Source organism: Lycium barbarum, chromosome 1 (genome assembly GCF_019175385.1).
Source record: "Lycium barbarum isolate Lr01 chromosome 1, ASM1917538v2, whole genome shotgun sequence".
NCBI classification, from domain to species: Eukaryota; Viridiplantae; Streptophyta; class Magnoliopsida; order Solanales; family Solanaceae; genus Lycium; species Lycium barbarum.
The window spans coordinates 109,530,943-109,603,031 of NC_083337.1; positions in this window are offsets into that span (position 1 = coordinate 109,530,943).

The following is a 72,089-nucleotide window of genomic DNA, read 5'->3' on the forward strand; positions in this document are numbered from 1 at the left end:
GAGTAAGTGTTTATCACAAATGTGTATAGTCTGATACGATTTTGAAGTGTATAGAAAGTTTGGGTTCAGTTGTTTAAATCTTTCACATAAGATAGATGAAAGTTTGTTAAGTGTGATCCATAGTTCAGAAAAGATAGTATAAAACCATAGATTAGCATCAGATGATGAGGGAGAGTTAGAAATAACTTAGGTTATTCAGAGCAAAATAAGAAAATATGAAGCTAATAGGTGATTAACAGAAAAATAGTAAGTAAGTTTTGAGTAGATACAATGCATTAGCAATTTCAGCAGAACTATTAGAAGTATGATTTGATTTCCTTATTCAGATAAACACCTTGAGTGGGTGACAGTTCAGATACATCTGAATATGTGTGTTAGAAACCAAGGGCTTAAGTTAAGTTCAGAGTAGAGTGATTAGTGGAAGAAGAAATCAGCTAAGTCATAAGACAACAAACTACAGAAGAATAACCTTTAAGAGTTGTCAAAAAGGGTTTGTCCTAAGATTTACAGCGTGAGCAGAGTTAAGTCGTTAAGATGGAGTATGCCAGTTATTAATACAGGAGCAACCCGTTCATGTAAGTAAATTTAGATTTTCCCCATGTGAAATTGCTCAGACGGGAGTAGAATGATTCATCAATGTTGTAGAGTACAAAGGAATTACAGAAGATAAGGAAGGTTAATTGGATCCCATCAAAAGAGGATAATTGGTAAGTATAAGATGTTAGCCTTGATATAAGGGGGAGATGCATAAATCGCCAGTAAGTCCAGTGAGATAATTGAAGACCCGAAGGGTTAGTATGAGATATGAAGAACCTCAGTTCAGTTAGGTTGGAATAATGAGATAGTCTCCATAAGGGAATATGCCTCATCTTAGAAAAATCCAGAAGTGAGTAGAATGATCGTCGAACGAATCATGTCAAGTTTAATTACTATCGATTAGGCGATCACAGAAAAGTTATAAGATCATGCCCAGTTATGTGTCAAAAGGGTAGTGCCATTGCACAAGACTCTAATCTTTAAGGTGCTAGCGAAAGACTTAGCACACAACAGTACTATGAGTATTTTAGGAAGTATCTCAACAAAAAAAAAAAAAAAAATCAAGTATAGGAAGTACAGCTCATGATTTAGGCAGACAAGAGAACTAAGGTGAAAGAAGTTCACCGCTTATCCAAGCTAGGGAATTTGACCTCCAGACTCTGAAGCGGGTGGAGTTATTGCCCAGAACATGGCATTCCTTCTTAGTCATTAAAGTTAGAGAGAAACAGTTTGGTGATTCCTACTTGTTACAGATGAAAGAGGGGATTCACGAATATAAAGCCTTAGCTTTTGAACAAAGGGGAGATAACGGTACCTTGAGATACCGAGGCAGATTATGCGTTCCAGATGTAGATGGGATCAGAGAGCTAATCATGTCAGAAGCTCACCGTTCTAGGTCTACCTCGTTCAGATAGGAGGCATGATTTAATTTGAGTGATTGTGGACAGACTTACGAAGTCAGCGCACTTCTTGCCAATTAAGACCACAGATTGAACAGAAGATTATGCGAAGTCATATGTTAATGAAATTGTCGGATGGTATGGGACCCTAGTGCCCATTATTTCAGACTATGGTGCTTAGTTCACAGCGAACATCTGAAAATCCTTTCAGAAAGGATTGGGTACCAATGTGAACCTTAGTACAGTTTTTCATCCTCAGACAAATGGTCAGACAGATACGCTATTCAGATCTCATGTTATAATGTTCATGTTAGTTCAATACTCTGATATTTATGTCAGCTTAGTACTCAGATATCAGTCCAGTACTCACGTATTATTGCCAGTCCCGTACTCAGTTCATCCAGTATTCAGTCAGCTCAGTATTCAGTTAATGTTACTCAGTTAATCCAGTATTCAGTCAGCTCAGTAATCAGTTAATGTTACTCAGTTGATCCAGTATTCAGTCAGCTCAGTATTCAGTTAATGTTACTCAGTTAATCCAGTATTCAGTCAGCTCAGTATTCAGTTAACGTTACTCAGTTAATCCAGTATCCAATCAACTTAGTATCCAGTTAATGTTACTCAGTTAATCCAGTATTCAGTCAGCTCAATATTCAGTTAGTGTGTTAGTTTCGTATTCAGTTAATCCAGTATTCAGTCAGCTTAGTATTCAGTTAGTTCAGTAGACATTCAGTTCAATGTCTCAACAATTCAGTAATCGTGTTATCATTCAGTTCAGTAACCGTGTGTCCTTGATTTCAAAGGTAATTGGGATGACCACCTTCCTATTATTGAGTTTACTTACAGAAATAATTACCATGCTAGTTTTGGAATGGCACCGTTTGAAGCTCTGTATGGGCGAAGGTGCAGATCACCAATTGGTTGGTTCGAAGTAGGTGAAGCAGAGTTGTTAGGACAAAATTTGGTCTATCAGGCTATAAAGAAGGCCAAGTTGATTTAGAAGCGTTTGAAGACGGCTCAGAGTCGCCAAAAGTCCTATTCGGACATGCAGCGTAGAGACTTAGAGTTCCAAGTTGATGATTAAGTGTCTCTGAAAGTTTTGCCTATGAAATGCGTTATGAGATTCGGTAAGAAAGAGAAAGCTCAGTCCCAGATATATTGGACCTTACAGAATTTTACGAAAGGTCGGTCTAGTAGCTTATGAACTTGAGTTGCCACAAGAGTTAGCTGCTGTTCATCCAGTGTTTCATGTATCCATGTTGAAGAAGTGTGTTGGAGACCCTTCGTTGGTTGTTCTTGCTGATGCTATAACAGTTAAGGATGGCCTCACCTATGAGGAGATCCCTGTAGCCATTCTTGATCATCAAGTTCGCAAGTTGAGAACTAAGGAAGTAGCCTCAGTGAAAGTCCTGTGGAGGAGTCAGAAAGTTGAGGAAGCTATATGGGAAGCCGAGGAGGATGTGAAATCCAGGTACCCGCACTTGTTTCAACCTGCAGAAGAGATTTATGATGAAGCACCAAGATTTTGAGGTATGTAAGCTTTCTTTTCATGCTATTGGTCGTGTGTGGCCAATTTATAATGCTATTGTGATGTAGCCCTGTGAGGCAATGATATTATGGGTTGTTGTGACAGGTTGGTAGTGCCTTATTACAGGGGAAACTCTGGCGAAATTTTTGTAGAATCCCGAATGGTTATCATTCGAGGACGAATGATCCCAAGGGGGAGATATTGTAACACCTCGTAACTTCGGACGAAAGTTTGACTCATAAGATGATAATATAATGGAACCAATATGAGGGTTATAGGAAGTGTTTTGAAAACCAATTAAGTCATAAGAAATGTCTTTGGGCAAAGAAAAGTTGGAAGCCACTCTACGGGGCATGTTTGCAAGTGAGTTTATGTAAGGTCTTACTTCCAACTACCATAACCCCTCAATTAATTTGGATTTTGGGAAAACGTCCTTGATGAAAGTTGTAGAACCTTGAAATAGATTTCCAACGGTATAGTATGGGCCTCAAACGGACATCGGTGCAAAGAGTTATGTCCATTATACGACAGACTGTCCAAGCAGAAGAATTTTGACGGACCATTTGACGGTCCGTAGAACATTTTGACGGTCCGTAAAACATTTATACGGTCCGTCAAATGGTCACAGAGAATCATATTTTGTTGGTCAGTTTTACGGTTCAGTTTGATGGTCCGTATAACATTTTGACGGTCCGTAAAACAATTATACGGTCCGTAAAATGGTCGCAGAAAACCATATTTTGCTGGGCAGTTTTACGGTTCATTTTGACGGTCCGTAAAAAAATTATACGGTCTGTCAAATTGACTCAAGCCAGCGTAAAATGGTCACAAAAACTCAATTTTTGCTGGGTAGTTTTACGGACCATTTTGACAGTTCGTCAAACAGTTTGACGGTCCGTAAAAATGGGCGTAGAATTGCCCGATGGGTCAGATTTTAAGATATTAATAAGAGACCCAAACTCATTTTTTTCATTCTCATTTCTCCTACACGACTCAAGGGTTCTCTAGAGCCATCCAAACACTTCATATGCAAGAATCCAAGTGAAACTAAAGATCCACTTCATCAATCCACAAAACTAAGTATGAGAAACACATCAAATCCATTCAAGTCAAGAAATTCCATGGGAGGTGGAACTAGGGTTTTGTTCAAGTGAAGCATTTCAACTCAAGGCTTATTCCTACAATAACTAAGGTAATTTTTATGATATCTCATGATGATTAAAGTGTTGATAAGTTCTTGGGAGAATAGTAAATGGGTTTGATAAAGAGAATTATATGAACTATGCTAGGGTTTTTGGATTGTTGACTTGCGATTGTTGTATTCATATGGGTGATGAAGAATGATGTTAATTACATCTAATTAAGATTGTAGAATCACCTAGAAGTAATAGAATGGGAATTGGGTGAAGAAATCACCATTAATGGAGACTGTGGAGCTTCATGCCCACTAAGTGTTTGATAAAATGCTTAGATGATCAAAGCATGAATATTATTGCTAACATAGAATCCCTTGGACTTGTATTGATATAGATAAAAGTTGAAAGGGTTGACGAACATTGTATTACGCTCAAAGGCTGGAATTAAGGTATGTGAGGCTAACTATCTACGTTAGGGAATATTCATGATTCCCCCTACGCCTCATTCTTCATACTTGTCCGCAATTTGACTCAGAATATAGTTTAGCCCTAGTTTCATGATATGATATAGAACTGTTATCTTCTAGGGTTGCAGTTACAGAATTCGTTCATGGTTGTCACTTTGAACATCATGAACTCAACACGTAATCTTTATAGACTTATGCATTATTATCACATGAGTCTCAGTCAGTGTATAACCAGTTATTTGCAAGAGTCCCAGAATCAGAAACAGTTATCATGCTATCAGCTATAGCCAGTCTCAGTATTGTAAAATATTAATGTAGAACACCTGTATCTGTACTTTTGGGCCCTAGGCCACAGTTTATGCATACGTATTGCTTGGGCCAGAGACACAGTTTTGTGCACACTATTTGGGTCCGAGGCCACAGTTATATTTACAGTTTTACAGGTGATTCTTCATCCAGAACAGGGAGTACTTCATCTTCTTGCTTTCCTATTTAGTTCAGTTTCAGTTTCAGTTCCAGTATTTTATTGCTTCAGTTGCTTTATATACCTATACAATTCAAATGTACTGATGTCCCTTTTTATTGCTTGGGGGCCTGCATCTCGCGATGCAGGTAACGATACACAGGTTGACGACTCAGCTAATTAGGAGTGCACGTATCAGCTACTGGTGAGCCCCACGTTTCTTCGGGGCGTTGTTAGCTATCCAGTTATTTCAGTTTATAGATAGCTCTATCATTCAGTACTCTTAGAGGCTTCATAGACACAGTTCACACAGTCAGATATTTATTATGTTAGCCTTGTTGGCAGTTGTTTAACCATTTTGGTTTAGCCATGTTGGCTACTATCAGATATATTTCAGATTGTCTAAGTATTTTCGCATTATGATTTCAGTTAGACCTTTAGTATATCATCATGTGTTTAGTTGTTTCCACATTCAGTTACGTTTTGATATCTCATGTTGATTTAGTCAGCCAGTTGGTTCGCTCGGTCACATGCAGTCAGGCACCGGGTGCCGTGTTACGCCCAGGCCAAGGTTCGGGGCGTGACAAGGATCCTCATATTGGTGTCGCTTTACTTTTTCCATAATAGAGGATTCAACAACTTCTCGAACAGAAACCCCAGTATTTCCAGAATTGGCCAAACGGACTCCAAGACTGGCTAGCTGATGAACTTCACGAACTATTTCTTTCCTTTCTGGCTGCACGTCGGTCAAGCTGCGCATAGGCTTGCGGCTAAGTGCATCCGCTACGACATTGGCTTTCCCAGGATGATATAAAATTTCAACATCATAATCTTTCAACAACTCGAGCCATCTTCTTTGCCGCAAATTCAGCTCCTTTTGCTTAAAGATGTACTGAAGGCTTTTGTGGTCTGTATAAATATCAACATGAACGCCATATAAGTTGTGCCGCCATATCTTCAAAGCATGAATTACCTCTGCTAATTCCAGGTCATGGGTAGGATAATTCCTTTCGTACGGTCTGAGGTGCCACGAGGCATAGGCTATAACTCTGTCATGCTGCATTAATATACAACCTATCCCAACACCAGAAGCGTCGCAATAAATAGCATAACCGTCTGTCCCCTCGGGGAGTGTTAGAACTGGAGCTGTAATCAATTTTTCCTTCAGCAACTGGAAGCTTCGTTCACAAGCATCGGTCCACTGGAACTTTGCTACCTTCTGAGTCAGCTTCGTTAACGGTGCTGCAATCGAAGAAAAATTCTCCACAAATCTCCTGTAATATCCTGCCAATCCCAGAAAACTTCGTACCTCAGTATGTTTCGTAGGCCTAGGCTAATTCTTTACGGCCTCGATCTTCTGTGTATCGACCCGAATACCATCTGCTCCGACAATGTGCCCCAAAAATGCCACTGAAGTCAACCAGAATTCACATTTGGAGAACTTAGCATATAATTTCTGTTGCCGGAGTGTTCTGAGTACTGTCCTCAGGTGATATGAATGCTCCTCTTCTGATCGTGAATAAACCAGAATATCATCAATAAATACAATCACGAACATGTCTAGGAACGGCCTGAATACTCGATTCATGAGATCCATGAACACTGCTGGAGCATTAGTTAGCCCAAAAGACATCACCCTAAATTCATAATGTCCATATCGGGTCCTGAACGCAGTCTTCGGAATATCTGCTTCTCATACCCGTACCTGGTGATAGCCTGAGCGCAAATCTATCTTCGAAAAATACTTAGCACCCTGCCACTGGTCAAATAAATCATCAATCCGGGGAAGGGGATATTTATTCTTTATGGTCACCCTGTTCAGCTGCCTATAACCAATGCACATCCGTAGCGACCCTCTTTCTTTCTTACGAACAGTACCGGGGCTCCCCAAGGTGATGTACTGGGTCTAATGAAGCCTTTCTCTAATAAATCCTTCAGCTACTCCTTCAATTCCTTCAGTTCTGCAGGTGCCATTCTGTAAGGAGGAATAGATATAGGCTGGGTATCTGGCAGCACATCTATCGTAAACTCTATTTCCCATTCAGGAGGAAGGCCTGGAAGCTCATCTGGAAATTCATTAACTACTGGAACTGACTGAAGAGTGGGTGCTTCTGCTTTAATAACATGCACGCGAACCAGATGATAAATATACCCCTTCTGAATCATCTTCCTGGCCTTGAGGTATGAAATAAACTTACCCTTCGGCGATGCTGTATTTCCTGCCCATTCTGTAACTGGTTCCCCTGGAAATTGGAAGCGGACTACCTTCTTCTGACAGTCAACGTTGGCATAACAAGAAGCTAACCAATCCATGCCCATAATAACATCGAATTCTGTCATATCCAACTTTATCAAATCGGCTTTGGTGCAACGACCACATATAATTATTGAACAATCTCTATATACCTGCCTTGCTATAACAGAATCCCCGACCGGTGTAGCTACCTCAAACGGTTATAACGGTTCAGGCTTTATCCCAATTCTACTATCGACAAGGGGAGAAATATATGACAAAGTAGAGCCCGGATCTATCAATGCATACACGTCTCGGGAAAAGATCAATAGTATACCTGTAACCACATCTAGTGATGCCTCCTGGTCCTGTCGCTGGCCAAGGCATATATGCGGTTCAAAGGACCGCTAGAACTGGAAGCTTCGCCTCAGCCTAAGTGACCTTTTTATGGTTTCTAATCACTCCACCTACTCTAATTTCCTTTAGACTTCCCTAACTTCTCATTCGTCCCTTATGTTTACCTTTATGGAACCTTTAGTACACTTCCCAGGGGGGGTCACCTATCCTAAAATTTCCCTCACTCTAGCACGCTTAACCTCAAAATTCTGATGAAATTTAGTGCGTTAATGCTGATATGATTGCGTCCACTTCACCGTATGACCTTTATCACGTAATCTGGAGTAAGTTAGTGTCTTCAGAACTTCCAAAATATTCTCGTAACGTCTCCCTCCGAACTAGATGGAGTCTTTTACTTTTCTGACTATGCAATTAGCGTATTAGCCTTTTAAGTCCTCAACATTCACTTTTCATCTGTATGTATGACTACCTTCCATCTGGGGTTTCCAGATTCCCACTGGTGGCGGAGACACCTTAGTCGCCGTTACTTATAAATACTGGATCACCGGCCCCATTGGGTTTCCGCTCGCCGCTATTAAATAATGCTCTACGGAAGTTACACATACATAGAAAGTTCCAAAGCGAGCTAATATACCTGTAGCCGACCGGTCTCTAATCTGATCTGGTGGGATGCTATGTGAAATGTTCTCCTCATCATCGTCTGCTCGCCATACGCTCGCCTGATCTTCGTCATCGGTCACATCTGAATCTGAAGAGTATAGATAACCGGGCAATTCCTAGTTTACTGATGGCCAGGATAGGGGACTGGAGTAGTCCGTAACACTCACCGGGGAGGCCTTTCTAACGTAGTGCTCCACCACAGGAGCAGCTGGCATAGCCCCGGAAATCTTCTCCTCCAGTGTCCCAGAAGAATACTCGGATGGATCTGTATCGTAACTGTCCTCTGCGGGGTCCTCCTTCCCGGGAGTCAGAAACGCTGGAGGAATCGTCGCCGGGTCCTCCGAAGGATTAGTCTCAATAGAATAGCTAAGGCTCCTCTTACTCGGTCCTGGAGATACTCTAGGGGCCTTCTTAGCGCCCCCACTATCTGAAGCTGACCTTTTCATCTTTCGTCATCCTACAATCACCTGCAGGAAACAGAATCAGAAGCGATCTTCCTGGATACTTACACTATTGCTCTCTTCTGGGCATCGTTGTAGACACAACAATTCGTTAGAGAGGAACCATCCTAATAATACAGCTCTATCGCACGATCTAAGATTGAAAGAAAGGTAACATCCTAAATGTCCTGTAGCTTCCTGTTTATAGATGTGGTGCACAACACACCGATAAACAAGACTCTACTAGACACGGCCTGTAGACATTCCGAGGACGAACCGCTCTGATACCACTTTTGTCACGACCCAACCCCGTAGGCCATGACTAGTGCCCGAACGGGACACCTGTACACACTCTTTTACCAAAATCGGCATACCAATGGCTTATCCATATTCGGCGTACACTGACTTATACATATACAAAGGTCAGATGTCGTCTTAAGCGGTCACATGTAACAAATGTATCACATAGAAGCCGGCACGGCTGTCGTAAAACACATCGCCCAAAACATATACATACGTATACATACATACAAGCCGTTAAGGCTGTCACAGCAAATGGAACCGCTTAAGACGCAAATCACACAGATATAACGGAACAATAACGACCCATGACCCACATACATGTCTACAGGCCTCTAAGAATAACAACAGAAGCATATGACGGAACAGGGCCCCGCCGTACCCCTAACTAGTCATATACACATAAATATGTACAACAAAAGATCTGTACCAAAAGTATGGGCTCCGGATCAAGAGAGCACTCCAAAGTAACAGAATGGGTATCCTAGGCTGGCGGATTACCACAATGAGCGTCTGTACCTGCGGGCATGAAACGCAGCCCCCGAAGAAAGGGGGTCAGTACAAAATATGTACTGAGTATGTAAAGCATGAAATACAATAATCAAGATCATAACAGAAATAAGAAGTACGGAAAAGGAGTACAGAGATCAGTATACCAAAAAGCTTGTTTTTTAAACACAAATAATGCATATATAAAAAAAATCATGCATAGGGCTCAGGAACGTGGTCGCCACTCCGACGCTGGCGCCACAACACATCATACTCCATAATATTTCATATCTCCGTACAACCCCGAAACACATCATAACATCATACGCCATAACACATCATAACGCCGTATATAAGCGGTACCCGGCCCACTAGTGGGGGACTCGGGGAACCGTAACACATCATACTGCCGATAATAACATAGTGCGCACGATGACAAAACCGGCCCGGGACTCGGCGAAAGATGTAAATACAGTATGCACGAGCAGAGTAGTGAGAAACTATATGCAATTTAAAAACATTATTAGTTTAGACTCAGCAATTAAGTAACTAACCAACACTTGAGGGTTAAGGCGATAATTATGTGAAATCCTTTCAAAAGTCGTTAGAGTTATACAAAGGTAAGTCTCGGGGGCCGCGGACAAGTAACAGCCCAATCCGAGCCCGCCTACGAAAGTTACAAACATAATTCGCTTTAGAACTCCCTAAGAATGTTTCGGAGCGATCCGAGCTCATCTAAGAAAGTTAGAGACATTATTTGACATAAGACTTTTAAGAATAAAAATTTTGTATACACGTTCTTTATCCAATGATACAAAAGATCTAAGGACCATAATTCGATTATACTTGGAATGTAACATCAAGAAATAAATAAGAATCGTCGACATGCTCGGATCTTATGAATGGAGTTACCCCGAGGCTCGTTTCATAGCTTACTTGCAACTAGGACATGCCAAAAGAAGGAAAGGGTAAGTTTTACATACCTTGTCCGCTCCTTAAGCTAACCTGAAATTAAGCCTCGTGTTTCCCAAAATCTACAACAATACCAATGAATATCAAGCATTAGCTATAGATCTTAAGAGTCTAATTATAAGCTAATCACTTTGTTTATAAAAATTTCAGCAGCATCTCCCCTGTAAATACAACCACCCCGAGAATTCAACTCGGCCAAATTATCAACAACCATACCAACAATCATTCCAACAATACCAACAATCAATTTATAACGCATTCTAACATTAGTAACCCGCCTTAACATAATTCGACGGCAATCCGTTTACATTCACTTCAACTACATACAATCAAACCAACACCAATGCTCGCATACTCAAATACTAATCCGAAGTCATTTAAACAAAATTCAAGAACATTTCAAACAATCCGCACAATATTCAAAACAATCCAATCAAAACTCCATTCCACCCGAAACCTTCCAAATGCAACAAGAACAACAACAACACATTTCCTTCTTTCAAATTCATGAGCTATACCAACAATTCACATGCTAGCAACATTATTTTCCATAAATACAAGAAGTGGTTTTAAAATCACATTAGCTTCTAAAACAACTCCCCAACACTTACAACTTCAACTAGAATTATTTAACTTTCATTTTCATCATAGATTCCATTACAACAACAACCAAAATACTAAGTAAAATTGATTCATTCTCTTCTACACCACACAATACCCACATGGCCACACACTACATGTACACGACCACAACATAAAATCCATATTTTCATGAATTTCATCCATTTCTACATACCACAACATGCACAAATCATTTCTAACACATAGTAAAGGAGATTAAGCCGTACCTTTCACCACACTTCTCGCTTGGCTAGGGTTATGAATTTGCAACAAGGAGTGGTTTAATTGCTCCAACAACTATCTCATGTTAAAGAGGACCTTCCAATTAGTAGAAATGTTAGAAGAAAATAATTTTTGATCAAATCTTTTCCAAGGTTCTTGTTTGGCTATGTATGGCCGAATGGCCTTTTTTTTGTCTTCTCCAAGTTTCTTGAGCTTTCTAAGTGTTGAAGATGATAAATGTGATGAATTTGTCATCTTTTATGTACCCATATTAAGCTTTCATGCGGGCCTTGGCCCACACCAACTTGGACGGCCACATTGCCCTTTTATTTCAAGACCTTTTTTTTTTTGTAATTCATGAAAAATTATTTTCCTAATTCCAAATTTGCCCTTAGCCTTCCCCAATATTACCATGGACCACCTTTTGAATTTTCCTTTTTACCCTTAGCCTTTCTTAATATTCCCGCATCAAAAAATTTCATAAACAACTTGTGTATTAAACAAGATCAAAATATAGCCTTGCCCTTAACTTCTCGCAATTATCTTCAAATATCTGAATGTACAAAATACGGGATATAACATAATCATTAGCCCACGTCTAGGCCTCCCGCGTCCGGGGTACCATCTCATGCTGCCCACTAGTGGTGTCTGCCCATGCCATCTAGACATGGTGTATACGCTGCCCGCTTTAGCGGTGTCTGCCCGGCCATGTAGGCGCGGTGCGATATCATCATGTACATCTCATAGACTTATCATAATCTTATCAAAATCTTATCATGCTAGTATCATAATGCATGCCTAGGGACTCAAAGACAACCATACTTTATCGGGGTGACATAAGGTCGTGAACCCCCGATTCCGTTATGGAGCATTCATAAGAATTCTGCCTCACCTTGAAGGAATTAGCATATAAGGTGAGTGTATACTATGAAAAACATCAATGGATCGTAGTTAACATCATTAGCTTTATAGAAACATCATATTCGTGAACTCTAGAATCTTTGGACTTAAACTCATCATCATCATGTTCATACTATCTCTTATTTTTAACTCATTTAGCTATTCATGAACATAGACTCTTAGTTTTCCGGAATGTAGGAAATTCATGGAGAAGGAAAGAAGATCATGTCATAAGATTCATGCCTTAGAAAGAAGGGACTAGCCTCACATATATTTTCGTTTAGCTACTCTATTGCTTCAACGTTCCTCTCCAATATTCACGTTTCTACCTTCAAGAGAGTTCATACTCATATTAGATAATCGATAACATAAGTGTGTTTGAACTAAAGCTAGAGAAAATTGAGCAGCATCTCCTTTGTTTCTACTACTTTCTCCATATCATATATCAACTCCCAAATGTCAATAATAACATTCATAATATCATCATCAATAACTTTTATCAAATTCATCATTATCCAATCCCTACAATTTCCTCTCAAGGTCATCCATAATCATGATCATAATGCAACATTACATTCATTCTCATATAATGTTTCTATCATGCTCTTATCATCATTCATAACGTAATTACAATCACAACATATCAATATTCATGATTCACTCCCAACTACTACTCAAAAATGACATTATTCTTACATTCATAACCCATTTTCTGTCTCCTTCTACAATCCAAGTGTTTCAACTTTTCAATACCTTAAACAACATGGAAATACAATGAAACTTACCTTAGATGGTGTAGGAATAAGCCTTGAGTGGAAATACTTCACTTGAGCAAAACCCTAGTTCCACTTCCCATGAAATTTCTTGACTTGGATGAACTTTAATGTGTTTCTTACACTTAATTTTGTTGGTTTGATAAAATTGATCATCAATTTCTCTTGGGTTCTTGTATATGAGGAGTATGGAAGGTTCTAGAGAGGTCTTGAGTTGTGGAGAAGAAAAATTAAATGAATTAAATGTGATGAGGTCCTTATATCAACTTTTAAAAATCTGTCCCGACTAAATTATACGGACACTTATATGGTCCGTATAAATTTATACGGTCCGTATAAGTGACCGTAAAATCATCCCCAGCAACAACACATTCGGTGGCCATTATATGGCACATTATACGGTCCGTATAAGTGACCGTATAATACCATCAGTGAGGGACCTTCACTGTGATGATTCTGCGGATCATTATACGGATCGTATAATATTATACGGACCATATAATTGGCCGTATAATCTGTCTCTTCTCCGATTTTGTTCTCATCACTTCGTTTGATCTCAAATCCTTATGGAACCTTCTTGATACTTCTTTAACACCTCGTTAACAATCTAAGGGACGTTATAACTCTTCTCCAAAACATTATTAAGCCATCATTAATTCAATACTAGTAAATTTTCCTGACACACAACATATACCTTGCTTTCCTTAACAACTTCCGTCTCCTATCTCAAATGTCTTGGAAATCTCGTTTAGAATCATCAAATGTTATTTCTTGTTTATTAAAACCTCGTATACGTCATGCCCTTTGTTAATCTATTTACTGTACGTTAACGGAAAATTTCCAGGGTGTAACATTCTTCCCCCCTTTTGGAACATTCGTCCTCGAATGTTAAGCACTCGGGAATTCTACGAAAATTTCGCCAGAGTTTCCCCTGTAATATGGCACTACCATCCTGTCACAACAGCCCATATTAACAGTGCCTCATAAGGCCACAACACAATAGCAATATAAGTTGGCCACACACTGTTATATCCCGCATTTTTGTGCAATCGGATAATTTAAGATAATCGCGGGAAGACAACAAGCAAGGCCTTATTTTTATTTTGTTTGGCATATGAGTTGTTTATGAAAATTTTGAAGTGGGAATATTAAGAAAGGTCAAGGGTATAAAGGGAAATATTCGCAATATGACTCGTGGAAATATGGAGGAAGACGAAGGGCGAATTTGGAAATTGGAAAAATAATTTTTTCATGAATTGTAGAAAAAAAATGTGTGGACTTGAGTTTGGGCCAAGTTGGCAATCCAAATTGGTGTGGGCTTAAGCCCACATCAAAGGTTAATGAATAATTTAAAAGAAGACCAAGTCTTCATAAATTCATATAATTCTCTAGAAGTTTCAAGAAGTGGAAGAACAAGAAAAGGAGGAGAAAACCTAGAGGGCCATTCGGCCAAGTGAAAAATCAACAAGAACCTTGGAAAAATTTCTTCAAAAAATTGTTTTCTACCAATTGAAGGGCCCTTAACAAGGTGGAGTGTTCATTGGAACAAGAAGATTTCATATTCTTGCAAGTTACAATTCTAGTCAAGTGGGGAGTCAAGAAGAAAGGTGAGAATCAATTTATTTTATGTGTTATAGGTGATTATGTATGTTGTAGTATGTAAAGGTTGATGAAATTCATGGAAATGTGGAAAACATGTTGTGGCCATGAGTGTGTGGTGTGTATATGTGGCCGTGTATACATGATGTTTAGCCGTGTATATTGTGTGGAAATAAAGAGTCAATTCTACTTAGTAATTGGTTGTTGTTAAGTGGATTCTATGTTTCAAATAAAGGCGTATTGACCTTAGTGAAGTCGATGTAGTTGGAAACTTGCTTTAGAGATTATGTAAATTGAAAATAATGTTCTTGCAAGTATGGAAGATAATGAGACTAGTGTGATGTTGTTGGTGTATGAACTATTAGGTTGTTATTGTTTTATTGAAGTTGGAAGGCTTTGAAGGAAATTGTATATTGATTGAATTGTTAGAATGTACTTTGGGTTGGTTATCGAAATTGTTAGTATGGTTGTTGGCATTGTTGTTAATAATTTGGCCGGGTTGAATTCCCGGGATTGTTGTTGATTGAAATTGGCCAAGTTGAACTTGGTGGGATGGAGTATTTACAGGGGAAATGCTGCCGGAATTTCGGTAGCTAAGTATTATCTTAAGATTCCAATTTTAAATGCTCTAACCAAAGTTTGGTAAATATGACCAATTTGTAGATTGTGGCGGATTTGCAACTTGAATTCGGAATAGCATAAGGAGCGGAAAGAGGTATGTAAGGCTTCACCCTTCCTTCTATGGCATGTCTTAGACGTAATATGTTGGATATGAACCTCGGCGACAACTCTATTTTCCGGAATCCGCACCTAAAGTTTCCCCTCTTTCATTCAGTAGAATTGAATTAGAAAGTGTGCGAAACGTTGGAAAAACATTCCAAACCTCTAGAACTTGCATAAATAGGACCCGACTACCTTGAAACCCTCACAAGTAACGCCATGACATGTAATATATGTAAATTGTGCATGCTACCTCATTCGGCCCGAGGTGGGCCCATTGTTCCCGAATTTTCCTTATTGTTCCGTTTGACTTATTTTGAAGCAGAATTCAAAGGAAACTTTGGACCCTTGTCCTGATTATCAAACGATAAGTACCGTACCATTCTGATGGAAATATGTCTATGATGACCATGATAACGATGATGCTAAGGAAGAGAATACGTCTATGATAAGTATGACAAGAATGATTCCATGACTAAGAGTCTTAGGCTAAGGACCCAATGTGAATACGAAAGTATCAAACTAGTTCTTGATTTTTAATTCTATTCCTTGGTTATGACACTATCTTCTAAAGATTTCAAAGGCATGATCCCCAAGTCGTAAAGTCTCAAATGTCTATGATAGATATGTTGACGATATGTTCCTACTATGAATATGACAATATGACAATGTTAAATTATTTCTTGATATCTCAACTCTATTATGGGTAATGACTACTTTAGAGGTTCCAAGTATATGAAATGATGCCTTATGACCCTATTTTATGTTTTCTCATAAGGACACTCTTCATTGATAGTCTCGCCTTATGATACTAGTTCCTTCAAGGTGAGGCAAAGCGGTCACGGTTATACCATAATGTAATCGAAGGTCACCGACCTTACGTCACTCCGATGGATACATGGTTTTCTTTGGGCTCTCCTGCATGCTTATATGACACATGTATATGAGATATGAATATGTACATGGGGTGGGGGAAGGGATACATGGGGGATGGGAAGGGAAACATGTTTCATTGCCACCTGGTCAGCTGGCTTATCATCCCGGACGCGGGATGCCCGGACGCGGGATATATGGGCGAGCCGATGTATTTCGGTGCTATGTGGGCGAGCCGACATTGATCGGTGCTATGCTATGACATGATATGATATGACACGATATGATATGACATGATCTCATATGATATGATGCGATATTGTCACGACCCAACCCCGTAGGCCGTGACTAGTGCCCGATCTGGGCACTCTAACGCATTCCAGTATATAGCAGAAGCCGACAAGGCTTTATTTCAAATTCAGCTAATTTCCAAAAAAAATTCGGCAGAGTCTCCTTTGTTTTACGGACAATCCCAAATACCCTGCACGCAGAAAATACCAACAAAGGCCACACAGGGCCAAAAGAGCAACATTTAAATATATGCGGACCGGCCGCCGCGGCGAATGGGATCGCCCAAACACAACATATACACACATCTGTACAGAAAGACCCCAACCCACAAACGTGTCTACAGACCTCTAAACAGACCAACAGAATCATATGGCGGGACAGGGCCCCGCCGTACCCATGAACGAGAATATACATATATAGAAGTGACAGACTGTACCAAAAGATGGCTCTGAATAAAAGAGCGCTCCAAATGGCAGAAAAGATATCCTAGACAGACGGATCGGCAAACCTGTCGTCGGTACCTGCGCGGCATGAAAACGCAGCCCCCGAGGAAAGGGGGTCAGTACGAAATATGTACTGAATATGTAAAGCTTGAATTACAGAAACAAAATCATAACTGGTACAAAACGTACAGAAAGTGAGCAGAAAATCCAAAGTATCAAATACATATTTTCAAAACATGCAGAGTGTGTACAGAAACATATGTCATATCAAATCCGGCCCCTGCCAAGGGACTCGGCAGACAGAACGTGGCCACCCTCCCGACGCTGGTGCCACAACACAGAAGAATCAGAATGGGGCATAACCCCGTCACATAATGTATCATATCAAATGGCCATATCCAATCATATCAGAACAAGCGGACATGGCACATAATACTCCACAAACCCATGTACGCGTATACCTGCCCCCTCACATCGAGGCACGGCGAACAATGCAAAGGATCACGCTTGACAACATATCCTGGCCCGGGCTCAGTGTGGGAAACATTGGGGCATCCACGAGTGGAGGAGTGAGAGACTAAATGCAATTAAAATAGTATAAATATTTTCAGAAACTCTATGAGGCATATTACTGACAAACCAATCCAATGAAGTCGGATGGGATCATAATGAATTACAGAGTATAACCTTTCCGAAGTCGTTTCGAGTGTCAAAACAATTTATCAGACTTAATGGAATATTTAAAACAATGTTTGTTAGGTAATTAGAATAGTAGTCAAAACATTTCTTTCAAAAACCGCTCGAAAGCAAGACTTGAGTACAATAAGGGCAAAACCGGGAATAGTGGGCCCACCTCGGGACAAGCAAGGCGGTGGGCTCAAATTACATATTTTAAACTTATGGGGTCACCTACAAAGGTTCTACGGACGTTCTATAGCTTTCCAAGGAGCTTAGAGAAAGTTTGCATAATTTCCAAGAAAGCATACCAAAAGAGTTCAATCTTACTGGAAGAAAAAGTGATATTTTCACTTGCGGATTTCCGAGGGGCAGAATGTCTTTCGAGGCCCGAATTCGATTCTAATACACTTAGGCATGCCAAAAGAAGGATCGGGGTAGCTTTACATACCTTTTGAGCTTTTTAAGCCTATCCAAGCTCACTTCCCGTTTCGTCAAAAATCTGCAAAAATGGTCACATTTACCAATTATGAGTTATGGATGCCACAAATTCAACTTAATGCATACTTGCCTACTGAAATTTCGGCAGCACTTCCCCTATACATATAGCACCCCCGAGAATTCAACCCGGCTCAAAACCATCAACAACAACCCAAACAACAACATCAACATCAACAACAAACATTAGAGACACAATATCCTTCAACTAGCCATCATTCTAACAAAGTGACATATCCTTCACTCCAACCTAAATCTTCAAACTAATATCAATGATTTCACATTCATTATCAATCAAGATCATCACAATATAGTTTTAGAAATATCTCATATCGTTTCCTCAAGTTATACACACGATATACATAATATACAACTTTCCGCCAAAGTCATAACTTGTTCAAAACATCAAATCTTTGGCATACATATTAATAACATGTTTCCAACTTCCAAATTCATCAATGATCATCACAACTAACAACTAAATAACTTCATTTTCCTAATATCGAAAAATCATACTAAAACGACATAAGTTTCTACATTCCATTTCAATACAAACTTATATCATTCTATCTTCATTTACATTGCAAGCATCACAATAACACACTAACACACTAAGCAACTCAATCCATTTTCCATTCCAACTTCAACATAGTACACGGCCATATGCCCTTCTATCAACATCAACTAAATTCATGCAACTTTCAATTCCAATATGCATTTTATCACAACCACAACTAAGATATAACATGAATTCTATACATTGTGGCTATACAACATATACATACTCACGGCCATATAGCTATAACAAACACCCACTTCGCAAACTTCCATTTCTTCACACAATCAACACATTTCTACATACCACAACACAAACAAGACTTCATAACACATAGATAAGGGATAAATTCTTACCTTTTCCTCAAGTCTTCTTCACTTGGAGGTATGATCACTTTGATGAATCTAATGCTTCTCTCTCCAAACCAACTATACCAAGTTACAAAGAAACCTTGAATTAGTGGAAATCCAACAAGGGAAAAATTTTTAAGACAAGATTTTTGGTGGCTATTTTTTTCTCCCAAACCCGAAACCCTTTGCTCTTCTTGCTCTTGTTTGTTTTGTTTCATTCTTATCCTAAGTCTTCATTCTTCTATGTATATAATTGAAGTGCTTGGTCACATGACCAATAAAATGGGCTTGGATCAAGCCAAGGTGGCCGGCCAAGCACCCCCTTTGGGCCTCAATTCACTTCAATTTTTTTTAGCCCAATAACTTGTAGTCCACATTTTGTAATTCCCGAAACTAATTTCCGAAATTCCAAAATTGCCCTTAGCCTTGTCCCACACTTCCATGACTCTATCCTTTCATGCACAACTCTTATGTTCAATAAAAATCAAATTTGACCTTATTTCTCAAGAATCCAATATATTTCAAATTTTCCAATCGTGCGAAAACACGGAATATAACAGATATGATATGATATGATATGATATGATATGATATGATATGATATGATATGATAGGACATGACATGATATAAGTTCTATTGTCTATGCCTATGGAAAAGAAATGTTTTTTTAAAGGGAAAGACAAGCATGCATGGTATCCGGCCTGAAAGGATATTCCTATGTACAGGTTACTTTCTTGTATCACTATATGTCCTATGATCCCATGATATTGTTAATCATACCTTATGTTTGTGTTTGTATTATCTTCCATGCCTTACATACTCGGTACACTATTCGTACTGACGTCCCTCCTTGTGGACGCTGCGTTTCATGCCGCGCAGGTCAGCAGGTAGACGGACCTGATTCCTAGGAGTTCTATCAGCAGTAATTGGCAGCGCTCCAATTGTCCCGGAGCCTAAGTTTCTTGGTACTATTTTGTGTATATATGTACTGAATATGTAAAGCTTGAATTACAGAAACAAAATCATAACTGGTACAAAACGTACAGAAAGTGAGCAGAAAATCCAAAGTATCAAATACATATTTTCAAAACATGCAGAGTGTGTACAGAAACATATGTCATATCAAATCCGGCCCCTGCCAAGGGACTCGGCAGACAGAACGTGGCCACCCTCCCGACGCTGGTGCCACAACACAGAAGAATCAGAATGGGGCATAACCCCGTCACATAATGTATCATATCAAATGGCCATATCCAATCATATCAGAACAAGCGGACATGGCACATAATACTCCACAAACCCATGTACGCGTATACCTGCCCCCTCACATCGAGGCACGGCGAACAATGCAAAGGATCACGCTTGACAACATATCCTGGCCCGGGCTCAGTGTGGGAAACATTGGGGCATCCACGAGTGGAGGAGTGAGAGACTAAATGCAATTAAAATAGTATAAATATTTTCAGAAACTCTATGAGGCATATTACTGACAAACCAATCCAATGAAGTCGGATGGGATCATAATGAATTACAGAGTATAACCTTTCCGAAGTCGTTTCGAGTGTCAAAACAATTTATCAGACTTAATGGAATATTTAAAACAATGTTTGTTAGGTAATTAGAATAGTAGTCAAAACATTTCTTTCAAAAACCGCTCGAAAGCAAGACTTGAGTACAATAAGGGCAAAACCGGGAATAGTGGGCCCACCTCGGGACAAGCAAGGCGGTGGGCTCAAATTACATATTTTAAACTTATGGGGTCACCTACAAAGGTTCTACGGACGTTCTATAGCTTTCCAAGGAGCTTAGAGAAAGTTTGCATAATTTCCAAGAAAGCATACCAAAAGAGTTCAATCTTACTGGAAGAAAAAGTGATATTTTCACTTGCGGATTTCCGAGGGGCAGAAAGTCTTTCGAGGCCCGAATTCGATTCTAATACACTTAGGCATGCCAAAAGAAGGATCGGTGTAGCTTTACATACCTTTTGAGCTTTTTAAGCCTATTCAAGCTCACTTCCCGTTTCGTCAAAAATCTGCAAATGGTCACATTTACCAATTATGAGTTATGGATGCCACAAATTCAACTTAATGCATACTTGCCTACCGAAATTTCGGCAGCACTTCCCCTATACATATAGCACCCCCGAGAATTCAACTCGGCTCAAAACCATCAACAACAACCCAAACAACAACATCAACATCAACAACAAACATTAGAGACACAATATCCTTCAACTAGCCATCATTCTAACAAAGTGACATATCCTTCACTCCAACCTAAATCTTCAAACTAATATCAATGATTTCACATTCATTATCAATCAAGATCATCACAATATAGTTTTAGAAATATCTCATATCGTTTCCTCAAGTTATACACACGATATACATAATATACAACTTTCCGCCAAAGTCATAACTTGTTCAAAATATCAAATCTTTGGCATACATATTAATAACATGTTTCCAACTTCCAAATTCATCAATGATCATCACAACTAACAACCAAATAACTTCATTTTCCTAATATCGGAAAATCATACTAAAACGACATAAGTTTCTACATTCCATTTCAATACAAACTTATATCATTCTATCTTCATTTACATTGCAAGCATCACAATAACACACTAACACACAAAGAAACTCAATCCATTTTCCATTCCAACTTCAACATAGTACACGGCCATATGCCCTTCTATCAACATCAACTAAATTCATGCAACTTTCAATTCCAATATGCATTTTATCACAACCACAACTAAGATATAACATGAATTCTATACATTGTGGCTATACAACATATACATACTCACGGCCATATAGCTATAACAAACACCCACTTCGCAAACTTCCATTTCTTCACACAATCAACACATTTCTACATACCACAACACAAACAAGACTTCATAACACATAGATAAGGGATAAATTCTTACCTTTTCCTCAAGTCTTCTTCACTTGGAGGTATGATCACTTTGATGAATCTAATGCTTCTCTCTCCAAACCAACTATACCAAGTTACAAAGGAACCTTGAATTAGTGGAAATCCAACAAGGGAAAAATTTTTAAGACAAGATTTTTGGTGGCTATTTTTTTCTCCCAAACCCGAAACCCTTTGCTCTTCTTGCTCTTGTTTGTTTTGTTTCATTCTTATCCTAAGTCTTCATTCTTCTATGTATATAATTGAAGTGCTTGGTCACATGACCAATAAAATGGGCTTGGATCAAGCCAAGGTGGCCGGCCAAGCACCCCCTTTGGGCCTCAATTCACTTCAATTTTTTTTAGCCCAATAACTTGTAGTCCACATTTTGTAATTCCCGAAACTAATTTCCGAAATTCCAAAATTGCCCTTAGCTTTGTCCCACACTTCCATGACTCTATCCTTTCATGCACAACTCTTATGTTCAATAAAAATCAAATTTGGCCTTATTTCTCAAGAATCCAATATATTTCAAATTTTCCAATCGTGCGAAAACACGGGATATAACATCCTCCCCCCCCCCCCCTTTAGAACATTCGTCCTCGAATGTTAAATTAAGCTTATCGGGTCTAAAAATACTTTGGGGGAGTTTATGTTTATAGACAGTACGTATGACATACAATTGATATAGAAATGAAATTTAAGCAGGGATTCAAGATTACTTGTAGGCATAGGGAACAAATGAGGATACATCATCTTCATTTCTTCTTCGGCTTCCCAGGTCATTTCCTCCCTATTGTTGTTCCGCCACAGCACCTTAACAGAGGCTACATCCTTGTTCCGGAGCTTTCTTACCTGGCGGTCCAAAATGGCTACGGGCTGCTCCTCGTAAGATAACTGCTCCGTCACCAGAATATCATCCGCAGGAAATATTCTGGAGGGATCACCAATGCATTTATGGAGCATAGACACATGGAATACCGGATGTACCGCTTCCAAATATGATGGCAGATCTAACTCATAGGCGACATTTCCAATTTTTCTAATAATATGATAAGGCCCAATATAACGCGGACTGAGCTTACTCTTCCTGCCGAACCGCATCACGCCTTTCATAGGCGATACCTTCAGGAATACCCAATCGCCTACCTGGAATTCCAACGGTCGACGCCGTTTATCGGCGTATGACTTCTGTCGACTCTGGGCTACTAACAGTCGCTCTCGAATAAGTTTCACCTTGTCCACGGCCTGCTGGACCATGTCTGGGCCAATCAACTCTGTCTCGCCAATATCAAACCAGCCAATCGGCGATCTGCATTTTCTGCCATACAAAGCCTCATACGGAGCCATCTGGATGCTGGAATGGTAACTGTTAATATAAGCAAACTCAATCAATGGCAAGTGATCATCCCAGCTGCCTCTGAAGTCAATAACAGAGGCCCGTAACATATCTTCCAGCGTCTGTATAGTGCGCTCGGCCTGTCCATCGCTCTGAGGATAAAATGTTGTGCTCAGACTCACCTGAGTCCCTAGTCCCTCCTGAAAAGACCTCCAGAAGTGAGCCGTAAACTGGTCGCCTCTGTCAGTAATAATAGACATAGGAACTCCGTGAAGCTTCACTATCTCTTTAATATACAGCCTGGCATAATCCTCAGCGGAATAAGTAGTTCTGACGGGGAGAAAATGGGTTGATTTTGTCAGCCTATCAACAATAACCCAGATGGAATCATACTTCCATGGAGTGCGAGGCAAACCTGTAATGAAGTCCATATTAATGATCTCCCACTTCCACGTTGGAATTTCCATTTCCTGCAACAGTCCACCCGGTTTCTGATGTTCAATTTTGACCTGCTGACAATTTGGACACTGGGCGACGAACTCTGCGATATCCCGTTTCATACCATCCCACCAGTATAGGCATCTAAGGTCATGGTACATCTTCGTAGACCCAGGATGAACAGAATAGCGACCATAGTGTGCCTCGCCCATAACCTGCTACCGTAGCCCCGCAATATCAGGTACACACAACCTGCCTCTGTATAGTAAGGTTCCGTCTGGTGTAAAATCGAACGGAGTCTTCTCCTTATCATAGGCTGTGTCTTTGTACCGAGCTAAAACAGGATCTTCATATTGATGCCGCCTGATATCTTCCTTAATAGATGATTCAGAAATCCCTCGAACAGAAATCCATGTACCGCCAGAATCGGCCAGACGAACCCCAAGATTAACCAACTAATGAATGTCACATACTATCTCTCTCCTGTCTGGCTGTAAATCTGCCAAGCTGCCCATAGATTTCCGGCTGAGTGCATCTGCAACAACATTAGCCTTGCCCGGATGATACAAAATATCCACATCATAGTCTTTCAGGAGCTCTAGCCACCTCCGTTGCCGCAAATTAAGCTCCTTCTGCTTAAAAATATACTGGAGACTCTTATGATCTGTATAGATATCAGCATGAACGCCATATAAATAATGTCTCCATATCTTCAGGGCATGAATCACCGCTGCAAGCTCCAGATCGTGAGTAGGATAATTCTTTTCATGCTTTTTGAGCTGTCGTGAGGCATAAGCTATAACTCGGCCGTGCTGCATCAATACACAGCCTAACCCCACACCAGAAGCATCACAATAAATAACATACCCGTCTGGTCCCTCGGGAAGAGTCAGAACTGGAGCTGTAGTCAGCTTCTCTTTCAGCAACTGGAAGTTTCGTTCACAAGCATCAGTCCACTGGAACTTGGCTCCCTTCTGAGTTAGCGTTGTCAAAGGCGCTGAAATCGAAGCAAACTTTTCCACAAATCTTCTATAATAGCCTGCTAACCCCAGAAAACTACGTACCTCTGTGGGCGTCGTGGGTCTGGGCCAATTCTTCACGGCCTCAATCTTCTGTGTATCCACCCGGACACCATCAGCTGCAATAATATGCCCCAGGAATGCCACTGAAGCCAGCCAGAATTCACATTTAGAAAATTTTGCATATAACTTCTGATGCCGAAGTACCCCTAATACCGCTCTCAGATGATCTGCGTGCTCTCCCTCGGACCGAGAATAAACCAGAATATCATCGATAAATACAATTACGAACATATCCAAGAACGCCCTGAATACCCGATTCATTAGATCCATGAATACCGCAGGAGCATTAGTTAACCCAAATGACATAACTCTGAATTCATAATGCCCATATCTGGTCCGGAATGCTGTCTTAGGAATATCGGCCTCTCGTACCCGTACCTGGTGATAGCCTGACCGAAGGTCTATCTTCGAAAAATATTTGGCGCCCTGCAACTGATCAAACAAATCATCAATTCTGGGGAGGGGGTATTTATTCTTTATGGTTACCTTATTCAGCTGACGATAATCAATACACATACGCAGCGACCCGTCTTTCTTACGCACAAATAATACCGGGGCTCCCCAAGGCGAAGTACTGGGTCTGATGAAGCCTTTTCCTAACAATTCCTTCAACTGCTCTTTCAGTTCTTTCAATTCTGCCGGTGCCATTCTGTACGGGGGGATAGATATAGGCTGAGTATCTGGAAGCAAATCAATAGTAAAATCTATCTCCCGCTCTGGAGGAAGGCGTGGAAGCTCATCTGGGAATACATCCGGAAATTCATTAACCAAGGGAACTGACTGAAGAGTCGGCGTTTCTGCTGTCAAGTCTTGTACCCGAACTAGATGATAAATATAACCCTTTCTGATCATTTTCTTCGCCTTAAGGTATGAAATAAACTTACCTTTCGGCGATGCAGTATTACCTGCTCATTCTATAACTGGCTCCCCAGGAAACTGGAAACGAACTACCTTATTTTGGCAGTCAACATTAGCATAACAGGAAGCTAGCCAGTCCATACCCATAATAACATCGAACTCGATCATATCTAACTCCACCAGATCTGCCTTAGTATCTCGACCGCATATAATTACAGAACAGTCTTTATATACCTGTTTCGCTACAATAAAGTCCCCAATCGGTGTGGCTACCTCAAATGGCTCTATAGGTTCAGACGTTATACCAATTTTACCAGCAACAAGAGGCGAAATATATGACAGGGTCGAACCTGGATCAATTAATGTATACACAGACCGAGAGAAGACCAACAATGTACCTGTAACGACATTAGGTGATGCCTCCTGGTCCTGGAGGCTGGACAAAGCATAAATGTGGTTCGAAGGACCGCTAGTACCAGAAGCTCCACCACGGCCTCTGCCGCGACCCGCCGGTGCTGATGTACCCGGCCCTGTAGGGCGCATAGCCACTGACGAAGATGATGACCCGGTGGCTGATCCGGTAGGCTGCGCTGCACCACCCGAACTACCCTTATACGGGCAATCTCTCACAGAATGGCCCTGACGGCCACAAGAAAAACATGCACCGGTGGCTCTGTAGCACTCTCCCGGATGATATCTGCCACAATAAGAACACTGAGGCCTAGGTGGCCTCGTCTGACCAGAACCCCTATCCGTCCGCGAACCTGAAGCCCTGGAGCTCTGACCTGCTCCTGAATAACCCGGGCTATCAAATATGCGACCTGTAGGCTGTGGAGGTGCGCTCTGTGCGGGCTGGGATGGATATCTGCTAGGCTGCTGCGGCTTCTGAGGCTGTCTGCCCCGAAACTCTCCAGAATACCAGGACGATCTGGCCCTCTTGGGCTGTCTCCGATCCTGACTTCTATCGGGCTGATGACCCCTGTGCCGGTCCTCCATGCCCTGGGCGTGCGCTTGAATACGGGCAATATCCATATTGGGCTGAGCGGCCAATACCAAACAACTGTCGACAAAATACCGGTCCAACCCCATAATATACCTGTGCATCCTGTCGGCCATAGTAGCTACCACAGCAGGTGCATATCGGGCCAATGAGTCGAACTCCATACTGTACTCTCGAACACTGCGGCCCCTCTGTCTCAGCAATAAGAATCTGTCAGCCTTGGCCCGCCGTAACTCCGGAGGCAGAAAATGGCTAAGAAAAGCCTGAGAAAAATCATCCCAAACTGCTAGGGGAGCGCCGTCGCCTCTGGATAACTCCCATGACTCGTACCAATTTGACGCTACATCATACAACCAGTACGAAGCCAATGTGACTGAATCTGTCGCGGAAGCATTAATCAAATGTAAGGTGCGCCGCATCTTCCTGATAAACTCCTCAGGATCCTCCTCGGGCTTTGTCCCGAAGAACTCTGGAGGGCCACAAGTCAAGAACTCACGAGCTCTCGAACTGTCACGCCTATATGCTCGGTCACCTCCCAATCCGTGCCCCTGAACCTGTCCTGCCACCAGTCTGGTCAATAGCTGGACTGCCTCTCTCATAGTCTGATCCTCTGTCCCTGGCCGTGGAGCTGGAGGCTCAGGTACTGAAATCTCAGGAGCTGGTGGTGGAGCCGCCCCTCGACCTGCAGCTGCTGCTGCTCCAATCTTCTCTACATGTGGCGGTGTGGAAGAGCCCTCTGCCGGGGGCAAAATATCAGGAGCAATATAGGCATGGGCCCTGGTAACCCTCTGGGCCCGACTAGTCTCTCCCACAGCTACTGCCTTGGCCTTTTGGGCCGCTGTCGCCTTTTTTGGAGGCATAACTGCAAATGTAACAATTCGTTAGGGAGGAATCATCCTGATAACATAGCTCTATCGCACGATCTAAGACAGAAAGGAGGGTAGTATCCTAAATGCCCTGTAACCTCCTGTTTATAGGTGTGGTGCACAGCACACCGATAAACAAGACTCTACTAGACACGGTCTGTAGACATTCCGAGGACGAACCGCTCTGATACCACTTTTGTCACGACCCAACCCCGTAGGCATTGACTAGTGCCCGATCTGGGCACTCAAACGCATTCCAGTATATAGCAGAAGCCGACAAGGCTTTATTTCAAATTCAGCTAATTTCCAGAAAAATTTCGGCAGAGTCTCCTTTGTTTAACGGACTATCCCAAATACCCTGCACACAGAAAATACCAACAAAGGCCACACAGGGCCAACAGAGCAACATTTAAATATATGCGGACCGGCCGCCGCGGCGAATGGGATCGCCCAAACACAACATATACACACATCTGTACAGAAAGACCCCAACCCACAAACGTGTCTACAGACCTCTAAACAGACCAACAGAATCATACGGCGGGACAGGGCCCCGCCGAACCCATGAACAAGAATATACATATATAGAAGTGACAGACTGTACCAAAAGATGGCTCTGAATAAAAGAGCGCTCCAAATAGCAGAAAAGATATCCTAGACAGACGGATCGGCAAACCTGTCGTCGGTACCTGCGCGGCATGAAAACGCAGCCCCCGAGGAAAGGGGGTCAGTACGAAATATGTACTGAATATGTAAAGCCTGAATTACAGAAACAAAATCATAACTGGTACAGAACGTACAGAAAGTGAGCAGAAAATCCAAAGTATCAAATACATATTTTCAAAACATGCAGAGTGTGTACAGAAACATATGTCATATCAAATCCGGCCCCTGCCAAGGGACTCGGCAGACAGAACGTGGCCACCCTCCCGACGCTGGTGCCACAACACAGAAGAATCAGAATGGGGCATAACCCCGTCACATAATGTATCATATCAAATGGCCATAGTAAATCATATCAGAACAAGCGGACATGGCACATCATACTCCACAAACCCATGTACGCGTATACCTGCCCCCTCACATCGAGGCACGGCGAACAATGCAGAGGATCACGCTTGACAACATATCCTTTCCCGGGCTCAGTGTGGGAAACAGTGGGGCATCCACGAGTGGAGGAGTGAGAGACTAAATGCAATTAAAATAGTATAAATATTTTCAGAAAATCTATGAGGCATATTACTGACAAACCAATCCAATGAAGTCGGATGGGATCATAATGAATTACAGAGTATAACCTTTCCGAAGTCGTTTCGAGTGTCAAAACAATTTATCAGACTTAATGGAATATTTAAAACAATGTTTGTTAGGTAATTAGAATAGTAGTCAAAACATTTCTTTCAAAAACCGCTCGAAAGCAAGACTTGAGTACAATAAGGGCAAAACCGGGAATAGTGCGCCCACCTCGGGACAAGCAAGGCGGTGGGCTCAAATTACATATTTTAAACTTATGGGGTCACCTACAAAGGTTCTACGGACGTTCTATAGCTTTCCAAGGAGCTTAGAGAAAGTTTGCATAATTTCCAAGAAAGCATACCAAAAGAGTTCAATCTTACTGGAAGAAAAAGTGATATTTTCACTTGCGGATTTCCGAGGGGCAGAATGTCTTTCGAGGCCCGAATTCGATTCTAATACACTTAGGCATGCCAAAAGAAGGATCGGGGTAGCTTTACATACCTTTTGAGCTTTTTAAGCCTATCCAAGCTCACTTCCCGTTTCGTCAAAAATCTGCAAAAATGGTCACATTTACCAATTATGAGTTATGGATGCCACAAATTCAACTTAATGCATACTTGCCTACTGAAATTTCGGCAGCACTTCCCCTATACATATAGCACCCCCGAGAATTCAACCCGGCTCAAAACCATCAACAACAACCCAAACAACAACATCAACATCAACAACAAACATTAGAGACACAATATCCTTCAACTAGCCATCATTCTAACAAAGTGACATATCCTTCACTCCAACCTAAATCTTCAAACTAATATCAATGATTTCACATTCATTATCAATCAAGATCATCACAATATAGTTTTAGAAATGTCTCATATCGTTTCCTCAAGTTATACACACGATATACATAATATACAACTTTCCGCCAAAGTCATAACTTGTTCAAAACATCAAATCTTTGGCATACATATTAATAACATGTTTCCAACTTCCAAATTCATCAATGATCATCACAACTAACAACTAAATAACTTCATTTTCCTAATATCGGAAAATCATACTAAAACGACATAAGTTTCTACATTCCATTTCAATACAAACTTATATCATTCTATCTTCATTTACATTGCAAGCAGCACAATAACACACTAACACACTAAGCAACTCAATCCATTTTCCATTCCAACTTCAACATAGTACACGGCCATATGCCCTTCTATCAACATCAACTAAATTCATGCAACTTTCAATTCCAATATGCATTTTATCACAACCACAACTAAGATATAACATGAATTCTATACATTGTGGCTATACAACATATACATACTCACGGCCATATAGCTATAACAAACACCCACTTCGCAAACTTCCATTTCTTCACACAATCAACATATTTCTACATACCACAACACAAACAAGACTTCATAACACATAGATAAGGGATAAATTCTTACCTTTTCGTCAAGTCTTCTTCACTTGGAGGTATGATCACTTTGATGAATCTAATGCTTCTCTCTCCAAACCAACTATACCAAGTTACAAAGAAACCTTGAATTAGTGGAAATCCAACAAGGGAAAAATTTTTAAGACAAGATTTTTGGTGGCTATTTTTTTCTCCCAAACCCGAAACCCTTTGCTCTTCTTGCTCTTGTTTGTTTTGTTTCATTCTTATCCTAAGTCTTCATTCTTCTATGTATATAATTGAAGTGCTTGGTCACATGACCAATAAAATGGGCTTGGATCAAGCCAAGGTGGCCGGCCAAGCACCCCCTTTGGGCCTCAATTCACTTCAATTTTTTTTAGCCCAATAACTTGTAGTCCACATTTTGTAATTCCCGAAACTAATTTCCGAAATTCCAAAATTGCCCTTAGCCTTGTCCCACACTTCCATGACTCTATCCTTTCATGCACAACTCTTATGTTCAATAAAAATCAAATTTGACCTTATTTCTCAAGAATCCAATATATTTCAAATTTTCCAATCGTGCGAAAACACGGGATATAACAGATATGATATGATATGATATGATATGATATGATATGATATGATATGATAGGACATGACATGATATAAGTTCTATTGTCTATGCCTATGGAAAAGAAATGTTTTTTTAAAGGGAAAGACAAGCATGCATGGTATCCGGCCTGAAAGGATATTCCTATGTACAGGTTACTTTCTTGTATCACTATATGTCCTATGATCCCATGATATTGTTAATCATACCTTATGTTTGTGTTTGTATTATCTTCCATGCCTTACATACTCGGTACACTATTCGTACTGACGTCCCTCCTTGTGGACGCTGCGTTTCATGCCGCGCAGGTCAGCAGGTAGACGGACCTGATTCCTAGGAGTTCTATCAGCAGTAATTGGCAGCGCTCCAATTGTCCCGGAGCCTAAGTTTCTTGGTACTATTTTGTGTATATATGTTCGGGCACGGCAGTACTCGGCCCTTCCTATGTATATGTGTACTATGTTTAGAGGCTCGTAGACAGATATGTACAGTTAGATGTTTTGTACTTTTGATGGTCCTCGTCGCTGTGTAATGTGCTAGCAAAGTTTGCTAGCCTATGTTTATAATTATGCTGCTAATGTTAATGTTAAGCAGAAAAAAAAAAGTACGGTGATGTTCATACGGCCCACTTAGTAATAATAATGAGATACGAGTTAGGGGGGTGCTCGGTACAAGTATCGAGTACTCGTCACAGCCCTAGTTGGGTCGTGACACACACGACCGATATGCATAAAAAGAAAACATACATACCTCATAATCCCGATGTTTCATCGTGGATCCCTTCTGGGGGCTGAAATAAGTGCGGGTATTTGGATTTCATACTCTCTTCTGCTTCCTAAGTCATTTCTTCTCGATTGTTATTTCGCCATAAGACTTTAACTAAGGCCACTTCCTTATTTCGAAATCTCCGTACTTGCCTGTCTAATATGGCAATAGGCACTTCTTCATAGACTAGCTTTTCTGTCACTTGGACATCATCTATTGGAACAATCCTCAAAGGATCTCCAACACACTTGTGAAGCATTGAAACATGGAAAACTGGATGGACTGACTCAAGTTCGAGCGGCAAGTCCAATTCATAAGCTACTTGACCCACCTTGCGGATAATCTTATAGGGTCCAATATATCTGTCACGACCTAGCTCCGTGGGTCGCGACTGATGTCCTATTTGGACACCTCAAACAGACTTACATACTAACTTGTCATTTTTTTAATCTAACTCAGACTTTTATTTTAATTATCTCAAACAGATTGAAAGTAAATATTATCTTAAGCGGTCGCACGTGCAAAAATTATCATATCAATGTCAGGAAGGGGCGGCGGAATACACATCGCCGAACATATATAGATATATACAAACATATAGGCCATTATGGCCGCCATAACAGGCAGGGCCGCATTAAGATACGAAGCATAAACAAAACGAACACACATAGGACCCATGACCCACATATATGACTACAGGCCTCTACAAACCAAAACGGAAACATATGACGGGACAGGTCCCCGCCGTACCCCAAATAGTCAAATGTACAGAAATATATACATGACAGAGATATGTACCAAAATATGGGCTCCGAATCAAAAGGAGCACTCTGTAGTAGCAGAATGTGGGGCCTACACTGGCGGATCACCGATGTCTATACCTGCGGGCATGAAACGCAGCCCCCGAAGAAAGGGGGTTAGTACGAAAGATGTACTGAGTATGTAAAGCATAGAGTACAGAAATCCAAACCATAGCTGACATGAAAGGGTACAGGAAGTAAATACCGAACCAGTACATCAAAGTCTGTGCTGAAAAACATATATATATATATATATGTAATGCAAATGAAAATCGTGCATAAGGCTCAGGAACGTGTTCACCACTCCGACGTTGGTGCCACAACACAGCATACTCCAGAAAGTTTCAAATCTCCGTACAACTCCGAACATAACATGTCATCACAACATATCATATCATCAAACGTATCATAAGCCATATCACAGCATAACTCCATAAACGGTACCCGACCCTATGGCGAGGTCTCGGGAGCCGTGACACATCATACTGCCGAATGTATCATAGTACGCACGATCACAAAGCCGGCCCGGGAACCGGCGATCGATATCATAGTAGTAAGCACGAGCAGAGTAGTCTGGAAACTAATGCAATTTACATATCAAAATATTTATGAAACTTGATATAATCATATGACAACCCGTTGGGTAAACTAGTCTGAACAACTGATCAATACGGAGTTTATCTCACAAAAATACTTCTGAAATCGTATTTACAGTTCAAAATATAAATCAGAATATCATAGAGCGATTAAAACATTATTCTATAATAGCCAAAGTCATAAGCAAAAGTCTCTTTCCGGTATCATACAAAGATAAGTCCATTAGGGCAAACGAAGGAGTTTCGGAGTTAGTGGGCCCACCTCGGGTCAAGTCGAGGTGGCGTATGTGATTTACGAACATTAGGCCCCATGAAGTCACCTATGAAAGTCTCAAGGGGATTCGGTTACGTTTATGACAATTATGGATATTTGAACATTTCTTTCCAACAAAACAAGGTTCTAATTCAATTCTGCTGAATGAGATAATACCAGAAGTAAACTCAGATTTCTATGAACGGAATAATCCCCGAGGCTCAAATCCAAACCTAGTACATCTAGGACATGCCAAAAGAAGGAAAGGGATAACTTTACATACCTTACTTGCGTCTTACGCTCGCCCAAACTCTATCCCCGTTTCGTCCAGAATCTACAATTGGTCATAGTTGCCAAGTATGAGTTAAAGCTTTTAGAATTTAAATCTTAAATTCATATTGTCTACCGAAATTCGGGCAGCATTTCCCCTATAAATTCAACGTCCCCGAGAATCATCTCGGCCCAAAATATCAACAACAACACCACAATACCAAGAGCATCAACAATCATCACAAAACGCACTATAACATAAATAGTCCTCTTTTCTACATAAGGCGACAACTTTCATTCCATCTTCACAACATCAAGCTAATATCAACATTCTCACATTCATTTACTAATTCAAGGTTATTCAAACATAATTCAATAACATTCCAAACAATACCCAAGGATTCAAACAATTCCGCCAATTCCATATTCTATCCGAAACTTCAATAAATGCAACAACACTACCAACTCGCATTGTTTTCTTCCAAATTCATTAACAACAACCATAATTCACATTTAGAATTTTACTTTCACAATTATATAAAAATCCTATAAAAAATCACATAATTTCCCATAACAACATACAACCAATTTTAATGCTAACTCAAATTATTAAACCCTTATTTACGTCGTACATACCATAACGACGCAACTAACCAACTAAATGAACTTCACTTCGACCTCCCTTCACCACATAATGGCTCATGGCCATGCTCCACCACACACACACACACGGCTTCACACACACACATCACAACTCTATAATTCTCATCAAATTCCAATCATTACAACATATATGCTTTTTCCATAACACAAAAGAATAGAATCCTTACCTTTTCCTTCAAACTGCAACTTGTCGCAAACGTTGTTCTCTCGCTAAACTAATTATATCACGTCGGAGAGCGTCCTGAGCTTAACAAGAATTCAAGAAGAGGAAGACTTTAGGATCAAAGCTAGAGGCTAGGAATTTTTGTTTGTTGTTGTTGAAGGGTTCGGCCGAGAGGCCCCTTAGAGGTGCTTTCAAATTGTTTTGATTTTTCTTGAACCTTCTAAAGGATAAAAACATATATATATTTAGTCGCATGGCTATTTATTTGGGCTTGGGCTTAAGGCACATAGTCGGCCACCCTTATACACTTGGGTCTTATTATTATTATTATTATTTAGCCCAATTTATTTATGGATCTTGTTTGTAATTCCCGAAACAAATTTCCAAAATCCCAATTTTGTCCTTGGCCTTCCCCGAAGTCTCCACATCAATATTTCTCATGAGTATCACACATATTGTTAAATAAAATAAAAAAATATCCTTATTTCCTACAAGGCAAGATTAACCCAAATTTTCCAAATGCGACAAAAACGCGGGATATAACATTCTCCCCCCCTCTTAGAACATTCGTCCTCGAATGTTAAATTAGCCTTATAGGGTCTCACAAGAATTTTGGGGGAGTTTCTCTATATGGGTGGCACACATGAAGTATTTACTGATTAATGTAATCGATTACAGAATTTAAATTACCTGGAGGTACCGGAAACAGGTGAGGATATTTCTTCTTCATTTCGTCCTCCGCTTCCCAGGTCGTTGTCTCTTCTTTATTATTGTTTCGCCATAAGACTTTAACAGAGGGTATGTCCTTGGTACATAGCCTCCTTACCTGACGATCCAGAATAGCTACAGGTTGCTCTTCATAAGACAGGTCCTCCGTCACCTGAATATCATCTACTAGGAATATTCTGGAAGGATCACCAACACACTTTCGAAGCATGGATACATGGAATACCGGGTGTACCGCCTCCAAATCGGATGGTAAGTCTAGCTCATAGGCGACCTCGCCTATCTTCCGAATAATCTGATATGGCCCGATATATCGCGGACTAAGCTTACCCTTTTTACCAAATCTCATTACACCCTTCATGGGCGACACCTTCAGAAATACCCAGTCGCTAATCTGGAACTCTAACAGTCGACGTCGTTTATCGGCATATGATTTCTGTCGACTCTGGGCAGCCAATAACCGTTCTCGAATAAGTTTCACCTTATCAACTGCTTCCTGGATCACATCTGGCCCAATTAATTTAGTCTCGCCCACGTCGAACCAACCAATCGGAGATCTACATTTTCTACCATATAGGGCTTCATAAGGCGCCATCTGAATGCTGGAATGATAGCTGTTATTATAAGCAAATTCAATAAGCGGCAAATGGTCATCCCAGCTACCTCTGAAATCAATAACACAGGCCCGCAACATATCTTCTAACTTCTGAATAATGCGCTCGGCCTGTCCGTCAGACTGAGGATGAAATGTTATGCTAAGACTCACCTGAGTCCCCAATCCTTCTTGGAACGACCTCCAGAAGTTAGCCGTAAACTGGGCACCTTTGTCGGTTATAATAGATACAGGAACTCCGTGAAGTCTTACTATTTTGTTTTAATATACAATCTAGCATAGTCCTCAGCCGAATAAGTAGTCCGGACCGGAAGAAAATGGGATGATTTCATCAATCTATCCACAATAACCCAAATAGAATCGTACCTGCGTGGAGTGCGCGGCAAACCTACAATGAAATCCATGTTAATCATTTCCCATTTTCAAGCTGGAATTTCCATTTCCTGTAATAACCCACCGGGCTTCTGATGTTCGATCTTGACTTGCTGACAATTTGGCACTGGCCAACGAACTCTGCGACATCTCTCTTCATACCATCCCACCAGTATAAACATTTGAGATCATGATACATCTTTGTGGAACCAGGATGAACAGAATACCGAGCATTATGCGCTTCACCCATAATTTGCCGCCGTAACCCTGTAACGTCAGGTACGCATAATCTGCCTCCATATAACAATACCCATCAGGCGAGATTTCGAACTGAGTCTTTTCTTTATTAAGGGCCATATTTCTATACTGTACCAGAACAGGATCTTCGAACTGGCGCTGTTTTACCTCTTCCATAATTGATGATTCAGCAACTGCTCGAACAGAAACCCCAGCATCTCTGGACTCTGCCAAACGAACTCCAAGGCTAGCTAGCTGACGAATCTCACGAACTAATTCTTTCTTATCAGGCTGCACATCAGTCAAACTACCCATGGACTTGCGGCTCAGTGCGTCGGCTACCACATTAGCTTTCCCAGGGTGATACAAAATATCAACGTCATAATCTTTCAATAGTTCAAGCCATCTTCTCTGCCGCAAATTCAGCTCTTTCTGTTTAAAAATATACTGGAGGCTCTTATGGTCCGTATAAATATCAACGTGGACCCAATATAAATAATGCCGTCATATCTTCAAAGCATGAATCACCGTGGCCAATTCCAGATCATGAGTGGGATAATTCCTTTCATGCGGTCTGAGCTGCCGGGAAGCATAGGCTATGACTTGACCGTGCTGCATTAACACACAACCTATCCCAATACCAGAAGTATCACAATAAACAACATACCCGTCTGACCCTTCTGGAAGAGTTAAAACTGGAGCTGTAATTAATTTTTCCTTCAGCGTCTGGAAACCGCGCTCACAAGCATCAGTCCACTGAAATTTTGTTTCTTTCTGAGTGAGCTTCGTTAATGGTGCCGCAATAGAAGTAAAATTTTCCACGAATCTTCTATAATACCCGGCTAAACCCAGAAAACTCCGTACCTCTATCGGCATAGTAGGCCCAGGCCAATTCTGTACAGCTTCAATCTTCTGTGTATCGACCCGAATACCATCTGCTCCGACAATATGCCCCAAGAAAGCCACAGAGGTTAACCAGAATTCACATTTGGAAAATTTAGCATATAATTTCTGTTGCCGAAGTGTGCCAAGTACTGTCCTCAAATGGTCTGAATGCTCCTCTGCTAATCGTGAATAAACCAAAATATCATCAATAAACACAATCACGAACATATCAAGAAACGGTCGGAATACCCGATTCATCAAATCCATGAATACCGCTGGAGCATTAGTCAGCCCAAAAGACATCACTCTAAATTCATAATGCCCGTATCGGGTCCTGAAAGCAGTCTTCGGAATATCGGCCTCTCGTACCCGTACCTGGTGGTAGCCTGAACGCAAATCTATCTTTGAGAAATATTTAGCACCCTACAACTAATCAAATAAATCGTCAATCCGGGGAAGGGGATATTTATTCTTTATAGTCACCTTATTCAGCTGTCGATAATCAATACACATTCGCAGTGACCCATCTTTCTTTCTGACAAATAATACCGGCGCTCCCCAGGGCGATGTACTAGGTCTGATGAAGCCTTTATCCAATAGATCTTTCAGCTGCTCCTTTAATTCCTTCAATTTTGCAGGTGCCATTCTGTACGGAGGAATAGGTATGGGCTGCGTATCTGGTAACAAATCTATAGTGAAGTCTATCTCCCGCTCAGGCGACAGGCCTGGAAGCTCATCTAGTAATACATCTGAGAATTCATTGACAACTGGAACTGACTGGAGCGTAGGTGTCTCGGCCTTAGTATCGTGCACCCGGACCAAATGATAGATATAACCTTTCTGAATCATTTTCTTAGCCTTGAGGTATGAAATAAACTTACCCCTCGGCGACGCTGTACTCCCTGACCACTCTATGACTGGTTCCCCTGGGAACTGGAAGCGAACTACCTTTTTCTGGCAATCAACATTAGCATAACAGGAAGCTAACCAGTCCATTCCCATAATGACATCAAATTCCAGCATATCTAACTCTACCAAATCAGCTTTAGTGCAACGATCATATATGATAACAGAACAATCTTTATATACCTGCCTCGCTATAATAAAGTCCTCAACCGGTGTAGCCACTTCAAATGGTTCTATAGGTTCGGGTGTTATTCCAATTTTACTAGCAACGAGCGGGGAGATATACGATAAAGTAGAGCCAGGATCAATCAATGCATATACAGATCGGGAGAAAACCAATAAGGTACCTGTGATAACATTTGGCGAAGCCTCCTGATCCTGGCGGCTAACCAATGCATATATGCGGTTCGAAGGACCGCTACAATCTGAAACACTGCCACTGCCTCGACCGCGGCCCGCCGGTGCCGGCAAACCCCGCCCTGCAGGGCGCATAGCTGAAAGAGTAGAAGATGAACCAGCAGGCTGATCCCGTCGGCTGAACTGTACCTACCAGAACCACTCGCCATCGGACAATCTCGCATAACATGGCCCTGACGGCCGCAGGAAAAACAAGCTCCGGTGGCTCGGTAGTACTCCCCCGGATGCGATCTCCCACAATAAGAACAACGGGACCTGGGTGGTCTGGACTGGCTGGAACCCCTGGTCGTCTGCAAACCTGATGCTCTGGAACTCTGACCGGCCCCAGATGGTCCTGCACTGTCGAATCGTCTACCGGCGGACTGTGTGCCCCGGCCTGACGGAGGAGGATATCTACCTGACTGCTGCGACTGAGGCTGCCCGCCTCGAAAATCTCCAGAATATACCGCGGATCTGGCCCTCTTGGGTGGCCTCCTGTCACGATCTCTACCCGACCGGTCCTCTCTGTGCCGGTCCTCCATACCCTGTGCGTAGGCCTGTAACCGGGCGATGCCCATATCAATCTGCGATGCCATCGCCATGCAGCTGTCAACTAAGTAACGGTCCAGCCCTATCACGTACCGGTGCATCCGGTCAGCCATATCAGCCACTATAGCAGGTGCATATCGAGCCAAAGAATCAAACTCCAAATTATACTCACGAACACTCTGACCCCTCTGCCGCAACTGCAAAAACCTATCAACCCTCGCCCTCTGCAACTCCGGGGGCAAAAAGTGGCGGAGAAAAGCGGCCACAAACTCGTCCCATGTAGCTGGGGGAGCACCCTCACCTCTGGACAGCTCCCAGGACTCATACCAATTAGCCGTAACATCTCGTAATCTGTGCGAAGCTAACTCAACGGACTCGGTCTCTGAAGCCCTGACCAATCCCAATGAGCGCCTCATCCCCCGAATGAAGTCGTGGGGGTCTTCCTCGGGCTTAGACCCAAAAAACTCTAGGGGACTACATGTCAGAAAATCATGAACCCTCAGGCTATCACGCCTGTCATCATCATCATTACCTCTCGGCCTGCGTCTGCGAGCCTGTCCCGCCACCAAAGTCGTCAACAACTGTACGGCCTCCCTCAATGTCCTATCCTCCGCCCCTGGCTGAGGAGCTGGAGGCTCGGGCGCTGGAGCATCTGGAGCTAATGATGGACCTGCTCCAGGCTCCTCCGGTGGTGTAGCAGAACCCTCCGACTGGGGCACAACATCGGGCAAATTCTGAGCACGAGCCGGGGTAACTCTCTGTACCTGACTAGTCTCTCCTACCACCGCCTTGCGCTTCTGGGCCGCCGTTGCCTTCTTTGGAGGCATCACTGAAAAACATAACAACCGGATCAGAAAAGAGTCATCCTAATAGCACAGATCTATCGCACGATCTAAGATTCAATGAAAGGTAATACCCTAAATGTCCTGTAGCCTCATGTTTATAGATGTGGTGCACGACACACCGATAAACAAGACTCTACGAGACACGGCCTGTAGACACTCCGAGGATAAACCGCTATGATACCACTTTTGTCACGACCCAGCTCCGTGGGCCGCGACTGATGTCCTATTTGGACACCTCAAACAGACTTACATACTAACTTGTCATATTTTTAATCTAACTCAGACTTTTATTTTAATTATCTCAAACAGATTGAAAGTAAATATTATCTTAAGCGGTCGCACGTGCAAAAATTATCATATCAAAGTCAGAAGGGGCGGCGGAATACACATCGCCGAACAGATATAGATATATACAAACATATAGGCCATTATGGCCGCCATAACAGGCAGGGCCGCATTAAGATACGAAGCATAAACAAAACGAGCACACATAGGACCCATGACCCACATATATGACTACAGGCCTCTACAAACCAAAACGGAAACATATGACGGGACAGGGCCCCGCCGTACCCCAATCAAATGTACAGAAATATATACATGACAGAGATATGTACCAAAATATGGGCTCCGAATCAAAAGGAGCACTCTATAGTAGCAGAATGTGGGGCCTACACTGGCGGATCACCGACGTCTGTACCTGCGGGCATGAAACGCAGCCCCCGAGAAAAGGGGGTCAGTATGAAAGATGTACTGAGTATGTAAAGTATAGAGTACAGAAATCCAAACCATAGCTGACATGAAAGGGTACAGGAAGTAAATACCGAACCAGTACATCAAAGTTTGTGCTGAAAAACATATATATATATATATATATATATATATGTAATGCAAATGAAAATCGTGCATAAGGCTCAGGAACATGGTCACCACTCACACAATGCATAAACCCTTATTTGCGTCGTACATACCATAACGACGCAACTAACCAACTAAATGAACTTCACTTCAACCTCTCCTTCACCACACAATGGCTCACGGCCATGCTCCACCACACACACACACACGGCTTCACACACACACACACATCACAACTCTATAATTCTCATGAAATTCCAATCATTACAACATATATGCTTATTCCATAACACAAAAGAATAGAATCCTTACCTTTTCCTTCAAACTGCAACTTGCCGCAAACGTTGTTCTCTCGCTAAACTAATTATATCACGTCGGATAGCGTCCTGAGCTTAACAAGAATTCAAGAAGAGGAAGACTTTAGGATCAAAGCTAAAGGCTAGGAATTTTTTTTTTTTTGAAGGGTTCGGCCGAGAGGCCCCTTAGAGGTGCTTTCAAATTGTTTTGATTTTTCTTGAACCTTCTAAAGGATAAACACATATATATATTTAGTCACATGGCTATTTATTTGGGCTTGGGCTTAAGGCACATAGCCGGCCACCCTTATACACTTGGGCCTTATTATTATTATTTTTTTAGCCCAATTTATTTGTGGATCTTGTTTGTAATTCCCGAAACAAATTTCCAAAATCCCAATTTTGTCCTTGGCCTTCCCCGAAGTCTCCACATCAATATTTCTCATGAGTATCACACATATTGTTAAATAAAATAAAAATATAGCCTTATTTCCTACAAGGCAAGATTAACCCAAATTTTCCAAATGCGACAAAAACGCGGGATATAACAATATCAAGGACTTAACTTTCCTTTCTTGCCAAATCTCATCACACCTTTAATTGGTGACACCTTTGAGAATACCCAATCATCAGCTTGAAATTCTAAGTCCCGCCGGCGATTGTGCACATAAGATTTTTGGCGACTTTGGGTTGTTAGTAATCGATCTCGGATCACCTTGACTTTTTCTACTGCTTGTTGAATAAACTCAGGGCCTATTAGCTGTACTTCTCCTGTTTCAAACCATCCAATTGGGGATCCACACGTCCTTCCATATAAGGCTTCATACGAAGCCATTTGGATACTGGAATGGTAGCTATTGTTGTATGCAAACTCAATAAGAGGTAAGTGGTCATCCCAACTACCACCGAAATCTAGAACACATGCTCGTAGCATATCTTCCAAGGTCTAAATAGTACGTTCGTCTTGCCCATCAGTTTGCGGATGGAATGTCGTGTTGAGATTTACTTGAGTACCTAGACCTTCTTGGAAACATTTCCAGAACTTGGCTGTAAATTGCGCTCCTCTATCTGTGATAATGGATATCGGAATACCATGGAGTCGCACAATCTCCTTGAGATACAACCTTGCATAATCTTCCGCTAAGTATGTGGTTCTAACAGGAAGAAAATGAGCTGCTTTCGTGAGTCTGTCCACGATCACCCATATGGAATCATACTTGCCTCGGGAACGAGGTAACCCCACAATAAAATCCATATTGACCACTTCCCATTTCCAAGAAGGGATTTCCATTGCTTGCAATAATCCTCCTCGCTTTTGATGTTCGATTTTCACTTGCTGGCAATTTGGACATTGATCTACAAATTCTTCTATGTCTCTCTTCATGCCATCCCACCAATATATCAACTTGAGATCATGATACATCTTCGTTGCACCTGGGTGAATAGAATACCGAGAATAATGAGCTTCTTCTAGAATTCGACGGCGCAATTCTGCAACATTCGGAACACATAGCCTGCCTCGGTATCTAAGAATTCCATCCATAGAAGTTTCAAATGGAGACTTCTCTTTTTCATGAAATGTGTCTCTATAATGGCTCAAGTGCGGATCTTCATACTGACGCTCTTTCACTTCCATATCCAGGGACGAAACTGTGGGATCATTAATACCAATTCCTGCACTACCTAAATCAATTAGACGTACTTAAAAATTAGCTAATTGGTAGAGCTCATGAATTAATTCTTTCTTCTCCGGAGGAACTTCACATAGGCTGCCCATCGATCGGCGGCTAAGCGCATCAACTACTACGTTTGCCTTTCCGGGGTGGTATAAAATACTCACATCATAATCTTTCAATAATTCTAACCACCGCCTCTGCCGCAGATTCAACTCGTTCGGTTTGAAAATGTATTGAAGACTCTTATGATCTGTATAGATATCAACATGCACATTATACAAGTAATGTCTCTACATTTTTAATGCATGAATAACTGCAGCTAATTTAAGATCATGGGTTGGGTAGTTCTTTTCATGTTTCCGCAGCTGTCTCGAAGCATAAGCGGTGACTTTACCGTGCTGCATTAACACACATCCTAACCCAACACCGGAAGCATCACAATATACCACATAACCATCTGGCCCTTCTGGGAGCGTCAAGACTGGGGCTAAGGTCAATCTATCCTTCAACTCTTGGAAGCTTGCGTTCACAAGCATCATTCTACTGAAACTTAGCTGACTTTTGGGTTAGCTTCGTCAATGGGGTTGAAATAGAGGAAAATCCTTCTACGAACCTTCTATAGTAACCTGTCAATCCCAGAAAACTACGGACTTCCGTAGGCGTCGTAGGCCTTGGCCAAGTCTTCACAGCTTCGATTTTCTGAGTGTCAACTCGAATGCCATTATCTGAAATAACATGACCCAGAAATGTCACAGAATTCAGCCAAAACTCGCACTTTGAAAATTTTGCATACAATTCTTGAGTTTGAAGAATTCCAAGAACAATACGTAAATAATCTGCATGTTCTGATTCTGTGCGAGAGTATACCAGAATATCATCAATGAATACTATTACGAATAAATCCAAGAGAGGCCTAAATACGTTATTCATCAAATTCATGAATACTGCCGGAGCATTAGTTAACCCAAACGACATCACCCTGAATTCATAATGGCCATATCTCGTTCTGAAAGCTGTCTTGGGAATATCTTCTTCTTTAACTCTCACTTGGTGATAACCTGACCTCAAGTCTATTTTGGAAAACCACTTGGCACCCTGTAGTTGATCAAACAAATCATCAATCCTTCGGAGAGGGTATTTGTTCTTTATCGTCACCTTATTGAACTGCCTATAATCGATACACATCCGTAAGGAACCATCTTTCTTTCTCACGAATAAGACTGCTGCTCCCCACGGTGATGAACTGGGTCTAATAAACCCCTTCTCAAGCAAATCTCTCAACTGTGCCTTTAATTCTTTCAATTCTGCCGGAGCCATTCGGTAAGAAGGAATAAAAATAGGCTTGGTGTCCGGCAACACATCAATCGCGAAATCAATCTCTCTTTCCGGAGGAAAGCCTGGAAGTTCTTATGGAAATACATCCGGAAATTCATTCACTACTGGAACGGATTGGAAAGTTGACGACTTTGCTTCGGTATTATGAACTCGGCCCAAGTGATAAATATAGCCCTTAGCTATCATCTTTCTTACCTTAAGGTAGGAAATAAACCTACCTCTTGGAGATGCTGTATTACCTTTCCATTCAAGCACAGGCTCTCCCGAAAATTGAAATCAAACTACCTTCATTTGGCAATAAACATTAGCATAACATGAGGCCAACCAATCCATACCCATAATCACATCGAAGTCTAACATTTCCAGCTCAACTAAATCAGCTTTAGTCTGGCGGTCGCATATCACAATTACACAATTTTTATACACTTGTCTAGCTTTCACGGGATCACCAATCGGAGTAGATACCTCAAAAGGTTTAATTGGCTCAGGTTTCACCCAATACGACCAGCAACATACGGAGTAATATAAGATAGGGTTGAACCCGGATCTATCAATGCATACACATCATAAGAAAATACAGATAATGTACCTGTAACCATATCCAGGGAGGACTCAAGATCCTGTCATCCAGCTAAAGCATACATACGGGGCTGAGTGGCACCTGAAGTAGATGCTCCCCCTCAACCTCTACCTCGACCAGCTGGAATCTGGGGAGTCTGCCCTACCAGGCGCACTGAAGAGGAACCAGTCGTAGATCCTGTGGGCTGAACCCCACCTCTACCACTCATTGACGGGCTATCTTGCATCATGTGCCCAACCTGGCCACAGGCATTGTTATATCCCGTACTTTCGTATATTCGGAAAAATTCGAAATAATTTTGATTTGTAAGGAACAAGGTCATTTGGTGATTTGAATTAGTATATGTGTGTGTTGTTCATGAAAAATATTGATGTGGAAGTGCGGAGGAAGGCCAAGGGCAAAATTGGAATTTTGGAAATTAGTTTTGGGAATTATAAAACAAGGATCTTAATCCATTGGGCCAAATAATTAAAGAGAAAATGAGGCCCAACATGAAGTGGGTGGCCGGCCAACTAAGGCCCAACCCACCATTTTAATTAATTTCCCATGTGCAAATTTATTTAAGGATCATTATCATATAGAACTTTCAAGAAAATAAAACAAGTAAAGAAGACAAGAACAAGAACAAGAGCAAGCTTTGGAGGCCATTCGGCCCTAGATGGTGAAAATTCACCATAAAAAATCTCCCTCCAAAAATTATTGTCTTGTGGTATTTCCACCAAATTAAGGGTCCTCTACAACATGGTGCAATTGTTTGGGAGAATAGAGCATTTGTTTCTTCAATATGACAATTTATTCAAGTGAAGAAGATTGGAGAAAAAGGTAAGAATTCATTCCATGTTATTATGCTATAAAGGTTTGTTTGTGTTGTAGTATATAGAAATGAGTTGAAAGTATGGAAAAATGGAAGTTTGCAAAGTGGGTATGGAATATGGTGTATGGCCGTGTGTATATATATATTGTATGCTTATGGTGGATTGAATTTATGTTGTATTCTAGTTGTGTGTAGGATGGAATTCCTATTGAGAATGAAAGTGGAATGAATTTGGTTGAAGTTGGAAATGTATAGGTTGGCCGTGTGATATAGGAAATGGAATGGGAATGAATTAAATTTTGATTAACATGTTAGTTGTGTCCTTGTGATGCTTGCAATGCAAATGAAGATGAAATGATATAAGTTTGCATTGAAATGGAATGTAGAAGTTTATGTCGTTCTAGTATGATTTTATGACATTATGAAAATGGAGTTGTTAAGGTGCAAATTATGATGATTGTTGATGAATTTGGGATATGGATGCATGTTATGAATAAGTATGTTAAAGATTAGAAGTTTTGAATGAATTATGACTTTGGTGGAAAGTTGTATATTTTGTATATCGAATGAATATTTCGTACAAATGATATGAAGTGTTTCCAAATTATATTGTGATGATTTTGGTTAATGATGAATGTGAAATCCTTGAGACTTGTTTGGAAATTTGAAATTTGAAATGGAAGTATTGCTTTATGTAGAAAAGAAGAATATTGACGTTAGAACCATTTTGATGTGATTCGTGATAACTTTGGTATTGTGGGTTGTGTTGTTGATATATATTGAGCCGAGCTAAGCCTCGGGGATGTTATATGTATAGGGGAGGTGCTGCCGAAATTTCGGCAGACAAACATGAAGTTAAGTGAATTCTTAAGTTTTGCAATTCCTAATTGGTAACAATGACCAATTGCAGATTTTGGACGAAACGGGAATCGAGTTTGAACGAGCGTAAGAAGTGAGAAAGGTATGTAAGGCTACCCACTCCTTCTTTTGGCATGTCTTAGGTATGCTAGGTCGACATCGGAGCCCTGGGGGCAATTCCGTTCCTCGAAATCCGAATTAGAAAATGCACACTATTCATTCAATCGAATTGAACCTTAAAGATCTTATTTTGGTTGGAAAGTAACCAAATGTCCGAAACTTATGCAAACGTAGTCGGATCACTTCGAAACCTTCATGTATGATCCCATAGACCCCAAATGTTCGTGATTCGTCTCCGCCACCTCGACTTGACCCGAGGTGGGCCCGCTAACCCCGAGATGCCTTTGTTTGCTCTATTAGGCTCTCTTTTTGTAAAATTTTGATAAGGGATCTTTGTTTATGAAATTATTTATTACAAAATAGTGTTTTGATTACCACAATATGCTAAACTATATTTTGGGCCATAAATACCATTTCGGGAACACTTTTGTGAAATGAACTCCGTACTAACTAATTGTTCGACTACTTTGACTAAGGAGTTGACTTATGATTTTATCAAGTTTCAAAGAATGTTTTGACATACAAATTGCATTGTTTGCTCACGACTACGCTCGTGCCCTTATTTATGATTTCGTTCACCGGTTCCCGGGCCGGTTATGATTCGTGCGCCCTATGATTAATTTGGTCGTATGCTGTGTTACGGTTCCCGAGACCTCGCCATAGGGCCGGGTTCCGTTTGGAGTTATGCTGTGATATGGCTGGCGATATGCTATGATGATATGTGTGTTCGGGGATGTACGGAGATTTGAACCTTCTGGTGTTATGCTGTGTGTGGCACCAGCGTCGGAGTGGTGACCACGTTCCTGAGCTTTGCATGATTTTATCTGCATTATATATATATATATATATATATATATATATATATATATATATATATATATATATATATATATGTGTGTGTTTTGGTACAAATTTTGATATACTGGTCAGTATTTCCGTTTTTATATCCGGTTTGTTTTTCAGTTGTGATTTACATTTCTGTACTCTATGCTTTACATACTCAGTACATCTTTCGTACTGAACCCCTTTCTTCGGGGGCTGCATTTCATGCCCGCAGGTATAGAGATCAGTGAGCTGCCAGTGTAGGCCACACGTTCTGCTATTACAGAGTGCTCCTTTGATCCGGAACCCATATGTCGGTACATATCCCTTGTGATGTATATGCATATGTATATTTGACTATTTGGGGTACGGCGGAGCCCTGTCCCGTCATATGTTTTCGTTCTGCATTTGTAGAGGCCTGTAGTCAAATATGTGGGTCGAGGGTCCTATGTGTGTCTGCTTTAGTCACGATTTGTGTCTTAGTGCGGTCCGTCAGTTATGGTGGCCAAAATGGCCCTTATGTTGTATCTATACATACGATTGGCGACGTATATTCCGCCAACCTATCAGATTTGGATACGGCCAAATGGCCTGTATATTTGTATATGTGCATTTGTACGGCGATGTGTATTCCGCCACTCCTTTCTGTTCTGATATGATATTTTGATACGTGTGACCACTTAAGACAAGTTTTGATTTGAATTATGTTTAAATGGCTAATATGAAATTTGAGTTAAGTTTGGATTTGATAATTGGATATGTAAGTCTGTCTGGGTGCCCAAGTAGGGTGCCAGTCGTGGCCCACGGGGTTGGGTCGTGACAAAAGTGGTATCAGAGCGGTTTGTCCTCGGAATGTCTACAGGCCGTGTCTAGTAGAGTCTTGTCTATCGGTGTGTTGTTCACCACATCTATAAACAGGAGGCTACAGGACATTTAGGGTGTTGCCTTTCTTTGATTCTTAGATCGTGCGATAGAGCCAGCTGTAGGAAATGAATTCCTTTCTTTCTAACCCTTGATTGCAGCTGGATAGCGGTATCGACGTAAGACAACGACTGCTGATATTGGAAGCTACACAATACTCAGGTAAGCAATGGTATGAAAGACGTATGCTGGGTAAGGTACTCTGAAGTACGATTAAAACATAAAGTCGAACATTGAAAAGAGAAATAAATGGGAAAGTGTAGCAGGTGCAGTTTGAATTGGGCATGTGAGGTAAGCCTCGACATCTGTATACTTTTATCTGTAATTGTTAGCCCCGTGTGGCTATGATGTGATATGATATGATATGTATATACGTATATGTGTTGGCCCTGTGAGGCATGGTTGGTATTTCCTATGTACAGGTTTTGGGATAGTAAGAAATACAGAGGAACCTCTGCCCAAATTTTTCTAGAAATACGAAAAGGGAAATGAGATATAAATTCTTAACCTGTCTTGAAGGTCGATACCGATATGATAAATATTTTATGGTGGATTAAAAGTTTAAGAGGTACCCTCCATGTTACTTGTAAGAAGTATTACCCTTATCGGGAAAAAATTCCATCTCGAGGAAGCATATACGAGTAGCAAATTCACAATTTATTTAAACGGACCAGAATATGTTCCAACCCCATTTTGCTTTAGAGTAGCCTGTGTTGAAGGGCAAAAATATATGGAAGGGAAAAAAATGTCCAACGATTAAGCTTCCTCTAATTGGAAGGATACAAAGTGTATGACAGGCAGTTGGGAATTGAGTGGCTCGCCTACGACTCGAATATATATATAAACGTGGAGGTAATTATGTGAATTAAGTATTAAAAGATTCCGCGAAGTTCGTCGGACTCTAGCTTTCTGTTGCTGGTGGTCGGAAGATACCCTACCGTAACATTTTATCAGTTCTCCTCGACTGAGTGGAGATGAAATTTATGGAATAAAAATTTAAACTCGTGGGCTGTCTGAAATTATATATATACGCATGAAGGTAAATATTGAGGATTTACAAGGGGCGACACGGTAATCATAAAGTCAGAAAAGTAATAGAATTCTCGTTAGGCCGGGTGGGACCCGCTACGAGGACGTTTTGAAAAGTTGTTAAGGCCCCGATTTGTCTTAAATTACGTGACAAAGGTTGTGTGGGGCAATCGGTGCAATTATACCGGCCTTAGCGTGTCTAAATTCATTAAAGTTGTAAGGTTAAGCGTGCTAGGGCCAGAGCAATTCTGGGATGGGTGACCCCCTGGGAAATGTACAGAAATTTTCGCAAACCTAGATATGAGAGGCAAATGGAAAATTCGGGGTAACCTAAAGGTAATTAGGATATATGGAACGGTAAGAAACTTTATAGGGGCCACACGAGCTGAGATGGATTAGATTGCTAAAAAGGGAAGAAAAAGCAGCGCAACTCCGAAAACTAGGGTAAGTATGAATAAGTGATTGAAGATGTATTGTAAAAGAAATGGTAGTGATATATATATGTATGTGTAGGGCCCCATTTATGACTGTGTTGATTGATTGGCGAACCCTGATAACCATTGTTGTAATATATGGAAAACATTAACCGAACAGAATTTATGAGACAAAGCGAAAGGTATGGCACAGATGTTACGGAATACACTAATATTCATTTTGCTACCAGTTGAGATTGGAAGATTCTAATACGACGATGTTGGGAAAGAGAAGAGAATGATTGAGTGGAAGGTAATCCAAAATGTCAGAAAGAGTGAACCGTAAGAAACGTAATTAAGTAGAACCTCTAAAAGAGTCAACGGGGTAACGCAAGAGAATTATTTGCGAAAACGAACTAAAAGGTAGTAGTGCAGAACAAAGGAAACCTATGGTATGGAATGATGAATCATGTGCATATCAGGTAATTCGAATATCGAAAAGAACAGAACGACGGATAAGGAACGGGTATGAAAGAAGGAATAACTTGGCTAAATCATCCAATGAGGAAGGATATAATTAGTAAAAGATAAATTGCTATGTTAATTACGATATCTGAGTGTCAGCTATTGGATAAGATTGCGTGCTATGTAATTATGATTCTGTTGAGGTTTCGTACGAAGATAACCAAGTTGTAGATTAGAAAGAAAAGATACGAATATGGTGTAAGTATAACCCCAAAGAGGGGTAACGAAGGAGAGTGAGCAAAGTAAGTGTACATGCAAACAACTGACATACAGAAGACTGAAGTGATAAAGGACTGGCTTAGGCCTTCGACATCGACAGAAATATGTAGTTCTTTGAGAATGGTCCGAATATAGCCTATGTTCCCCGGCAGCTCAGACTTTACGAGAAGAAATTATTTCGCTCATGATCTGGAATTAGCTACGGCGATTCATGCTTTAAAGATATAGCGGCATTACTTATATGGGGTCCGCGTTGACATTCATACAGGCCTAAGAGCCTCCAGTATATTCTAAGCCTAAAGGAGCCGAATTCGCGGCAGAAAAGATGGTTCGAATTATTGAAAGATTATGACGTTAATATTTTGTGCCACCCTAGAAGGGCTGACGTTGTGATAAACGCACTTAGTTGTGAACCTATGGACGGCATTGACCGTCGTACATTCGGAAACAAAGAATTGGTTTGTAAAACTCATTAGTCGGCTAGCCTAGGAATCCGTTTGGTCGGTTCTGAAGATAACGGAATTTTCGTCTGAGAAGTTGCAGAATCATCGCTTATGGATAGGTAAAAATAGTGTCAGTTTGAGGAGTCTATTTGGTATGGTAGAGAGACGACCTTCAACAATGAAAAAGACCCAGTTCGAGGTTTCACCTGATGGGTATGGTTATACGAAGACAGACTATGTGTGCCCGACATTGTAGGACCGCAACGGCCAATTCTGAGCGGAGCGCATAATATTCAGTATTCTGTTTATCCTGAATCTACTAAAGTGTACTATGATCTCGGATGCCTATACTGATGGAATAGTATGAGACAGGACATCGCAAGGCTTGTTTCCCAGTGCCCGAATTGTCAACAAGTCAAAATTGAGCATCAGAAACCGGGCAGATTGTTTCAGGGAATGGAAATTCTGATTTGGAAGTGGGAAATAATTAATATGGATCTCATTACGGGTTCGCCCCGCATTCCACGGAAGTATGATTCCCATATGTGGTATGGTTGATAGGCTGACAAAAATCAGTCCCTTTCTCCCCGCCAGAACCGCTTATTCAGCTGAGGATTATGCCAGACTATACGTATTAAAGGAATGGTGAGACTCCACGGAGTTCCTATATCTATTGTCTTCGGCAGAGGTACTCAGTTTATGACCAATTTCTGGAGATTTGTTTCTAGGAAGGATTAGGGGCTCAGATAAGTCTGAGCACAGTATTCCAACCTCAGAGCAACAGACATGCCGAGTACACTGTACAAACGCTAGAAGATATGCTGCGGGCCTGCATTATTGACTTCGTATGCAGCTGGGATGATCGTCCACCATTGATCGATTTTGCTTATAATAACAGCTACGGTTCTAGCATCCAGATGGCCCTATGAGGCTTTGTATGGCAGGAAATTCAGGTCGCTGAACGGCTAGTTCGATACTGGCGAAACAGAATTAATCGGTCCAGATATGATCCAATAAGCCGTTGATAAAGCGAAACTTACCCGAGAGAGACAATTAGCAGCTTCGAGTCGACAGAAGTCATATTCTGATAAACGACATCGACCCTTGGAGTTCCAGGTCGGTAATTTAGTATTTGTGAAAGTATCGCCTATGAAAGGCATAATGCGATTCGGTAAAGAGAGTAAGTCCAGTCTGCGATATATTAGGCCTTATCGGATTGTTCGAAGAATTGAGAATGTCGCTCACGGGCTAGATCTACCATCTGGTCTGGAAGTGGTACATCTGGTACTTCATGTATCCATGTTCCGTAAATGTGTTGGTGATCCCTCCAGAATATTACCAGTGAATGATATTCAAGTGACAGAGGAATTGTCTGATGAAGAACGATCTGTAATTATTCTGAGTCGCCAGGCGCAGAGATTGCGTACTACAGATATACCCCCTGTTAAGGTCTTATGGTAAGCAATGACTTTGGAAGTAGAGGACGGAATAAAAAGAAGTGTCCTCACTTATTTCTTATGCCCACAGGTGATCTAAATTCCTTATTTGATTAAATTCAAGGCGAATGTGTATCAATTGTGCGGGCTGTAAAAGAAACTCCCCCGAAGTACTTACAGACCCTATAAGTCTAATCTAACATTCGAGGACGAATGTTCTAAAGGGGGGGGGGGAGGATGTCATATCCCGTACTTTCGTATATTCGGAAAAATTCGAAATAATTTTGATTTGTAAGGAACAAGGTCATTTGGTGATTTGAATTAGTATATGTGTGTGTTGTTCATGAAAAATATTGATGTGGAAGTGCGGAGGAAGGCCAAGGACAAAATTGGAATTTTGGAAATTAGTTTCGGAAATTATAAAACAAGGATCTTAATCCATTGGGCCAAATAATTGAAGAGAAAATGAGGCCCAACATGAAGTGGGTGGCCGGCCAACTAAGGCCCAACCCACCATTTTAATTAATTTCCCATGTGCAAATTTATTTAAGGATCATTATCATATAGAACTTTCAAGAAAATAAAACAAGTAGAGAAGACAAGAACAAGAACAAGAACAAGAGCAAGCTTTGGAGGCCATTCGGCCCTAGATGGTGAAAAATCACCATCAAAAACCTCCCTCCAAAAATTATTGTCTTGTGGTATTTCCACCAAATTAAGGGTCCTCTACAACATGGTGCAATTGTTTGGGAGAATAGAGCATTTGTTTCTTCAATATGACAATTTATTCAAGTGAAGAAGATTGGAGAAAAAGGTAAGAATTCATTCCATGTTATTATGCTATAAAGGTTTGTTTGTGTTGTAGTATATAGAAATGAGTTGAAAGTATGGAAAAATGAAAGTTTGCAAAGTGGGTATGGAATATGGTGCATGGCTGTGTGTATATATATATTGTATGCTTATGGTGGATTGAATTTATGTTGTATTCTAGTTGTGTGTAGGATGGAATTCATATTGAGAATGAAAGTGGAATGAATTTGGTTGAAGTTGGAAATGTATAGGTTGGCCGTGTGATATAGGAAATGGAATGGGAATGAATTAAATTTTGATTAACATGTTAGTTGTGTCCTTGTGATGCTTGCAATGCAAATGAAGATGAAATGATATAAGTTTGCATTGAAATGGAATGTAGAAGTTTATGTCGTTCTAGTATGATTTTATGACATTATGAAAATGGAGTTGTTAAGGTGCAAATTATGATGATTGTTGATGAATTTGGGATATGGATGCATGTTATGAATAAGTATGTTAAAGATTAGAAGTTTTGAATGAATTATGACTTTGGTGGAAAGTTGTATATTTTGTATATCGAATGAATATTTCGTACAAATGATATGAAGTGTTTCCAAATTATATTGTGATGATTTTGGTTAATGATGAATGTGAAATCCTTGAGACTTGGTTGGAAATTTGAAATTTGAAATGGAAGTATTGCTTTATGTAGAAAAGAAGAATATTGACGTTAGAACCATTTTGATGTGATTCGTGATAACTTTGGTATTGTGGGTTGTGTTGTTGATATATATTGAGCCGAGCTAAGCCTCGGGGATGTTATATGTATAGGGGAGGTGCCGCCGAAATTTCGGCAGACAAACATGAAGTTAAGTGAATTCTTAAGTTTTGCAATTCTTAATTGGTAACAATGACCAATTGCAGATTTTGGACGAAACGGGAATCGAGTTTGAACGAGCGTAAGAAGTGAGAAAGGTATGTAAGTCTACCCACTCCTTCTTTTGGCATGTCTTAGGTATGCTAGGTCAACATCGGAGCCCTGGGGGCAATTTCGTTCCTCGAAATCCGAATTAGAAAATGCACACAATTCATTCAATCGTATTGAACCTTAAAGATCTTATTTTGGTTGGAAAGTAACCAAATGTCCGAAACTTATGCAAACGTAATCGGATCACTTCGAAACCTTCATGTATGATCCCATAGACCCCAAATGTTCGTGATTCGTGTCCGCCACCTCGACTTGACCCGAGGTGGGCCCGCTAACCCCGAGATGCCTTTGTTTGCTCTATTAGGCTCTCTTTTTGTAAAATTTGGATAAGGGATCTTTGTTTATGAAATTATTTATTACAAAATAGTGTTTTGATTACCACAATATGCTAAACTATATTTTGGGCCATAAATACCATTTCGGGAACACTTTTGTGAAATGAACTCCGTACTAACTAATTGTTCGACTACTTTGACTAAGGAGTTGACTTATGATTTTATCAAGTTTCAAAGAATGTTTTGACATACAAATTGCATTGTTTGCTCACGACTACGCTCGTGCCCTTATTTATGATTTCGTTCACCGGTTCCCGGGCCGGTTAAGATTCGTGCGCCCTATGATTAATTTGGTCGTATGCTGTGTTACGGTTCCCGAGACCTCGCCATAGGGCCGGGTTCCGTTTGGAGTTATGCTGTGATATGGCTGGCGATATGCTATGATGATATGTGTGTTCGGGGATGTACGGAGATTTGAACCTTCTGGTGTTATGCTGTGTGTGGCACCAGCGTCGGAGTGGTGACCACGTTCCTGAGCTTTGCATGATTTTATCTGCATTATATATATATATATATATATATATATATATATATATATGTTTTGGTACAGATTTTGATATACTGGTCAGTATTTCCCTTTTTGTATCCGGTTTGTTTTTCAGTTGTGATTTACATTTCTGTACTCTATGCTTTACATACTCAGTACATCTTTCGTACTGACCCCCTTTCTTCGGGGGCTGCATTTCATGCCCGCAGGTACAGAGATCAGTGAGCTGCCAGTGTAGGCCACACGTTCTGCTATTACAGAGTGCTCCTTTGATTCGGAGCCCATATGTCGGTACATATCCCTTGTGATGTATATGCATATGTATATTTGACTATTTGGGGTACGGCGGGGCCCTGTCCCGTCATATGTTTTCGTTCTGCATTTGTAGAGGTCTGTAGTCATATATGTGGGTCGAGGGTCCTATGTGTGTCTGCTTTAGTCACGATTTGTGTCTTAGTGCGGTCCGTCAGTTATGGTGGCCAAAATAGCCCTTATGTTGTATCTGTACATACGATTGGCGACGTATATTCCGCCAACCTATCAGATTTGGATACGGCCAAATGGCCTGTAAATTTGTATATGTGCATTTTTACGGCGATGTGTATTCCGCCGCTCCTTTCTGTTCTGATATGATATTTTGATACGTGTGACCGCTTAAGACAAGTTTTGATTTGAATTATGTTTAAATGGCTAATATGAAATTTGAGTTAAGTTTGGATTTGATAATTGGATATGTAAGTCTGTCTGGGTGCCCAAGTAGGGTGCCAGTCGTGGCCCACGGGGTTGGGTCGTGACAGGCATAGCAAGCATCTGAACCTTGGCGGCACTGTCCGGAATGTATGTCACGACCTAACCCCGTAGGCCGTGACTAGTGCCCGATCTGGGCACCCAAACCCATCTATCAAACGTATTCAAATGTGTAGCAAAAGCCGACCAGGCTATATTCCAAATACAGATAATTTCCAGAAATATTTCGGCAGAGTTTCCTTTGTTTTTCGGACTAACCAGAATAACCCTGTACACAGTAAACACCAACAGAGGCCACACAGGGCTAATCAAAGCAATGCACAAACATATGCGGACCGGCCGCCTCGGCGTATGGGATCGCCCAAACAACATATACACATAAGCATACAGACCGACCATAACCCACAGACATGTCCACAGACCTTTAAACTGACCGACAGAATCATATGATGGGACAGGGCCCCGCCGTACCCAAATAGTCAGATATGCAGAAATATATACATGGCAGAAGATATATATATACCAAAAGTGGACTCCGAATCAAGGGAGTACTCCGAAATGGCAGAAGTGGAGCCTACAGTGGTGGATCACCGGCGTCTGTACCTGCGGGCATGAAACGCAGCCCCCGAAGAAAGGGGGTCAGTACGAAAGATGTACTGAGTATGTAAAGCATGGAGTACAAAAATATAGGCCACAACTGAAAGCAAACAGAATACAAAGGAGAGAAATGCCGAACAGTATATCAAATGTTTATCAAAAACATATATACATAATGCAAACCAAATCATGCAAAGCTCAGGAACGTGGTCACCACTCCGACGCTGGTGCCACACACAGCATAACACCAGAAGGTTCAAATCTCCGTACATCCCCGAACACACACATATGAGCGTATCACATCACAGCCATATCACAGCATAACTCCAAACGGAACCCGGCCCTATGGCGAGGCCTCGGGGAACCGTAACACAGCATACGGCCGAATCATCATAGAGCGCACGAATCATAACCGACCCGGGAACCGGTGAACGAAGTCATAGTAAGGCACGAGCGGAGTCGTGAGCAAACAATGCACTTTGTATATTAAAATAGCCTTTCAAAACTTGATTACTTCATAAGTCAGTTCATTAACCAAAATAGTCAAATAATTAGTTAGTACGAAAGTTTATTTCACAAAATGTTTCCAAAGTGGTACGTATGGCTCAAAACATAGTTTATTACATCATAGTGTTCCGAACATTATTTCATAGAGGACAATTTCAAAATCGAAGATTCTTTGTCGAAGCTTATCTAAAAAGAGAGCCTAGTAGGACAAATAAGGCATCTCGGGGTCAGCGGGCCCACCCCGGGTCAAGTCGAGGTGGCGAACATAATTTATGAACATTTCGGATCTATCAGATCATACATAAAGATTTCAAAGTAATCCGATTGCATTTGCATAAGTTTCGGACGTTTGATTGCTTTCTAGCCAAAATAGGAACATTAGGCTTCAATTGAATTGAATGAATAGTAGCCATTTTCTAGATCGGATTTCGAGGAGCACAATTGCTCTCGGGGTTCCGATATCAACCTAACATACTAAGACATGCCAAAGGAAGAAGTGGGAAGCTTTACATACCTTAGAAACGTCTTATGCTCACCCCAAAATCAAATCCCGTTTCGTCCAGAATCTGCAAATGGTCAAAGTTACCTATTAGAGATTCTTAAGCTTAAAAATTCCATTAACTTCATTTCTGCCTACCGAAATTTCGGCAGCACTTCCCCTATATATCTAACACCCCCGAGACTTAGCTCGGCTCAAAATACATCAACAACAACAACCCAAACATCGCAAACAACACAAACCACAACTAAAGCACTTTAACTTCAATATTCTTCCTTACCATATAAGTTGACAACTTTCATTCAAACTTCACAATACGAAACTAATGTTCACCTTATTGTACTCATTCACCCATTCAAGGTTATTCAAGCACATCCCAATTAGGTTCCAAACACTTATACATAATTTCAAGAAGTCCTTACTTTCCATATTTCACCCGAAACATCAAAATTTCCGACGAACATTCCAACTTACATTGTTTCATTCCAAATTCATTAACAACAACCATAAGTCACATTTAAAGCCTTAATATCATAATTATACAATGATATACACAAATATACCAAAATCATATACTTTCCCACAATAATCCGCAACCATTTTCAATGCCAATTCAATTCGTTTAACATTCATTTACATCATAAATGCCATAACGACGCAACTAACGAACTAAATAAAATCAAATTCATCTTGCCTTCCACACTTCATGGCTCACGGCCAACTACACCTTTCACACACACACACGCCATGCATATACACACCAAACTACGAAATTCTCGTCTATTCTCAATCCTTATCATATTCATACCAATTCCATAACATTAAAAGGGCAAAATTCTTACCTTTTCTTGAAAATCCGACTCGTCGCAAACGTGCTCCTTTCGCCAAACTAATTGTATCCCGTCGAAGAGCGTCTTGCACTTGCTATAACTACAAAAGGGACACGATTTTTAGGATTAAAACAAAGGCTAGAAATTTTTTTATTTCTCCCCCTAAAGGGTTCGGCCGAGAGCCTCAAATGGGGTGTTCTTCAATTTTTTTTTTTTGTGTTTGATTTGGTTTCTTGAAAATTCTAAAGGGATAGTGATATATATCCTAACTAAGGGTCATGTGAAAGTCACATGACCACTTAATAAGGGGTTCGGGCCAAGCCTTTGGCCGGCCACCTTTGGTTCTTGGGCCTCAATTTATCTTCCAATTTTCTTGGCCCAATTCGCTAAAATCCCGTTTTGTAATTCCCGAAACTAATTTCCGAAATTTCAAATTTACCCTCGGCCTTCCCCAATGTCTTAGCACCAATAGTTTCATAACCAACATAGTCATATTAACTAGAATCAAAATATTTCCTTATAACACACAAGTTTTAATCATTTTTCTTGATTTCCAAATATGCGAAAACACGGGACATAACATTCTCCCCCCTTAAGAACATTCGTCCCCGAATGTTAGATTAGTCTTATGAGCGTAACGGGGGAGTCTCTCTTTAAAACTAGCACACATGATTTATTCGTCAATTAATGCAACGAACTTAAAAGTTTAGATTACCTGTGGGCGTAGGAAACAAGTGGGGATATTTCTTCTTCATCTCGTCCTCCGCCTCCCAAGTCATCTCCTCCCGATTGTTGTTGCGCCACAGGACTTTGACAGAAGGCACTTCCTTAGTGCGCAATCTCCTTACCTGTCGATCCAGAATAGTTACAGGCTGCTCGTCATAAGACAACTGCTCCGTTACCTGAATGTCATCCACTGGGAATATCCTGGAAGGGTCACCGATACATTTCCGCAGCATAGACACATGAAATACCGGGTGTACGGCCTCCAAGTCGGATGGTAAGTCTAGCTCATAGGCAACCTCGCCTATCTTCCGAACGATCTGATACGGCCCAATATACCGCGGGCTCAACTTACCCTTTCTACCGAATCTCATGACACCCTTCATGGGCGATACCTTCAGGAATACCCAGTCGCCAATCTGGAACTCTAACGGTTGACGTCGTCTATCTGCATAAGCTTTCTGTCGACTCTGAGCAGCCAATAATCGTTCCCGAATAAGCTTTACCTTATCTGAAAGCTGCGCTCGCAGGCATCAGTCCACTGAAATTTTGCTGCTTTCTGAGTAAGCTTCGTCAGTGGTGCTGCCATAGAAGAAAAATCCTCCACGAACCTGCGATAATACCCGGCCAATCCCAGAAAACTGCGTACCTCTGTCGGTGTAGTAGGCCTGGGCCAATTCTGCACAACCTCAATCTTCTGCGTATCGACCCGAATACCATCTGCGCCGACAATATGGCCCAAGAATGCCACAGAAGTTAACCAGAATTCACATTCGGAGAATTTAGCATATAATTTCTGTTGGCGAAGAATACCAAGTACCGTCCTCAAATGATCTGAATGCTCCTCTGCTGATCGCGAGTAAATCAGAATATCATCAATAAACACAATCACGAACATATCCAAGAAAGGCCGAAATACCCGATTCATCAGATCCATAAAAACTGCTGGAGCATTAGTCAACCCGAAAGACATAACTCTGAATTCATAATGCCCGGGATATCTGATTCTCGCACTCGCACCTGATGATAACCTGAGCGCAGATCTACCTTCGAAAAGTATTTAGCACCCTGCAACTGATCAAACAAATCATCAATCCAGGGGAGGGGATATTTATTCTTAATAGTCACCTTATTTAATTGCCGGTAATCGATACACAAGCGCAGTGACCCATCTTTCTTTGTCACAAATAATACCGGCGCTCCCCAGGGTGATGTGCTGGGTCTAATAAAGCCCTTATCCAACAAATCTTTCAGCTGCTCCTTCAACTCCTTCAATTCAGTCGGTGCCATCCTGTACGGAGGAATAGATATAGGCTGCGTGTCTGGCAACAACTCTATATTAAAATCAATCTCCCGCTCAGGCGGAAGGCCAGGAAGCTCGTCAGGAAATACATCTGGGAATTCATTAACGACCGGAACAGACTGAAGGGTAGGTGTCTCAGCTGCAGTATCGTGCACACGAACCAAATGATAGATATAACCCTTCTGGATCATCTTCTTAGCCTTGAGGTACGAAATAAACTTACCCCTCGGCGATGCTGTAGATCCGAACCACTCTATAACTGGTTCTCCTGGAAACTGAAAACGGACTACCTTTTTCTGGTAGTCGACATTAGCATAACAGGAAGACAACCAGTCCATACCCATAACGACATCAAACTCAAGCATGTCTAACTCTATCAAATCAGCTTTAGTGCAACGATCATAAATAGTCACAGAACAATCCCTATAGATCTGCCTCGCTATAACAAAATCCCCAACCGGCGTAGCTACCTCAAATGGCTCTATAGGCTCAGACACTATCCCAATTTTACTAGCAACGAGCGGGGAAATATATGATAAAGTAGAACCAGGGTCAATCAATGCATATACAGATCTGGAGGAAACCAGTAATGTACCTGTGACGACGTTTGGCGAAGCCTCCTGATCCTGGCGGCTGGCCAAAGCATATATGTGGTTCGAGGGACCGCTAGAACCTGAAACGCCACCGCGGCCTCGACCGCGTCCCGCCGGTGTCGGCGCACCTCGCCCTGCAGGGCGTGCAACAGATGGAGCAGATGATGAACCGGCAGCTGACCCTGTCGGCTGAGCCACACTACCAGAACCGCTAGCCAACGGGCAATCTCGCATAAAATGGCCCTGACCACCGCACGAAAAACAAGCTCCAGTGGCTCGATAGCACTCCCCAGGATGAGACTTCCCGCAATGAGAACAACGGGGTCTGGGTGGTCTGGCCTGGCTGGGGCCTCTAGAAACCTGTGAACCTGCCGCCCTGGAGCTCTGACCAGCCCCGGATGGTCCTGCACTATCAAACCTCCTGCCGCCAGACTGAGTACTCCCGCCGGACGGAGGAAGCTGTCTGCCTGTATGCTACTGCTGAGGCTGTCCGCCTCGAGAACCTCCAGAATATCCCGCGGACCTAGCCCTCTTGGGCGGCCTCCTGTCCCGATCTATGCTAGAATAATCAGTCCTGTGACGGTCCTCCATACCCATCGCATAAGCCTGAAGTCGGGAAATATCCATATCTGTCTGCAATGACACTGCCATACAGCCGTCGATCAAACAGCGATCCAACCCCATAACATATCTGTGCATCCGATCGGACATATCTGCTACTACGGCAGGTGCATACCGGGCCAGGTAATCAAACTCCAGATTATACTCACGAACGCTCCGACCCCTCTGCTGCAGATGTAAAAATCGATCAGCCCGCGCCCGTCGCAACTCTGGGGGCAGAAAATGGCGGGTGAAAGCAGTCGCAAACTCGTCCCAAGTAGCTGGGGAAGCACCCTCGCCCCTAGATAACTCCCAGGTCTCATACCAGTGAGCAGCAACATCCCGCAGTCTATGCGAGGCCAACTCGACTGACTCGGTCTCTGAAGCCATGACCAAGTCTAGTGAGCGCCGCATCCCCCGAATTAAATCATGGGGGTCCTCATCGGGCTTAGACCCGAAAAATCTGGAGGGCCACACAATAAGAACTCTCGAACCCGCAGGCTGTCACGCCTGTCATCCTCATCATCGTCCCTCCGCCCGCGTCTGCGAGCCTGCCCTGCTACCAATGTGGTCAGCAACTGTACAGCCTCCCTCAGGGTCCTGTCCTCCGCCCCTGGCTGAGGAGCTGGAGTCTCAGGAGCGGGTACTCGGGCCTCTGGAGCTGCTGAAGGACCTGCTCCAGGCTGTACCAATGGTGGTGTAGCGGACCTCTCAGAACGAGGCACAACCTCAGGCAAATCATAGACATGAGCCCGGGTAGCTCGCTGTGCCTGACTAGTCTCTCCCATCCTTGCCTTGCCCTTCTGGGGCGCCGTTGCCTTCTTCGGAGGCATCACTGCAAACACAAGAACGGGTCAGATCAGAATCATCCTAATAGCACATCTCTATCGCACGATCTAAGATTCCAAAGAAAGTAACAACCTAAATGCCTTGTAGCCTCCTGTTTATAGATGTGGTGCACAACACATCGATAAACAAGACTCTACGAGACACGGCCTGTAGACACTCCGAGGACAAACTGCTCTGACACCACTTTTGTCACGACCCAACCCCGTAGGCCGTGACTAGTGCCCGATCTGGGCACCCAAACCCATCTATCAAACGTATTCAAATGTATAGCAGAAGCCGACCAGGCTATATTCCAAATACAGATAATTTCCAGAAAAATTTCGGCAGAGTTTCCTTTGTTTTTCGGACTAACCAGAATAACCCTGTACACAGCAAACACCAACAGAGGCCACACAGGGCTAATCAAAGCAATGCACAAACATATGCGGACCGGCCGCCTCGGCGTATGGGATCGCCCAAACAACATATACACATAAGCATGCAGACCGACCATAACCCACAGACATGTCCACAGACCTCTAAACTGACCGACAGAATCATATGACGGGACAGGGCCCCGCCGTACCCAAATAGTCAGATATGCAGAAATATATACATGGCAGAAGATATATATATACCAAAAGTGGACTCCGAATCAAGGGAGTACTCCGAAATGGCAGAAGTGGAGCCTACAGTGGTGGATCACCGGCGTCTGTACCTGCGGGCATGAAACGCAGCCCCCGAAGAAAGGGGGTCAGTACGAAAGATGTACTGAGTATGTAAAGCATGGAGTACAAAAATATAGGCCACAACTGAAAGCTAACAGAATACAAAGGAGAGAAATGCCGAACAGTATATCAAATGTTTATCAAAAACATATATACATAATGCAAACCAAATCATGCAAAGCTCAGGAACGTGGTCACCGCTCCGACGCTGGTGCCACACACAGCATAACACCAGAAGGTTCAAATCTCCGTACATCCCCGAACACACACATATGAGCGTATCACATCACAGCCATATCACAGCATAACTCCAAACGGAACCCGGCCCTATGGCGAGGCCTCGGGGAACCGTAACACAGCATACGGTCGAATCATCATAGAGCGCACGAATCATAACCGGCCCGGGAACCGGTGAACGAAGTCATAGTAAGGCACGAGCGGAGTCGTGAGCAAACAATGCACTTTGTATATTAAAATAGCCTTTCAAAACATGATTACTTCATAAGTCAGTTCATTAACCAAAATAGTCAAATAATTAGTTAGTACGAAAGTTTATTTCACAAAATGTTTCCAAAGTGGTACGTATGGCTCAAAACATAGTTTGTTACATCATAGTGTTCCGAACATTATTTCATAGAGGACAATTTCAAAATCGAAGATTCTTTGTCGAAGCTTATCCAAAAAGAGAGCCTAGTAGGACAAATAAGGCATCTCGGGGTCAGCGGGCCCACCCCGGGTCAAGTCGAGGTGGCGAACATAATTTATGAACATTTCGGATCTATAAGATCATACATAAAGATTTCAAAGTAATCCGATTGCATTTGCATAAGTTTCGGACGTTTGATTGCTTTCTAGCCAAAATAGGAACATTAGGCTTCAATTGAATTGAATGAATAGTAGCCATTTTCTAGATCGGATTTCGAGGAGCAGAATTGCTCCCGGGGTTCCGATATCAACCTAACATACTAAGACATGCCAAAGGAAGAAGTGGGAAGCTTTACATACCTTAGAAACGTCTTATGCTCACCCCAAAATCAAATCCCATTTCGTCCAGAATCTGCAAATGGTCAAAGTTACCTATTAGAGATTCTTAAGCTTAAAAATTCCATTAACTTCATTTCTGCCTACCGAAATTTCGGCAGCACTTCCCCTATATATCTAACACCCCCGAGACTTAGCTCGGTTAAAAATACATCAACAACAACAACCCAAACATCGCAAACAACACAAACCACAACTAAAGCACTTTAACTTCAATATTCTTCCTTACCATATAAGTTGACAACTTTCATTCAAACTTCACAATACCAAACTAATGTTCCCCTTATTGTACTCATTCACCCATTCAAGGTTATTCAAGCACATCCCAATTAGGTTCCAAACACTTATACATAATTTCAAGAAGTCCTTACTTTCCATATTTCACCCGAAACATCAAAAATTCCGACGAACATTCCAACTTACATTGTTTCATTCCATATTCATTAACAACAACCATAAGTCACATTTAAAGCCTTAATATCATAATTATACAATGATATACACAAATATACCAAAATCATATACTTTCCCACAATAATCCGCAACCATTTTCAATGCCAATTCAATTCGTTTAACATTCATTTACATCATAAATGCCATAACGACGCAACTAACGAACTAAATAAAATCAAATTCATCTTGCCTTCCACACTTCATGGCTCACGGCCAACTACACCTTTCACACACACACACGCCATGCATATACACACCAAACTACGAAATTCTCGTCTATTCTCAATCCTTATCATATTCATACCAATTCCATAACATTAAAAGGGCAAAATTCTTACCTTTTCTTGAACATCCGACTCGTCGCAAACGTGCTCCTTTCGCCAAACTAATTGTATCCCGTCGAAGAGCGTCTTGCACTTGCTATAACTACAAAAGGGACACGATTTTTAGGATTAAAACAAAGGCTAGAAATTTTTTTCTTTCTCCCCCTAAAGGGTTCGGCCGAGAGCCTCAAATGGGGTGTTCTTCAATTTTTTTTTTTTGTGTTTGATTTGGTTTCTTGAAAATTCTAAAGGGATAGTGATATATATCCTAACTAAGGGTCATGTGAAAGTCACATGACCACTTAATAAGGGGTTTGGGCCAAGCCTTTGGCCGGCCACCTTTGGTTCTTGGGCCTCAATTTGTCTTCCAATTTTCTTGCCCAATTCGCTAAAATCCCGTTTTGTAATTCCCGAAACTAATTTCCGAAATTCCAAATTTACCCTCGGCCTTCCCCAATGTCTTAGCACCAATAGTTTCATAACCAACATAGTCATATTAACTAGAATCAAAATATTTCCTTATAACACACAAGTCTTAATCATTTTTCTCGATTTCCAAATATGCGAAAACACGGGACATAACAGTAGTCTACCGCACTGGCTGCATCGCGGTACTGGGGGTCTCCTCTGGTTATAATCTCCCCCAAATTGAGAATCTGAGGCCCTCGAACTCTGACCCTGTTCTGAACGAAAGAAGCGATCAAATCTTCTGCCTGCAAATCGTGGAGGCGCACTAGTCGCCGACTGGCCTGAGTGTCTAGAATATGCCTGCCTTCATCCCCCTCTATAATCACTACCTGCCCCCATAGATCTTGCCCTCTTGCTTTGCCCTCTATCAATATCACGATCACCCCTTTGCGGATGTTGTTGTCCTTCTAAATTCTGGGCATGGGCTTGAATGTGGGAAATATCCATCCCATCTTGCAATGAAGTCATCAAGAAGTCCTTGAATTTGTGCACTCTATCCCCCATGTCGGCCACCATAGTCGGGGCATATCTAGCCAATGAATTAAACTGAAGGCTATACTCCCAAGCACTCATATTTCCTTGTTTCAAATTTAAAAATCTATCCGCTCTAGGTCGGCGGACCTAGGGTGGCAAATAGTGGCGGATGAAGGCATCTACAAATTCTTGCCAAACGGGAGGAGGCACATTCTCTCTTCTTGATGATAGCCAATTATGGTACCATAATACCGCCACATTTCGGAGTCTATAAGATGCCAACTCCACAGATTCAGTTTCGGAGGCATGAATAATCTTCAATGTTCTCAGTATTTCATAAATAAAACTTTGCGGGTCTTCATTCGGCTTTGACCCGAAAAACTCCGGAGGATTCAAACTCATGAAATCACGGGCTCTGGTACTAGCTGCCCGATCACTTGGACCCGCATTCTGCCGCTGTGCCTGGGCGGAAACTAACTGTGTCAATAGATGAATAGCCTCGGTCACTTGTTGACCCGAAGTAGCCGGTGGAGGAACTGGAGGCATAGCAACTGGAGTTGATGCCCCTTCCTGTTCTTCTATAATAGGTGGAGTGGGAGAAGTATTAGATGGAACCTCTTTATGTGACTCGCCCTCTTCTATATTCATTGGCGGCTCTCTTTCTACCCGTCTTTTCATTGTAGTGTTGCCCTTCTAGGCGGCTGTAGCTTTTCCCTTTGGTGGCATTTCAGAAATCATAGCACACTATTAAGGGTGAGAAAATCTTATAACACAGCTCTATCGCACGATCTCTTAAGATGAAAGATGGTCATTTTTCCTAAATGCCCTGTAGCCCCTTTTTTATTAGTGTGGCGCGCAACACACCATAAACAAGACTCTGCTAGACACAGCTCGTAGACACTTCCTAGGACTGAACTGCTCTGATACCACTTTTGTCACGGCCCGACTAGGGGGCCATGACGGGTACCCGGAGCTGACAACCGAGCACCACTCATACTACTAGTTATCATACTTATTCTGTATTTATCTATTGCTCCACATTTCTAGTCGTAAGGAAAACCATTTACAATTTGAAACAACATATACGTTTATATACATAAGCCCTCTCGGCTATCAAAATAATATATATATATATATATATATATACAATGAGGAAAAACATGAGACCATATTACCCACACATGCGTATCTACGAGCCTCTACTAGAGTACTAGACGTGAGGACGGGACAGGACCCCGTCGTGCCCAAATATGTACACAAAATAATAAACCGAATAGCACCTCTGGAATAATGGAGTGCTCCTGTAAATCTGCTGATAGCTCCAATGGATCTGTACCGTCTCCCTGTCTACCTGTGGCCATAAACACAACGTCCAAAGAAAACGGACGTCAGTACGAACATTGTACTGAGTATGTAAGGCATCAACAATAACAATATATCAATGAAATAAGGAAGCATCAAATGAGGAGCAACCTGTAACTAACTATCAATTATAAAAGAAATAATGCATGCTGGCTTACTCCATAATCATCATCATATCATGTATGCATATATGTATAAGCTGCCCGACCATATAGGTACGGTGTGATAATCATTAGCCCGCGTCCGGGGTACCATCTCATGCTGCCCACTATTGGTGTCTGCCCATGCCATCTAGACATGGTGTATACGCTGCCCGCTTTAACAGTGTCTGCCCGGCCATATAGGCGTTGTCATGACCCGACTAGAGGCCGCGACGGGTACCCGGGGCTAACCACCGAGCACCACTCGTTCTATTACTCACCATACTTATTCAACGCTCTATTACCAAATTCATACTCAAATTATAAGGAAATCATCTTTCATTTGAAAACACGAATACTTTTATACACATAAGCCTTTCGGCCATCAAAATAATATATATACATAGTAGCAATCTCGTGAGACCATATAACCCACACTGCGTATCTACGAGCCTCTACTGGAGTGCTAGACATAAGGACGCGATAAGACCCCGTCGTGCCCAAAATACACATGTACACAAAAGAATAACCATAAGCACCACCGGAACAATGGAGTGCTCTCAAATCAGCTGACAGCTACTACGAGTCTGGATTAAGCTCACCTCCCTGTCTACCTGTGGGCATGAACACAACGTCCAAAGAAAACGGACGTCAGTACGAACATTGTACTGAGTATGAGAGGCATAAACAATAATGATACTTCAATGAAATGAGGAGGCATCAAATGAAGAGCAATATATAACTGACTGTGACTCATAAAAGAAATAACCCATGCTGACTTACTCATACTCATCATCGTATCATATATGCATAAATGTATAAGCTGAACGTCCATATCAGATCAGTGTGATAATCAATAACATTATCCTGCATCCAGGCCTCCCGCATCCGGGGTATAAGCTTCCCACTATAGTGGTGTGTATATCTGCCCGAACATATAGGTATGGTGTAATATCATCATCATGTGCTCATCATAATATGCTCATCATAGTATGCTCATTATAGTATGCTCATCATAATATGCTCATCATAATACATGCATGAATACTCAAGGACGACTATACTTTATCGGGGTGACATAAGGTCGTGATCCCCCGATTTCATTATGGAGCATTCGCAAGCATTCGACCTCACTTTGAAGGAAGTAGTATATAAGGTGAGTGTTTACAATGCATAACATCATCGACTTTATGGTACTCTACCTCACCTTGAAGGGACAATACATAAGGTGAGTGTATACAATACATGACATACTGGACTTAATGGTATTATGCCTCACCTCGAAGGGAATAATGTATGAGGTGAGTGTATACAACATACGACATCATTAGCGTTATAGGGACATCATATCATGAACTCTAGAATCTTTAGACTCAAGCTCATCATCATCATCATTGGACTCATAATATATCTCTTATCTCATATAGCTATTCATGATCATAGACTCTTGACTTTCCGGGATATATAGAGAATTCATGGAGAGAAAGGAGAATCATACTATCGGATTCATGCCATAAAAAGAAAGGACTATCCTCACATACCTTTTACGTTTAACTAATATATCATTCGCTTGTCCTCCTTCAATGCCACATTTCTACCTTCAAGAGAATTCGCATTAACGTTAGTTAATCGACTATAAGAACGTATTACTATTTCTAGGGAAAATTGGGCAGCGTTTCCTTTGTTTAAACTACTTTCCCCATATTCTATATCAACTCCCAAACGTTAATAACAACAATCACAATATAGCAACAACAATCATCATTTATCTACATTTACCACAATCACCATTTCTCTTCAATTTCTCCACAATTATGGTTATAACCCAATCTCCCGTTTTCTCATGTATAATACTCATTCCATGGTCTAAAGGTCATTCATAACATATTTACAACCACAACATACCAATATTCATGATTCATCCCAATCACTATTCAACAATGATACTATTCATTCATTTATGACCCATTTTCTATGTCTTTCTACAATTCAGGTGTCTTAGCCTTCCAATACCTTTAACAATATGGTATGGTCATGAAACTTACCTTAGATGATGGGTGAACAAGCCTTGAATGGAAATACTCTTCTAGCACCAAAACCCTATTTCACTTCTCTTGGGATTTCTTGGCTTGGATGACTTTCACCAGGTTTCACACACTTGTTTTCATGGATTGAAGTAGTTTGTTACACCTCGGAAAAATCCTCCATTGTTGTCCAAGTGAATGGACCCGCGAGGAGTACGAGTATCCGATGTTTCATGAGTAAGAAATAACATTTGACGACCGTAAGTAAGATTCCGAAGGCAATTGCAATAAGAGATAGGTTATGCTCCATAATGAATAATTATAGGTTCTAAAAATGTGAAAAGTTGCAAATCTGCATTTTGGCCAGTTGCACGTAAAATGAAATATGGACCGTAAAGTGGTATACTTCCCGTAAACTGCCATGTCGTATTTTGGCTTCCAAAACTTCAACTTTCTGCCAAATGATCAAATGGTTAAATACGACCTGAAATACGGACCGTAAAGTGGTTTACGACCCTTAAACTGTGTCCGTAAATCACCATGTCTCAGCCTGAGTTTCTGGTTCTGTTATGATTAAACACGACCACGAAGGACGGTCCGTAAACTGGAATACGGACCGTAAACCAAGTTTACGACCACTGTACTGTTCACTCCAGACTAGATTTTAAGTCATTAAATATGGGATCCAAGTTTATTATTTCATTTCCACATTTCATCCCTTCTCTCTAAAAAATCTCTCTACATTTATTCCACAAGATTTCAAGGATTATTAGTCATCAACAACACAAACCAAGTGAATCAAGTGTAAGGAAACCCATTAAGATTATTCAAGTCAAGAAAATCTTATTGAAGGAAAACTAGGGATTTTGCTCAAGTGAAGTATTTCGACCAAGGCTCGTTCCTATAATATCTAAGGTAAGATTTATGGTATTTATATGTTGTTCAAGGTAGTTGAGAGTTAAAATGCTTGGACATTAGATGAGTACAGAAAAATGGGTCATAAATGATGAATAGTGACATTTTGAGAGATAGTTTGAATTGAACCATGAATCTTGTTATGTTGTGATATGAATGTGTTATAAATGATGTTAATATCATGAAACTGGGCATTGTATATGAATGGACGAAGTCGAGTGATATGACCATGAATATGGGTGAATTGGGAGCGAATTGAGAAATCTAGATAAAGTGGTTAACGTAAATGATTAATGGCCATTGTTATGGTATTGTGAATGTATTGTTGATGTTTGGGAGTTGAATTATGATATGGAGGAATGTTGTATAAATAAAGGAGATGCTGTTCGATTTTCTCTAGCTTTAGCCATGTGTGCTAGTTGTCGATTCTAACGATAGTATGACTTTATGAAGGTATAAACGCAACCATTGAAAGAGAACATGCAAGTGGTAAATAGTCGAACGAAAAGGTATGTAAGGCTAAACCTTCTTTCATAAGGCATGGTTCTTTGGCCAAACGTCTAAACCTTCTATAAGACTATGATTTCTTCAAATGATTTGATCTTCCGAGCTAGTAAGCTCACGATGCTTGATACGTTACGGCTGTACCAAATTCCTCATATGACGAGTAGGCCTATAAGATAGATTTAATGATAACAACGAAGATAGTGATAATGATAGTAATGATGATGAGAATAATATGATGTTAAAGATGCCTACAGGCTATTGTATGTATGTGTGCCTATGAAGGGCTATAATAAGACCCCGAGCTTATGATGCCGGGTAGGATGTATGTATATGAATATGTATAGAGTATGTATATGATTACGTAACGCGCGCACACTTCTGCAGAAGGTACGGATAACCCTGAAGCCTTGGTAGGGCCAGGTATGTATGACCTTGAGCCTTGGTTGGCCAAGTATGTATGAAACACCGATCCCTTATGGTTGGGTACGCTATACAAAAGCTATATAAAATCTATATATATATATATATATATATACATATGACATCAATATGAGTACGAATATGCTAAAGATATGTAAATGTTGTGCAAAGGCTATGTATAAGCAATGTATATGAGATGTAGACGCTAGGAATATGAATATGAATGGGAACATGAATATGAATACGAAAATGAATGTGAAGGTAAATAAGTACGGATATGGATGTATGTACCCGGATACGTAATAGAATTGGGCTGTCCTTGTGGAAAAGCAAGTAAGTGCCATGAGGACGATATTATTATCTCCCATCCTATGTTGTCTCATATGTTGTATATTATGCTTCTATATTGTTGTTGATCATGCTTTACATACTTAGTACATTCTTCGCACTGACGTCCTTTTGTTTGTGGACGCTGCGTCATGCCCGCAGGTGCACAGGGAGACAGGCTCTATCCATAGCTACATTCTCAGAGACTACATAGCAAAGCTCCATTTCTTTCGGAGCCATAGCTTTTGGGTACTTATTCTTTTGTGTACATAATTATGGGCATTGCGGGGTCCTGTCCCGCTTATGTCATTTGTTATACTCTTCTTAGAGGCTCGTAGACATGTGTATGTGGTTAGATGTGTTTGGCCTTGTCGGCCTATATTTTGTATACCATTTTGTTAGCCTCGTCGGCCCATGTATATTTATGTGGCATAGATGCCTATGATGATATAAAGAGGTTGTTGTCCAAAGGGGACTAGTATGATTGATGGATAGAGATGTATGTTTTTACTATGTGGCTCACCTAGATGTTGTGTGAAAGTATGTCAAGGGGTGCTCGGGTGGGATAACACTGGGTGCTCGTCGCGGCCCCCTAGTCGGGTTGTGACATAGTTGATCTTGGTTTTCCTTTGATTTCTTGTAGATGAAGAGTGGAGAGAATATTCTAGAGGTTTATTGACTTGTGGAGTGAAAATGAAATGAGAGAGGTCCCTTATATTAATTCACAATATATCCCGACCAACTTATACGGACCAACATACGGTCCGTACAATTTATACGGACCGTATATGTGTCCGTATGTTTGGTCCAAAGAATGGTGTCCCTCTTGGCTAATTATACGGCCTAACATACGGCCAGTATAATTTATACGGTCTGTATGTTGGGCCGTATAGTGCTCAGTTGTTCCGTTTTCGTTCTCGTCGACTCAT